Source organism: Mytilus galloprovincialis, chromosome 5, assembly GCF_965363235.1.
Source record: "Mytilus galloprovincialis chromosome 5, xbMytGall1.hap1.1, whole genome shotgun sequence".
Lineage (NCBI taxonomy): Eukaryota > Metazoa > Mollusca > Bivalvia > Mytilida > Mytilidae > Mytilus > Mytilus galloprovincialis.
Genome location: NC_134842.1, coordinates 41,313,213 through 41,377,164, shown reverse-complemented (window position 1 = coordinate 41,377,164; position 63,952 = coordinate 41,313,213). Strand labels below are relative to the sequence as shown.

The 63,952-nt window shown below is 33.3% G+C and overlaps 2 protein-coding genes across 2 annotated transcripts in view; both read left to right on the top strand.

Moving 5' to 3' along the window:
* Nucleotides 1-3,513: 3,513 nt before the first annotated feature.
* On the top strand, nucleotides 3,514-20,814 carry LOC143074037 (matrilin-1-like). The gene is made up of 3 exons (XM_076249590.1): nucleotides 3,514-3,553; nucleotides 7,511-8,098; nucleotides 20,250-20,814. The coding sequence occupies exons 1-3, from the start codon at nucleotides 3,514-3,516 to the stop codon at nucleotides 20,369-20,371; spliced, it is 750 nt and encodes a 249-aa protein (XP_076105705.1). The 3' UTR covers nucleotides 20,372-20,814.
* A 35,441-nt stretch (nucleotides 20,815-56,255) lies between these two features.
* Nucleotides 56,256-63,952, top strand: part of LOC143075825 (uncharacterized) — a 12,969-nt gene continuing 5,272 nt past the window's right edge. Inside the window, exons 1-7 of the mRNA XM_076251404.1 lie at nucleotides 56,256-56,394; nucleotides 57,714-57,796; nucleotides 59,751-59,887; nucleotides 60,550-60,625; nucleotides 61,449-61,585; nucleotides 62,128-62,370; nucleotides 62,763-63,251. Coding sequence (XP_076107519.1) covers nucleotides 56,287-56,394; nucleotides 57,714-57,796; nucleotides 59,751-59,887; nucleotides 60,550-60,625; nucleotides 61,449-61,585; nucleotides 62,128-62,370; nucleotides 62,763-63,251 — 1,273 coding nt within the window. The 5' untranslated portion in view covers nucleotides 56,256-56,286. The remainder of the gene's footprint in view (nucleotides 56,395-57,713; nucleotides 57,797-59,750; nucleotides 59,888-60,549; nucleotides 60,626-61,448; nucleotides 61,586-62,127; nucleotides 62,371-62,762; nucleotides 63,252-63,952) is intronic.

Below are 63,952 nucleotides of genomic sequence, written 5' to 3'. Positions count from 1 at the left end.
ACCTAATAAAACTCTAATATATTCTAGTCGGGCATCACTATAAAAGAAGTCCTAGAGAGAAAGCATAGGCCGAACCTATCCTCGAGATAGATTAAATGAAAAGTTAGGTTGCTGTCTAGTTTATATAAAGTTTCGGTTAAGGTCGCATATAGAGTACCCTAGTTTCGTTTCAATATCAAAGCAAATAAGTTCAAAGGGCGTAACTCCTTAAAACAATTGAATCGTTATTTTCAGTCGATATTAACATCTACATAGTATGTCCTTTTTATCTAAAAAGGTTTCATGGAATTCTCTTGTGTAGTTTGAGAGGAGTTGCGATGACAGGAAACAGGACTGACGGACTGACGGACTGACAGACGGTCGGACGGACAGACAGATGGACGGGTCAAAAACATTATACCCTTCGCAATTTTGTTGCGTGGGGTATAATTATGACTATTGAACAGCGGAATACTGCTGCTGCCTTTATTAAATTGGCAGCAACTATTACATGTATTATTGAAAGAAGAATTATCTGCGATTTTGTTGTCTGTTCCAAAAGATTCGAAGAAAACTCGGTTTTTACCATTTAAAGGAACCATACGTAAAATTCACATTTCCTGTCGATATGCACATCTACATAGTATGTCCTTATTATCTACAAAATTTCATGAAATTCTGTTGTGTGATTTCAGAGGAATTGCGATGACAAACTGTTGCAGTAGTATATTGAAGAAAATAGGTTCAAAGGTTCGTTACTCCTAGAAAAAAATGAATCGTAATTTCCTTTCGATATGCACATGTACATAGCATTTCTTAACTATCTAAAAGGATTTCATGAAATTCTGCTGAGTGGTTTCAGAGGAGTTGCGATGACAAACAGTTGCAGTAGAATATCAAAGCAAATAAGTTCAAAGGGGCGTTACTCCTAGAAAAAAATTGAATCGTTGTTTTCTGTCGATATGCACATCTGCATAGTATGTCCTTTTTATCTAAAAAGGTTTCATGAAATTCTGTTGTTTGGTTTGAGAGGAGTTGCGATGACAAGAAACAATACTGACGGACTGACGGACGGACAGACGGACGGACAAACACAGACAGACGGACGGGTCCAAAACATTATACCCTCTGCATCTTCGTTACGTGGGGTATAATTATGACTATTGAACAGTGGTATACTACTGCTGTCTTTGTTAAATTGGCAGCAACTATTATTGAATGAAGAATGATCTGCGATTTTGTTGTCTGTTCCAAAAGATTCTAAGAAAAATCGGTTTTTACCATTAAAAGGAACCATATGTAAAATTCATAGTATGAGATACATATGTACATTGGTATTTTACGAAATAATATGAGAATTGGCATACAAATATTTTTTTTTTTTCACTCAAACCTTTCATTTGCTACTAATAAGATTTTCTATTATTAAAATACAGTATTCTATGATTTGCTGTTGAAGAATGTTCGCTCCTCTGTTTCAAAATAACAAGGTTTTTAAAAGACTATTATAAGTTGATAGAATATAAACAAAGAACTAAACAAGAGGCTCTCAAGAGCCTGAATCGCTCACCTTAATTTTTTTGGTTAAATCTCTCATCAATGATTATTTTGGCTTTTCAATTTATTTAAATGTTCTTTGAATCGTCCTATTTTCTTCAAAAGCAAAAAAAAAATCATTTTCTCCTATGTTAAATTTTAGCCATAGGAGCTATGTTTCTGACATACAAGGAAATGAAATATAAAATTTATACTAGATACTCTGAAACTCATTTAGCCTAAGTTTGGCTGAAATTGATACAGCAGTTTCAAAGGAGAAGATTTTTTAAAGTAAGTCAACATGATGAACAAATTGTGAAAAAAGTCTTTAAAGGACAATAACTCCTTAAGGGGTCAATTGACAATTTTGGTCAAATTGACTTATTTGTAGATCTTACTTTGCTTAACATTTTTGCTATTAACAGTTTATCTGTATCTATAATAATATTCAAGATAATAACCAAAAACTGCCAAATTTCTTTAAAATCATCAATTCAGGGGCATTATACCTGAAAAACCAGTTACCCAATTCGGCTGAAAATTTCAGGACAGGTAGACCTTGACCTAATAAATACTTTAACTTCTTGTCTTATTTGCTCTAAATGGTGGAGTTTTTGAGATATAAGCCAAAAACTGCATTTTACCCTGTGTTCTATTTTTAGCCATGACGGCCATGTTTTAAGCACAAACTTTATTTTATACACCCTACTGATCATTCAGTTGAAGTTTGGTTGAATTTGGTTTAGTAGTTTTAGAGGAGAAGAGTTTTTAAAGTTAGCAAATATGATGAATAAATTGTGAAAAATTGTCATTAAAGGACAATAACCCCTTAAGGGGTTAATTGACAATTTTGGTCATATTAACTTATTTGTAGATCTTACTTTGCTGATCATTTTTGCTGTTTACAGTTTATCTGTATCTATAATAATATTCAAGATAATGACCAAAAACTGCAAAATTTCCTTAAAATTACCAATTAAGTGGCAGCAACCCAACAATGGTTTGTTTGATTCATCTGAAAATTTCAGGGCTGATAGATCTTGACCTAATGAACATTTTTACCCCATGTCAGATTTGCTCTAAATGCTTTCGTTTTTGAGATATAAGCCAAAAAATGCATTTGACCCCTATGTTCTATTTTAAGTAACGGCGGCCATGTTTTTTGACGGATCAAAAATCAAAGCACACACTTTGTGCAGGATAATCTAAGGAACAATCATGCTAAGTTTCATCCAAATCCATTCAGTAGTTTCAGAGGAGAAGAGTTTTTAAAGTTAGCAAATGTGATGAACAAATTGTGAAAAATTGTCATTAAAGGACAATAACCCCTTAAGGGGTCAATTGACAATTTTGGTCATATTAACTTATTTGTAGATCTTACTTTGCTGATCATTTTTGCTGTTTACAGTTTATCTTTATCTATAATAATATTCAAGATAATGACCAAAAACTGCAAAATTTACTTAAAATTACCAATTAAGTGGCAGCAACCCAACAATGGTTTGTTTGATTCATCTGAAAATTTTTAGGGCTGATAGATCTTGACCTAATGAACATTTTTGACGGATCAAAAATCGAAGCACACACTTTGTGCAGGATAATCTAAGGAACAATCATGCTAAGTTTCATTTAAATCCATTCAGTAGTTTCAGAGGAGAAGATGTTTGAAAAATTGTTAACGACGACAGACGACGACGACGACGGACGCCAAGTGATGAGAAAAGCTCACATGGCCTTTTAGGCCAGGTGAGCTAAAAAGCAGAAAAAAATGAAGGGTTCGTGTACTAGTTTTCGAGATATAAGCCATTGAAAATTCGGCGGGAAATAAATCTTACTAGATTTTTCATACAGTTAAGATTGGCTCCTTTTTTCTTTTAACAAAGATGAAAAAATGGCTTTTTAAACTATATGTGATGAAATTATGTAAAGAAAAGTAGTGGTCAATGGGCAAAATGTCTAAATGGCAATATATGGATAAAACTAGAGGATGTAGAAAATATGGCAACAATTCAAAAACAAGAGGAGCAAACATCATTAAGTTAGAATGAGGACGGTCAATCCGAAATACGAATAAACATATATAAGAGGTACATTGTGTAAATTTAAGGTGCTGCTTATCAATTTGATTATCAATCAAAATTAGTTTTTTTGGCTAAGCCTAATGAGCTTTCTTTTTTTTTATCAGGAACGCTCATATATAGAAGTTAAAATATCGGACGCATATTTATAGCAATTAACTTTTTTTAATTTCTCATTTATCTGTTTTGTTCTGTAGTTTGCATTCTGTTTTTGTTAGATACTTAGTCGAAAGTCAAGGATGACAAGATGGAGTTAGAAGGCATGATTGTGTTCAAGCTAGTAAGAATTTTTTTAATAAGAGATATGTTTGTGTATTGTGATGCTATTCACTTTCTTATTATCTTCTTTAATTAATGTCGTTAATTTTTCTAGAGTAAAATTTTTGGAACTGATTTTTACAATGGGTTCCTTTATGCCACTTTTTGTTATTCCATTAGTATTCATATTTTATCTTAATTAAGTATGCTAACCAAACCAGCAATCCAGCAGTTTTTTTGTCTTACTGATATAACTTTTAGCTGTGCAAACCAACCATAAGCTTGAACAAATATTATTACATTATTATAAACTTTTTAGCATCATTATCTTTATTAATTTTTCGGTCTTTTACAAGAGCAATTATGTGATTATATCTTTGTTATGTGCATTTTCTACCAACATAATGGATCAATTGATTTTTTTGTCACTAAATATCAAAATTTTGTACTGGTTTTATGTTAATGCGAGGCAATCTTTTTTTTTTGTTAGTGGTAAAAGATATGATATGACACGAAAGAGGTTTTAATGTGTAGAAGAAACCTTTCTAAGAATTTTATTACGTATGGAAGTTCGTTGGTTTGTTCTACTTTCTTTTGTAAGTACATGTATATACCTTTACAATTCCCTGGTCAAAGTGATTTTTTTAGTAATAAATTTGTTTTAATAAAGAAATAGCTAAATTGGTTTTGAGGGATAAATTAGAAACAAAAGTGAAACAGATTCAAGAAGCTGTTTTACTTCCCTGTGAACTTTGTTTTTATTTATTATTACTTAGTTCATGTTTACTTCCTTTTCTGTTCCATATACTTAAATGCCCGTTACATAATTTTTTCTTTATTTTTGTGTAGAGTATACTTTATGTTTTAAAACTATTTCATTAACAGACACTGTTTGAGTTTTTTTTTTTTTTTCCTTCTTAATCATGGAAGATAACTGATACTGTCAGTGAATGTGAATCAGAAGTCTAAAAATGCTCTTTTTTATTGACACGTTTACAAAAAAACGTTTGAAAATGATGAACACAAACATACATGTGTTCAAGTAATTGTTTTGCTTAACCTTGATCTACTTTCTTAATACAAACAAACTCTGAAACAGCGGTGAAATTGCTTTGCTAAAAAAGTCAACGTAGGGAAACATGAAACGACGTTACCACTGGTTCGGAAATTTTAATAGACCGTTCCCTTTCTTTTTTGCATTATGCCACTGTGTTAAAATGACTATATTAGTAAAGATACAAAATCTTTATAATTATTTCGTCTGTTGAATAAAACAGGGGTATTGGTCTTTTCTCTTTTACCACACTGATATGAGGCAGGTATTTCATGTGAAGAAGGACGAAACCAGTGATATTTCCATGATCATGTTTAAGAATAGACATGTTTTTGGAATATCATATGCTTATCTATGTGGCAAAACTTGTTGAAATCATTGTTTGATAATTTCTTTTCGGTTTCGTTCTTGACTATGTACTGCAGCTATTTTTATTTGAGTGCCATTGATGGGTTTTATTTGCACGACATACGCGTGCATGAATTGGTAAATATATACATTTTTTTAATTGATTCATCTACTATAATGAGGACGAGTTATATACCCATGTCATTATATATCAGATCTATACTAAGACATATAAAACAAGAAGTTCAGCTAATGTATATTTTTGTTCACTTTATTTTGTTTTGTTTCTGTCTGATGCACGGTCCCGTGGTGTGGTAATTAGCGCATCGGACTACAAACACAAAGGTTCCTGGTTCGATCCCTGTTCTGGCAAGACAATTGTTCGGCTCTCCCTTGACACCATTTGCGAGTATGGTCTTGAGAAATGATGATAGTCCATCGGAAGGGGACGATAAATGGCTGACCCGTGTTAAGAGAGAGCAATATCTGTTGCAAGTAAAAGACACTCTTGTAGATTTCAAAAAAGAGCAGGCTAATGCCGCTACAAGGCAGCACTAGCACCCAAAAAGTGGAAAGGAATTAATATAAGTTGTAATAACTATACATAGATATGTTTAAACTAAACTAAACGGTCATATATATTTTTTTCATTTCAATTACATCTACCTTTAAATGTGCATCTAGTGCAACAAGATCGGTACCGTGATTTTTTTTTCAAACACAAATACGAACTAACTAATTTATGCGTTATTTTAGGTGGCATTTTAATACAGTTTGATCTCATTGTCTTTTAGGTCTTCCTTGTTAGCGGTGAGTACAAACTTACAGTCATTGTTACATTATTTTTTTCTAATTATTAGCCGATTTCCAATCTTTTTATTGTCAGCATGAATTCAGTTCTACGGTAATAAAGTTTACTTGTTGTCATTTGGACAGTCGACCATAACTGATAACATTAAATTAAACCCATAAAAATAAATGTATTTGTTCGCAGAGCAACGAAAAAAAAATATAAAGTTTGTCTACATTTTGCCAAACAAAACAAAAAGATAATAATAACCAACCACTGTATTTTCGGCAGCTAACTGTCGACACCTGACGTTTTACGTGTTTTAAAATTGAAAATTTAATGTCTAGAATAGAGAATTTATAGCAACATTTGATATAATTGTAGAATCCGTTGTTTATTTATAGTTTTGCTATCGCTGCAATTCTGATTTGTTAAATTATGTTAACATCTTAGAGAAACTTAGAGGAAACATCAGAATTCATTTATTGTCAGCTGTTATTGAAAAAGTCAGATGAATTAGGTACTTGCAACACATTTAGAAATGACTAGATAAGTTGTCTTTACTAATAGTGTATGTCATCAGCTTGATGGATAACCTTATGTTATATATGACCGTTAAACCTATTGATTTTGTCTGCTACTCTAACTTTATTTTTCGCATTATTGCTATCTTTTGCTTTCAACCCGATCAATAGCCAGTGCTTCTGTATCATCATAATTCAAATGAAAAGTTTTCTCCGTAAATTAAAATATTACTTCATACATTTGGTGCATCGGGTGTGAATTTCTGGATTTACCTTCACCCAGAACGCTCATGATTAAAACGTTAAAAGCCATATATGTATGAATATTCTAATACTAGGAAGCCAAATTTGACTCAAAAGTATTACTTAGATACCAAAATCTACCTAACGCTGATTTTAATTTAGAGAGTATGTTTATCATTGCGTAACTATTAGTTCATAAGTTAAGAAGGTTTTGACTGTTCTCTTAATATCTTTGTATTTCATATATATACATTGTGGCACTCCAAACTTTTGGTCATGTATCTGATAAAGTTTGTTGAACAACACGTATTACTCGTACCTAAATCATATCACATGTATATGAACGATGTTTATGTTTATATCTGTTTAATCTTTATTCTTGTCATGTTTTTTTAATTCTTAGTTTCAAATGTAGTGGCAATGGGCAGGTACATATGACCATCAGTGTGTAAGACTAAGTTTCACCATCGATCTTGCATTTGGGATTGACTTCCAAAAACAAAAACAATTTATAAATAACTTTTACGAGTGGTGGATTTTTTCGCTACAATTAAAACCTATTGGTGGCATTGGGCTGTTTTTCTATTCTTTGTTCGGGTTGTTGTGTCTTGACACATTTCCCGTTTAACATTCCCAATTTTATTCGTGATTTTATTGAATGAAATTTATGTTTATATCTGTATCACTTTTAATTCATCAGGAAAGTACAGACCAGTGTGTAAGACAAAGATCGATCTTGCTTTTGTTATTGACTCCTCCGCAAGTATACGGAAGAGCGACTTCCGAAAACAAATAAAATTTGTAAATGACTTCGTCGACTTCCTTGATGTTGGTTCAGGCGCGACACGTGTTGCTGCGGTATCTTTCAGTAATGATAAGTTCCCCCATTTTGGATTCAATGATTACACAACCAAGAAAGATGTGCTTTCTGCTATAAATTATATTCAGCATTCTAGGGGTCCCGCTACCAGGACATATCTTGCTTTAAAATACACGCATGAACACATTTTCGCTCCTGATAATGGAGAAAGGTCTGATGTGATAGATGTTGTTATTGTCCTGACAGATGGACATAGCCAGAGAAGAATACATACCCAAAGCGAAGCAGCGTTGATCAAAGACAGAGGAGCTTTCATATTTGCCATTGGGGTTGGAAGATATATCAGTGTCGACGAGCTAAATGAAATATCCAGCGATCCAGATCAAAAGTTTACCATCCTAGTGTCAAGTTTCTCACAGTTAAATTCAGATGAAGTTAAGGAAATGCTATTAAAACGTGCATGTTTCGGTAAGTAAAGAAAACAAATCGATAAGAAAGACTTTTTTCATTTAAGTTTGAATTATTATAACTAAAAATTGTTAGTACATCCTGTTGTTGTGCGAATATATATTTTACAATATATGAAAAGAATATTTAATAATTATAGTGCCTATCAATATATTGTGAGGTAGACGAAATTGATAAAAACGATCGTATCAAATTTTGATGTCCAAAAGTAGGCAGATCGGATACATTTTGACTTTATCATGTTTATTTACTGACGGCTTTTGTTTTAGATTAATTGTAACTGTAACAGCATGATAGATTTTTAAAAATGTGATTTTTTGTTGTTAAGATAAACAATAACTTAAGTTTATCTATACATACTACAATTTGCTAACATCTGTAATAAAAAAAATCGTTATTATCGATAAGTGTCATACCAAAAACTGACTTACGTGTCCCCGTCTTTCCTCCAACAATACGGTAAGGTCCACGTTTAATGGTCGCACATATTCCTTAAATTTTGAACTGATATAAATTGACAAACTAACAGTATATGTTTACTCACATGAAACAAAACGGGATGTGATATATAGCACGTAGAGGAATATTGACACTATTATCTAAAAAGGGCGACAGATACCAGAGGGACATTCAAACTCATAGATAAACAAAACAAACTGACAACACCATGGCCAAAAAAGAAAAGACAAACAATAGTACACAAAACACAACATAGAACATATAGACTAAGCAACACGAACCTCACCAAAACACACCCAAGAACACCTTTATCGTTTTAAAAGACCCCATAAATTCAAAAGTATCATTTTGTAACACCATAAGATATTTAACAGTTCAACTTTAATAGTAAATAAGCAGCCTGTTGAATCTGATTCACAGTTTGTACGATCACGGAAAATAATTAAATTAAATTGGATTAAAAAAAACAGACAGTCTATCCTTTGGTCTTAATAATAATATCATGGGAATTGTCAATACATTAAGAACCGATTCTGTTCACATTTGGATATAGTTTTCTAAAACTGATTATAAAAACCGTTGTCATGGACGTAGAATAAATCGCAACAAAAGGGAATTTCGTATCAACAATACAAATATTTCGGACCTAATTTTTATTTCAAACCCCACGACACATTTTATCTGTTAACAAGCTCTGTTCTTCACCTGTTAATAAATTACATCAAATTTAAAAATTGCAGATATGAAATCTTTCAAATTATAATGGCATATTGTTATTCTAAAATTGAGAATGGAAATGAGGAATGTGTCAAAGAGACAACAACCCGACCAAATAAAAAACAACAGCAGAGGGTCACCAACAGGTCTTCAATGCAGCGAGAAACTCCCGCACCCGGAGGCGTCCCTCAGCTGGCCCCTAAACAAATATATACTAGTCCAGTGATAATGAACGCCATACTAATTTCCAAATTGTACACAAGAAACTAAAATTAAAATAATACAAGACTAACAAAGGCCAGAGGCTCCTGACTTGGGACAGGCGCAAACATGCGGCGGGGTTAAACATGTTTGTGAGATCTCAACCCTCCCCCTATACCTCTAACCAATGTAGTAAAGTAAACGCATAACAATACGCACATTAAAATTCAGCTCAAGAGAAATCCGAGTCTGATGTCAGAAGATGCAACCAAAGAAAATAAACAAAATGACAATAATACATAAATAACAACAGACTACTAGCAGTTAACTGACATGCCAGCTCCAGACTTCAATTAAACTGACTGAAAGATTATGATTTCATCATATGAACATCAGGCACAATCCTTCCCGTTAGGGGTTTAGTATCATACCATCATAACATATATGAGAAGAACATAACCCGTGTCATGCCAACAACTGTTTTTAAAAAATAATGTGTTTAGTTCCGATGCAAAGACCTTATCAGTGACTCAATATTAACGCCAAAATATGCAATCTTTAATGACTTGACAACAGTATCGTAATTATATCCCTTCTTAATAAGTCTATTTAAAGGTTTTGTAAGTTTCTGAGGTGAATACTGACACCTTTGTGCTTTATAAAGAATATTACCATAAAAAATTGGATGTGAAATACCTGAACGTATTAGAAGTCTGCATGTTGAGCTATATTTACGAATGATGTCTTTATACCGATGATAAAATTTAGTAAATGTTTTGACTAGTTTGTGATATCGAAAACCCTGGTGTAATAATTTTTCAGTAATACATAAATTTCTCTCGTTAAAATTTAAAACATTGTTACATACACGAGCGAATCGTACAAGTTGAGATATATAAACACCGTAAGATGGTGACAAGGGAACGTCACCATCTAAAAACGGATAATTAACGATAGGAAATGAAAAATCATCCCTTTTATCATAAATTTTAGTATTCAGCTTTCCATTAGTGATATAGATATCAAGATCGAGAAAAGGGCAGTGGTCATTGTTAGTATTAGCTTTATTTAAAGTAAGTTCAACGGGATAAATTTCATTAATATACATACTGAAGTCGTCATTATTGAGAGCCAAAATATCATCCAAATATCTAAAAGTATTATTAAATTTGTTTATCAGATGTTTTTTCGATGGGTCTTTGCTTATTTTTGTCATAAATTGTAACTCATAACAATACAAAAACAGGTCCGCAATAAGTGGTGCACAGTTAGTCCCCATTGGAATTCCGATAATCTGACGATATACGGATTCCCCAAAGCGAACAAAAATGTTAACTAGTAAAAATTCAAGGGCATATATAGTATCAAAGCATGTCCAATTAACATAGTTTTTTGTTTATTGCTACTAAAAAATGACCTAAAAGAGTTTGAACATATATATTCACATTCTGATTTTTTTAAAGTCCATTTAATTAGGTGTGTGATTTTTTTCTTAATGAGAATGTGAGGCAATGTGGTATACAGGGTAGAAAAAATCAAAACTTTGAACAGATTCAAAATCACCAATATAAGCATGCAATTTATCAAGTACTTCCAACGAGTTCTTGACACTCCAAAAGTAATTTATTCCACTATTTTCGAAGGCCTTATTTGAACAATTTATTATCAGGTTTTTAATTGTACCAAGTGTGCTGGTAAGAAGAATAGACAATTTAGTAGTTGAACAATGGCTTGAAGACGAAATAAATCTATATTTGTAAGGGGTTTTGTGTAGCTTCGGAAGCCAATACATAGTTGGGACTTTCATTGTATTTGGCTCTGCTTGTAAAGCGGTGGCTAAAAGTTTATGTTTGTTACAGATTTCGTTTTCTGAAAATGGAGTCAGTTGGAATGTTGGTGAATTGGTGATTTCCTTTTTCAGAACCTCAATGTCAAATTTACGTCAAACAATAATAATATTATTAGCAGCTTTATCTGCCGGGACAAAAACAAATTTCTTGGCTAGTTCTTTTAGTTTATGTTTGATACGAGAAATAGGTTTATTGTGGTTATTGCTTATAGTAAAATGTTCTTTAAAATGTTGAATACGTATATCAACTATCTTCATTACTGAATTAAAAAAAGAGTCCAAAGATTTTTTGTCAGCTTTTTCCCGTTTTATCCATTTCATACAGTAAGTATGGAGTGAGTCGTGGATGATATTACGACACTCATTCCAATTAATAAATCACGGGGGACGATAGTTAGGTCCTTTACTGAGGAATGATTTTAGCTCTCGGTCTTGGACGATGTTAAGATCTCCTGTTATAAACTGGGAAATGGGTCCATAAATATATTCGGAATTACTGCAATTACATGAAGTAGGTGTATTTTCACTGATATTAACATCTTTACACAATTGACTATAATTAAACACAAATTTCCGGGTAGATTTCTTGTAAATATAACAAATAAGAGGTAGCTCAGTATTGTCAAAATATCCAGGAATTTGTTCTTTAACAGAATGGTCGTTAAATATACCGGCAATATTTACAAAATCAAAGCCTTTATTGACATACTTAATTTTAATAAAATGTTTTTTATGATCTTCAGGGCGATCAATTTTGGGAAATAATTTAGAATAACAATATGCCATAATTTATTTGAAAAATTTCATACTTAGGACTGCTATATGAAATTGTGTTGCAATCCTCCAAAATTTTATTGAACTTATTAACCGGTAACGAACACAGTTTTGTTAACAGATAATGTCTGCCGTTGTTTTTTGAAATAGAAATTAGGTCCGAAATATTGGTATGATTGGCCCGAAATTTTCTTTGATTGCGATTTGTTCTACGACTGTGCGAACGTTTTTTACGAACAGTTTTAGAAACTATATCCAAAATGTTAACGGAATTGGTTCTAGATATATTACCAATTCCCATGATATTATCATTTAGACCGAGAGGGTAAACTGTCTGTAATTTTTGAATCCAATTTAATTCAATTATTTTCCGTGACCGTACAAACTTTGAATGCGATTCACCAGGCTGCTTATTTACTATTTCTAAAGGTTGAACTGCTAAATATTTAAAAGGATGGTTGTGCTTCTTAAGGTGCTGGTAAATGATACTTTTGAATTTATTGGGTCTTTTAAAACGATACAGATGCTCTTGAGTGCGTTTAGATAAATATCGTCCAGTTTCTCCTACGTACTGAATACCACACCCCGGTTTGTTTCATGTGAGTAAATAAATAATACTGTTTGTTTTTCAAGTTATATCAGTTTCAAAATTTAAAGAAAATGTGCGACCATTAAACGTGGACCTTACTTTTTGGACCTTTTGGATTTGGCTATACTTTTTGGACCTTTTGGATTATAGCTCTTCATCTTTTATATAAGCTTTGGATTTCAAATATTTTGGCCACGAGCATCACTGAAGAGACATGTATTGTCGAAATGCGCATCTGGTGCAAGAAAATTGATACCGTTAATTTTATTACCGTATTGTTGGTTGAAAGACGGGGACATGTAAGTCATTTTTTGGCATGACACTTATCGATAGAAGGGTAACCACGATTTTTATTGTTAAAAATGTTAGCGATAGTAGTATTTTTAGATAACCGATTTTGAAGATTGAGACGTGTGGATACCCTTTGAACAAGTTTAGTATTTAGTAATTTTCCATTTCTAAGCTACATAATTGTTTTGTTAGTGAATTATATAATAAAGGAGCAAAGATTGGCGTCCAGAATATGAACCAACATACAATAATTGAAGTTATATAAAATGGATAAATTTGTTCGGCTAAAAATGTCAAACGCTATCAGTATTAAAAAGTAGAATGGGGCTGAATATTGAAATACTACTTTTTGATAAATATTCCTAAAGTAATGCATTAGAGCAGTTCTCGCTCGGACACACACTCCATAATCTAGTATATTATAAGAGCATAAACCTGAAGCACGGGGAGGCACTCTACTGCCTCCACACGGCACTAAAGACAAACTCTGTAAAAAATAAAATTGAGAATGGAAATGGGGAATGTGTCAAAGAGACAACAACCCGACCAAATAAAAAACAACAGCAGAGGGTCACCAACAGGTCTTCAATGCAGCGAGAAACTCCCGCACCCGGAGGCGTCCCTCAGCTGGCCCCTAAACAAATATACTAGTCCAGTGATAATGAACGCCATACTAATTTCCAAATTGTACACAAGAAACTAAAATTAAAATAATACAAGACTAACAAAGACCAGAGGCTCCTGACTTGGGACAGGCGCAAAAATGCGGCGGGGTTAAACATGTTTGTGAGATCTCAACCCTCCCCCTATACCTCTAACCAATGTAGTAAAGTAAACGCATAACAATATGCACATTAAAATTCAGCTCAAGAGAAATCCGAGTCTGATGTCAGAAGATGCAACCAAAGAAAATAAACAAAATGACAATAATACATAAATAACAACAGACTACTAGCAGTTAACTGACATGCCAGCTCCAGACTTCAATTAAACTGACTGAAAGATTATGATTTCTTCATATGAACATCAGACACAATCCTTCCCGTTATGGGTTTTCGTATCATACCATCATAACATATATGAGAAGAACATAACCCGTGTCATGCCAACAACTGTTTTTAAAAAATAATGTGCTTAGTTCCGATGCAAAGACCATATCAGTGACTCAATATTAACGCCAAAATATGCAATCTTTAATGACTTGACAACAGTATCGTAATTATATCCCTTCTTAATAAGTCTATTTAAAGGTTTTGTAAGTTTCTGAGGTGAATACTGACACCTTTGTGCTTTATAAAGAATATTACCATAAAAAATTGGATGTGAAATACCTGAACGTATTAGAAGTCTGCATGTTGAGCTATATTTACGAATGATGTCTTTATACCGATGATAAAATTTAGTAAATGTTTTGACTAGTTTGTGATATCGAAAACCCTGGTGTAATAATTTTTCAATAATACATAAATTTATCTCGTTAAAATCTAAAACATTGTTACATACACGAGCGAATCGTACAAGTTGAGATATATAAACACCGTAAGATGGTGACAAGGGAACGTCACCATCTAAAAACGGATAATTAACGATAGGAAATGAAAAATCATCCCTTTTATCATAAATTTTAGTATTCAGCTTTCCATTAGTGATATAGATATCAAGATCGAGAAAAGGGCAGTGGTCATTGTTAAAAAATACTGGTATTAGAAAATTATGCATTCTGTGAAGTCGGTCTAAAACAAAAATTTTAAAATGCTTCTTTTTTTATTCTCTCTGGTCCTTTTGATTATATAAGAAATCGCCTTTTTAAAGGAATCTATTTTATTTAGTATTAGCTTTATTTAAAGTAAGTTCAACAGGATAAATTTCATTAATATACATACTGAAGTCGTCATTATTGAGAGCCAAAATATCATCCAAATATCTAAAAGTATTATTAAATTTGTTTATCAGATGTTGTTTCGATGGGTCTTTGCTTATTTTTGTCATAAATTGTAACGCATAACAATACAAAAACAGGTCCGCAATAAGTGGTGCACAGTTAGTCCCCATTGGAATTCCGATAATCTGACGATATACGGAATCCCCAAAGCGAACAAAAATGTTATCTAGTAAAAATTCAAGGGCATACATAGTATCAAAGCATGTCCAATTAACATAGTTTTTTTGTTTATTGCTACTAAAAAATGACCTAAAAGAGTTTGAACATATATATTCACATTCTGATTTTTGAATGCCCATTTAATTAGGTGTGTGAATTTTTTCTTAATGAGAATGTGAGGCAATGTGGTATACAGGGTAGAAAATCAAAACTTTGAACAGATTCAAAATCACCAATATAAGCATGCAATTTATCAAGTACTTGACACTCCAAAAGTAATGTATTCCACTATTTTCGAAGGCCTTATTTGAACAATTTATTATCAGGTTTTTAATTGTACCAAGTGTGCTGGTAAGAAGAATAGACAATTTAGTAGTTGAACAATGGCTTGAAGACGAAATAAATCTATATTTGTAAGGGGTTTTGTGTAGCTTCGGAAGCCAATACATAGTTGGGACTTTCATTGTATTTGGCTCTGCTTGTAAAGCGGTGGCTAAAAGTTTATGTTTGTTACAGATTTCGTTTTCTGAAAATGGAGTCAGTTGGAATGTTGGTGAATTGGTGATTTCCTTTTTCAGAACCACTGTTTCCCAAAATTGATCGTCCTACAGATCACAAAAAAACGTTTTATTAAAATCAGATATATCAATAAAGGTTTTGATTTTATAAATATTGCCGGTATTTTAGATAAATATTTCGTCAAAGAACAAATTGCTGGCTTTTTTATTCATACTGAACCCCATCTTATTTGTTATGTTTACAAAAAATATTTCCGGAAATATGTGTTTATATAGGTGTCATACCACCAATTAAAAGTCCCTATCTGTTCAACCAAATTTTACAATTTTCACAGCTTTCTAAATATTTTACCTTAAGTTTAACTTCATAGAAACTAGGTATATCCTGAATTGTACATGTGTCACCTTTCTGCATGCCAATTTTCATTATACATTCAAAATCATATAAGAAGGAAGAGAACTCACGAAAGGAGGTACCACTAAAAATAACCCCTGGTTTTCTGGAAATCTTAAATTAGTATACCATGGAGATCATTAATCCTCAATTTTAAATCTAAACTCCTAGACAGGTAAAATTTGGTTCAAAATGGTCTTAATATATTTCTCTTTCAACAAAAGTTTCATTTCTGCCAATTTGTTGGTTAGTTTAAGTAAACAGTGACATCAAATGCACTATTTTTTGTCCAAGTAGGCCTACTTTCACATACGTTCTAAATTTCAGGGAGTAATTGGTGGTATGACACCTAAAGAGACAAAAAAGTTGATTAGAAATCTTTTATTTTGCTTTATTCTTAATCCTTAGTCAATTTGTAGTTAAAAACAGCCTATCTGAGCATTATGCGACTTATATTAAAAATTTCACAGCTCAATTTAAACTGACTGTAATGTATGACTTTGATAGAAAATACTTGAAAATTTTATTTTGGGCTACAGGAACATAAACTTTCAATATCAAGATCATTGTTTGCTGATTTTTTCTTGTTTGTTCTACTTCTTTAAAGACTGTCAACAATTTTTGCAATGAATTTAGTAAAAAATCCAAGGTATTGAAGTATCAAGGAATATTGACCCCTTCCCCCCTTTTTTTCATCTGGTGTCAGTAAAGTACTACAAATTGATCAAAAGTGCAGTCATGGTCATTTAACTGTGTTCATTTACATCAGTTAATAAAATTTAAGATATAAAATTTCATTTGGAATAATAAATGGTACTTTTGTGAGTTTCTGCAGTGCTTACATTAGGCTATGCTATCTGCCAAGTACATAGTATGACGCAATGATATAAGGGGTAAAAATCAAATAATTTCATTAAATCTGTATGACAAAATTTGTTTGGGGGTAGTAAACAACCTATGTTTCAATGTTTAACACCACAGAATAACTTTCTGTGCATTTATAACATTATTTAGGACATTTTTTATATAAAAGCATATTGTCAGGATGGGAAAAGCTAAAAATAGCACAAACTCAAGTTTTAGGCTCTAAATTTGCAATATGTGACATTTTGCCCCCAAAAAGATTGAAATGTGGCTACTATTATCTCAAATGATGAGTTAAGACAAAAAAAAAAAATTGTTTTCTGATTTTGATGTTTCACCGCATTTTGCTTAAAGGTGTCATACCACCAATTAAAAGTCCCTATCTGTTCAACCAAATTTTACAATTTTCACAGCTTTCTAAATATTTTACCTTAAGTTTAACTTCATAGAAACTAGGTATATCCTGAATTGTACATGTGTCACCTTTCTGCATGCCAATTTTCATTATACATTCAAAATCATATAAGAAGGAAGAGAACTCCCGAAAGGAGGTACCACTAAAAATAACCCCTGGTTTTCTGGAAATCTTAAATTAGTATACCATGGAGATCATTAATCCTCAATTTTAAATCCAAACTCCTAGACAGGTAAAATTTGGTTCAAAATGGTCTTAATATATTTCTCTTTCAACAAAAGTTTCATTTCTGCCAATTTGTTGGTTAGTTTAAGTAAACAGTGACATCAAATGCACTATTTTTTGTCCAAGTAGGCCTACTTTCACATACGTTCTAAATTTCAGGGAGTAATTGGTGGTATGACACCTATATAGCGAAGTGTGTAAAGATGTAAATATCAGTGACAATTCACCTACTTCATGTAATTACAGTAATTCCGAATACATTTATGGCCCCAGTTCCCATGTTAAAACAAGAGATCTTAACATCGTTCGTGACTGATAGTTGAAATGATTCTTCAACAAAGGACCTAAATATCGTCACCTGTCAATTATTGATTAGAATGAGTGTCGTAACATCATCCACGACTCACTCCGTACCTACAGCTCGGAATGGATAAAACGAGAAAAAGCTAACAAGAAATCATTAGATTCTTTTTTTAATCCAGGAATGAACATAGTTGAAATAAGTATAGAACATGTTAAAGAACATTTTACTCCTTACAGCAACCATAATAACCCTATGTCTCGTATCAAACATAAGCTAAAAGAATTGGCCAAGGAATTTTTATTTGACCCTGTCTGTTTTTGATAAGGCTGCTTATAGTATCAGTAGTGTTTGTCGTAAATTGTATGTTGAGAAATGCACGAATTCACCAACATTCCATCTGACTTCATTTTCATAAAATGACATCTGTAACAAACATAAATTAAGAGCTTTTTCTTAACAGCAGAACCATATAGAATGAACGTTCCAACCATGAACAGGTTACCAAAGCTGCACAAAACACCTTACAAATATAGATGTATTTCGGTTTCAAGTCATTGTTCCACTACTAAACTGTCTATTCTACAAACTAGTACACTTTATACAATAAAAAACGGGTGATAAATTGTTCAAATTAGGCCTTTGAAAATAGTGGAACTAATTTCTTTTGGAGTGTCAAAAATTTGTTGGAAGTACTTGATGAATTACTGCTTATATGGATGATTTCGAATGTGTTTTTTCTACCCTATATACAACATTGCATAATAATCTCATTAGGAAACAAATCAAACACCTAATTAAAAGGTCATTTAAAAAGTCAGAATGCGAATATATATGTTTAAACTCTTTTACGTCATTTTAAATAACAACAAACGAAAGAGCTATGTCAATTGGACCTGCTTTGATAGTAGAAATACCCTTGATTATTTAGTAGGTAACATTTTTGTTTGCAATGGAGATTACGTATATCGTAAAGTTATCGGACTTCCAATGGGGACCAACTGTGCACCACTTATTGCGGACTTATTTCTATATTGTTATGAGTTACAATTTATGACTTAAATCAACAAAGACACATCGAAACAACATCCGATACAAACATTTAATAACACTTTTAGATATTTGGATGATATATTGGATCTCAATCATGACGACTTCAGTGAGTACATTAAAGAGATTTATCCGGCTGAACTGACTTTGAATAAAGCTAATACTAACAATGAACACTGTCCTTTCCTGGGTCTTGATAATTATATAACTTTAACGGGAAGCATAATACCAAAATATATGATAAAAGAGATAATTTTTCATTTCCTATTTCTAACTTTCCATTTGTAAATGATGATGTTCCCTTGTAACCATCATATTGTGTTTATTTATCTCAATTTGTTTGATTCGTTCGTGTATGTAAACACATTTATTATAAAACCAGTTGTGGCATGATAAGGGTTATGTTCTTCTCATTTATTTAATAATGGTATGATACTAAACCCTAACGGGAAGGATTGTGCTTGATTTTCATATGATGAAGACATAATCAGTTTAATTGAGATCTGGAGCTGGCATGTCCGTAACTACTAGTAGTTCTTTGTTAATTTATGTTTCATTGTCATTTTGCATGGTTTCTGTTGTTACCTATTGTGACATCGGACTCTTTTTTAAACTTAGTTTTACTGGGCGTATTGCTGCGTGTTTTTTTTCTACATTGGCTAGAGGTATAGGGGGAGGGTTTGAGATCTCATTAAACATTTTAATCCCGTCGCATTTTGTCACCTGTCCCAAGTCAGGAGCCTCTGGCTTTTGTTAGTCTTGTATGATTTTTAATTTTAGTTCATTTATATGTTTTCGAGTTTAGAATGACGTCCATTGTCCCTGAACTAGTACACAATTTTGTTTAGGGGCCAGCTGGAACCCGTCTCGGGGTGCGGGATTTTCTCACTGAGTTGAAGACCCATTAGTGGCCTTTGGCTGTTTTCTGCTCTTTAGTCGGGTTGTTGTCTCTTTGACACAATCCCCATTTCCATTCTCAACTTTATTATTAAATGGAATAAAACGTATGAATTGTAAACTGTCTTTAATAATTTTGATTGAAAGGGTGCTTAAGCACGTGGCATTTAGATGAAAATGTATAGAAGACTGATGGTGGTTAGTAAAATATCATTATTTCCTATGCAATTATGTATATAACTATTTTGTTCATGTTTACAAATAACATTCATTTTCAGTATTAATGAATGATTTATTACGTAGACTGATTATTCTTCAAAATAAAAGAGCAACAACCGATTTGGTAAGACTAGAAATAGGATGCTAACAACTTTTACTGTATAATACATTAATGTGAAATACTTAATGTTACTGTTCAATATAATGAATTGGGATGAACACGTGATATTTTCAACAACTGTAAATGATAAGTTTGTTTGGCTTATAATTTTTTTTTCGTATTTCAGAGACAATGGAATGTCAGACTGGATCAAAATGTCCGCCCGGAAATGGAGCACAAAACGTATACATTTTGGTTTTGACATTTAGCCGTACAATTATCATCAGTTCCGTGTTATTTTATTTCTGAAAAAAACTGCCTGTCAGTGAATGCTTTGCTCTGAAACAGATTAGTACAAATGCATATTACATTTCATGTTTGATGCATAAAAAAGACCACTTCTTTAATGTCTTGTATTTGTTTAACTAACAAAAATAAAACTACTAAATGAAATTGAAAATGTCAATATTAATGTTCAAGGGCATAAAGGCGATAACAGAGTGTGACACTGAATCATAATATATCTCTATAGGTTACTTACTTTAAGATATCTTTTTTTTTAAAATAAGGTTTCTATATATACTCAAATAACTTTTAAATACGTCCTGTATTATCTAGGGGTAGAACTTTGTATGCATATTAGTATATAATACTTAGTAACACGTGTTGTTTATGAAGTTTAAAAAATCTTCATCTATGGTGTAAAATTTATTTCTTTATTGTACATGTTATAAAAATAAATAGTGGCAGAATATAAAGCATTATACTTTTAATAGTTTAAAGTGGTTTGTTTTTGTTGACATTTTACTATAATTGATTTTTATGAAATGAAGTTGTATGTCAATATGCCATTATCCATATGCTTATTGGAGGAAATTGAAAATTGTGGCAATTAATGTATCTTCAGTGATGATGAAGGCCAAGCTATATCATGGTCCATTACCTCATACAAACGTATACGAGCTTATATGATAAAAAAGGAACAAAATTTTTGCAAAACCCGAACAAGGCATGAGATGTAATGTTTTTTTTAATCCCAATTTTTTTTATATAATTTTCCAACAGCAAATTTCCATGGTACAATATTCCTTTTTTCTTGCTAGTGCAGAAGTATTGGCTACTAAGCTGGTTATATCCTTATTTCACCAGCAGCGGTACCGACCCTAGTGTTAGTAATACCATAATTTATACCAATCTCTGTGCCGTTCCAGGCTACGCCACACTACACTCAATATCAACCGCAAAAACTTCCTTAATGTTTTTTTTATCTCTAACGTATAGATTGGTTTTATTTCGATTCCAATTTAAAATTAAAATCATGAAATCAAAACCAAAAAACCAACATATGTTTTTATAAATTATGATAATATTCATGAACGCAATCGCCGTTTTTCTGTTCAAGATAAACGTTTATCAAACACGTAAACATTACAGGTAGCAACTACTTTGTGCCGTTGTGGTCTTTTTCTGTACACATTGACAATTTAATGCTACAATCCCCTTCCCTTTCATGAATATGACCTACCGAATTAGACTATTTACCGGATTTGTAATCACTTAAGCAACACGACGGGTGCCACATGTGGAGCAGGATCTGCTTACCCTTCCGGAGCACCTGAGATCACCCCTAGTTTTTGGTGGGGTTCGTGTTGTTTTTTCTTTAGTTTTCTATGTTGTGTCGTGTGTACTATTGTTTTTCTGTTTGTCTTTTTTATTTTTAGCCATGGCGTTGTCAGTTTGTTTTAGATTTATGAGTTTGACTGTCCCTTTGGTATCTTTCGTCCCTCTTTTATATCATTTGCAACCAATATTCATGCTAAATAAGTGGTTGCAAATTTACCTCTTCCTGAAGGAAGTATAATCTAAAAAGTCAATACGTATACTCGGTCACATATAACATGTATACGTGAAGTATTGCAAAGAACTATGTGTCGAAAATTAACATATTGTGTATAGTGTTACGTAGTATAGAACGGAACGGATATAAAATGTGGTCCGGAGATTGCCAAATTTACTGTACCAGATGTGCATTCCGCACTATGAATTTGAACATAAATACATGTCATGATGAAGATTTTGAAAATGTACTTGTGTTATAAAAGGGAGGCGGAAGATGCAAAGAGGCCGTTTATGGAACACAAGTTGATGGAAGCTGACAACATCATAGCAAACAACGAAAACAAAATTTCTCAAATGCTACATAAGCAACATGAAACCCACCAAATGGTGGAGACAATCTAAGGTGCTCCGAAAGGGTAAACAGTTCCTGCCAAACTAGTGTTATCTTCAGAAGTACAACTGTGGTGAAGAATCTTATTCGGTTAGGTCACAATCAAACAAAAAATGACGGGACTGTGGTTATGACAATTGAAACATATCCTTAGTAACCTTTGACACTGATATTTATAGCCGTCAACCAGCTAATGTCGAGATGATTTCAACATTACCATCATCTTAATCATTTAGGACTGAGTTGCACAAAACCTTAAATCCGATTATCCCCTGAATCAATATAACCGACCAAAATCAACCAAATTACATTTAATCCATTTGATAAATACACCTATTGCTGCAAGATTGATCTCTAATGTTGACTGACGACACGACACGACAAGCAAAGAGTCTATCGCCAAGTATGATGACATGGGATTTAGAGATAGATTTAGATTTACAAAAGAAAAAGTGGAATGTATAACTGATATTATTGAGCTAGACTTGTGCGACCAACGCTAAGACTGTATGCTATACCTGCAGAAACAAAGTTCAATTGGCCATGGTTTGTTTTGCAACTGGTAGCTCGTTGGTGATACAATGGGTTTTCATATATTCTGTGTATCTAGAGCAACCAGAAATGCCTTCAGTTCTCTTTGCAAAATTGTTTTCCATTCCATCCAGAGCTTTCCACTGGTTTAAAACACGGAGCCTTGGATCCCACCGTACAGCAAGCTATCAGGGGGCCCCACAACATTACTAGTGTAAAACCATTCAATCGGGAAACCAACGGTCTAATCTATATTAAAAAAAATGAGAAACGAGAAACACTTATAAACCAAATCAACAAACAACAACTACTGAACATCAGATTCCTGACTTAGGACAGGTGCAAACAATTGCAGCGGGATTAAACGTTTTAATGGTACCAAACCTTCTCCCTTATCTGAAGCAATAGTGTAACATAACAACATAGAAAGACACACTATAAAATATCAATTGCTATGACTCAACTCAATAAAAAAAAACGTAGTAACACAAATGAACACACACTGAACGATTACATGTGATCTATGATACAATATAAATACTAAGTTAAATAAAAAAAGGGATGAATAATTAAAATAAAAGTATTATACCGCTGTGAAATGCTAAACAATTTCAAAATAACATCAACATAGAAAAATATTTACGTCATATTATACACATGTAAATAAAAATAATGTTGTTGTTAAATATACATTCTTCTTCTGTCTATAAACTTGCGTTTAGCAATTCCAAGAAATTTCTTGTATGTCAATAAAACTATTCTAAAACTTGGTACATGTGGGGTGAATATAAACAATAAAACTATAAAATTGGTGCTCGATAAAACTTCGTGTTCTTCATGTACAGGTGCCGGAAGTGTGATGTATATACACAGTATAAAAGGAGAAAGGAAATAATTTTAATGTTCATAGAACGAAGAAGTGAACATTTATAGTAATTCCAAACAATCAAACCTGGTATATAAACCAGATACAAGTTAACCTTTAATAACAAAAAAGCATTACAATTAGTATCTACAGGTCAAATAACCAAGAAAGTACGATTTGAGAGTACTCGCAATTGCTGACAGCTAGTTAAAACCCAAAACAATAAATAATAAAAAAAAATCATGCATCAGAGACTAAAATCAACTAAAACACATCCCAGGGATTTAGTATTTCAACGTCATGGACAGTCAAAGAAAACATGACTTGTGCAATGCCAAAAATAAATGTATCGACAGGCAGTAGAATAGTTAGAAGTTTACCTCTTTATAGATAAAAATGAACGTGTGTGTGTCTTTATACATCCCGTTTGAAAAGAAAACAAGTTTAGTTATGTTTTAATTTGCTGATGACAAAATCGATATTAGTGCCAATGTAAACTATATTCAAAGATTTAATTACAACATTGGTAAGATAACCTTTACTAATAAGTTTGTTTAAAGGTTAGATGAGTTTTTACGGAAAATATGTTTACCGTGCCAGGAAATTTAGAAACGATCCTGGTAAACTTATCGATCCTTTAAATAACTTATTTTAAAAGATTACCAATTCAACACTGTAATTATATCATTGAATTATGATTTTATTGGTATTAATTTAGATTTTGTTATCAGTAAATTAAAAGTAAACTAAATATTATTGTTATATACATATAAACACTCATGGATCTACATTCTGTCGACACCTGTATCTTTGCATCGCACAAGGTCGTGTTTTTTTTTTCTGACTGTTTATGATGTCTTTACACTAAATCCATTGGATGGTGGATTTGTACTGATTGATAATTTAGTCTTAGATGGATGATTTTTTTTTATAAGTTGTTAGTGGCTTTGAACTAGCTGTCAGTAACTGCGAGTACTCTCAGATCAGTACTTAGTTTCTTTTTGTTGTTGGGATATACAAGTACCCGGCCACGGTACTATGTGTTCTTATAAGTTATATATTTCTATTTGTGTCCATCTGATGAGTTTAGCCTTTTTCAACTGATTTGTATAGTTCGTTCTTATATTATACTGTTACACCACTCTCCCGCTAACATGTTTAACCCCGCCACATTCTGTATGTTTGTACCTATCGCATGTCAGGAGCCTGTAATTCAGTGATTGTCGTTTGTTGATGTGTTATATATTTGTTTTTCTTTCATTTTTTTTTTGTACGTAAATTAGTTCGTTGGTTTTCTCGTTTGAATGGTTTTACATTTGTCATTTTCGGGGGATTTTATAGCTGACTATGCGGTATGGGATTTGCTCATTGTTGAAAGCCGTACTGTTACCTATAGTTGTTGATTTCTGTGTCATTTGGTCTCTTGTGGAGAGTTTTTTCATTGGCAATCATACCACATCTTCTTTTTTATATTGTCTTATAAGTAAGACAAGTAATTGAGACTTAAACACTGTTAAAGAAGGTGTGGTTCACATTCCAATGAGATAGCAACCAAGCGATGAACATGCACAGCATAACAATTAGCAGTCGACATCTGTAGATATGGATGTGTTTGCAATTTATCAAGATGTACATTTCCCAAATAATTCACTAAATGAATCGTCTAGGGTTTACATTGTATGACACCGAAAGGGATCAAACATGTTATAAAAGACATAACTTAACAATGATATTAATTATTGATTCTAAATATTATAAAAAGCTTTCATTTAATTATTCATTTTATCTTTTAGAAAATAACACTACCATTATAGCAGTAGCTTCATCAGTAAATGTGTTAGGTGTGGTTGTGTGTGTGTTAGCTTTACTATTTTACTTAAAGCACAAACACATCGAAGACAAGTAAGTCTGTTCTTATATTTATATATTCATCTGACATACAATTTGGCCTATGTACTGACAATTCGTAATACTAGATTACCATACCCCTTTTAACAGTGATCAAACCCACAATGTATAGTCTGTTATAACTCTCCATCAATCGTCATCATTAATAAATGTGAGACAAAAACAATACAACTTAGTCATAATGTCAAAATATTAAACGACAAACAGATGTAACAGGCAGCAATCAAAGACAAAAACCATATAAGAGCTATAATAAAAAAAAAATATTATAAAGTCTGCAAATAAAACAAAAACGTTTATAGTATTGTGAAGCTCATTGTTTTTTTTTTTTTTGTTTTTTTAATTAATAGTTCTGTTAAAATGTTAAAAAGCAAATACTGTAGCTTTATACCTTGATATTGACATAACCGTTTGAATTAATTATTTGTACAGGTCAAAAGTTGGTGTATACTCCGGCTGTCAACATGAAAGTGGTAAACATGTGGACAACGGTATGTTGTCCAATAGGGCCAAACCATTTAGAGAAAATACAATAAGCGATCTTGATGTTTACTTGAAAACGGAAGAGAAGCATCAATTAGCAGATTCGAGAATCAGCTACCACCAGAAAACCATTTCCAGAACAATTGATGATTTTGCCATAAAAAAAAAACAAAAAAAACTACAATTATCTTAATGTCAACGACATGCTGATTTCTTTATCTTTTGAAATGTTATATCTCGAATCATTTTTTAACAGGAAATTTCTATAAATATAATCATGGTTTAGTCGATTTCTTTTCACATTTCGTTTATTCGCGTGGTCATGGATGTTAAATCTACATCTAAATCTTCAATGCGAGATAACGTTGTTTTAAACTTTTAATAAACAAATCGGTATTTTTTTCAGTATATAACAAGTTACAATGTACCATATACATGTAATATACTATGATTTAACTATTGTTTTTCTTCAGTTTTCCACTGTAAACCTGTAAACCTTATCGCTTAAGAATGCCCTTGATATTCCGTAATTGCAAACAGTTATGCGGAGCTTAATAAATTCTTCCGAGCCTGCCCATCCGAATTTAAAGTATTTCTTTACTAATTATTTTTGTATAAATAAGACACAAATCTGGTATAGGTTTAGTTGCTCGCCATAACTTTTGTTCTCTCTTTCAAACTACAACATGATAATTTGATAACAATTTCGCATTTCCTTACAACAAAATCGTTCAACACTCATTATACGCAATGAACTTAAACTCTATAATCCGTAATCATAGATATGACAATTAAAGATAAACTATACCTTGAACTTACTGTGAGCACATATGATGAACTGACAGCTCAACAATTGATGTATATAATATAACGGAACCCTTCCCTTAAGACCAATTACCATTTTCACGTGTATATATCACCCAAAATAACCATATCGCATTTTACAGTTTCTCCAACCAGTTTTTAATATATCTAACTATTTTTTACGCAGCGGAAATTACTGAAGTCAAACAAAAAGAATTAAATTATATTATTTCTGTTGATTTTGTTGTTTCTGTTGTTTCTTGTGTTTAATTAATATTTTTCACTCTTATATTCGAATGTACATATATCTGACGTTTACTTATACCCACCGTATCAAGGCTATGTAAATTATCCTCAGTCCTGTTCATTACACGCGAATAATTACCTTGACCGCTGATCTCACTGGTGTTAAACTGATCATCGTAACTGCAGTTACGGTCATCCCAACATGACAGAGCCCAAAACAGGTAAAATCGTCTTTTTGTCATTTCTCCTTGTACACACATTGTTTTAAAGAATAACTCAGCCGCTAGGTTGATATGTATGGTAGTGTTGCATGTGTGTGTTCTTAATATCATATGTGACCTTGTTACCAAAATAATAGCCATTGAAAATTTACGGAAGATCATCGTAACTCCAAGTATTTTGTTTGTTATGATAGTGGTAACTTGATTATTAGATAGTCGTTACTTGTACATGATCATAGTAACTTGTCAGTGATGATCCTAACTTTCTCTATATGCTGATGGGCGACAATATATCAATCGTGTTTGAATGTTTGATAACTAGTGAATGATTTACTAATTTACTTTTTGCTTTGTCACGTAGATATAGTCTTTATATTTTACAAGTCAAAATTTAACGGTAAATGTTCATCATGAACAAGGAGAGACAAACATGTTTACACACGATAAAAAGAATTTCACCAGTACAATGTAGAAAATACGTGTAGCTTTAAATGCTGAATTAACATTACGGACTATACTAAATAAAATACACATATAATTAAAAAAGGATATTTGAAACATAGAAAATATACTAAGGTCGAACCGTTTACTGTTACAATATATTTAAAGGACCGGTTTTGGCCTCAAATTTCAGATTCATCTAACGAAAGTTTTTGGATACTTTTTAAACACTTAAGTGTCTATTTCAATTGATTCAATTAGTTTATGTGAAAGATTTTAACTGTTTTAGTCATTAAAAACGGTCTGATTCAAGCTTACATATGACAAATTCATCAAATATGCCAAAAAACGTCACTTTTCATATGTTTTTTGTCAAAAATGAAAGTGGCCGCATCCGTGTTCATCCTCAACCTTTATATATGTTTTTCATTATCATCAAATACAACTTACATTTCAATATAATGAATAAACACGAATGCGGCCACTTTCATTTTAGACGGAAACCGTCTAAAAATTAACCAAAATGCTTACATTTTGAAGATTTCAGTAATTTAGCATGACTTAATGATGCTAGTAAGCGAGATGTGTGCATTGATTGTCAAAAACAGCTCATATTTATGTAGCAGAAGCATTTTACCTTCCAAAATACAGCTTAAATATTACATTTTCACAATTTTGTAAAACTGCTATATGTTGTGGCCAAAAAGGGGTCTTACTGAATCTACTCCTTTCAAACTATAATTTAGTATAGTTTTAACATTAGGATGCATTATATTCTTAATATCCTTGACAGGTGGTTGTCCCGAATAGTATACCAATATTTGTATAAATGATCATGAAAAATTGCAAACTTACCTTATGTTGAAAAAATATTTCGATGACGTTTGTTGTTATCTTTATATCGTATACACAAAAGAAAGATTAATCGTTATCCAATAAGCAAACAACAGGATACTAGACAAACACAATCATCATTCATACACGACACATTTGCACGATAAATTGTGTATTCTGTTAAAAATATAAATGACCGAAAGAAGTTTAAATGTGCAAAATTGTCAGTACTAGTACTCTCAGATCTGTAGTTAGTGTCTGTTTGTTATTAAAGATGAAGGATGGATACATATCCTTCCATGTCTACTCTGTGTTTTGTTTGCGGTTTTACTCTGTATCGATCTGATGAGTTCAGCCTTTTTCATCTGTTTTTATAGTTTGTTCTTATGAGCAAACATAACATAGTGTGAGCTTTATAAGACCTCGACTTGGACAAATAGGAAACAATTGAACACAGGAGCCCAATTGATTTATACTAGAAATCATTAACAACGAACAACTAGGTGCATACCAACCAGAGACAGCAACTCCATTATAGAAATTGTCACATTTTGATATTTGTGGATATGAGAGTAAAACTATAACGACAACAGTTGAAAAATCTGCATATGTCGTTATTCTATAATGTTTTGGTGATACTGATAGGTGATTAGAACTCAGTATTTATTATAACGACAATCATCCTTATCACACACATCTTCAAATAGACTGTCCTTGTGCAAATTGAAATGTAATCTCCGCCGATCAGTTGAAACACACATTGGTAATAATAAAGGTTCAAGTGTAAAACCCTTGTGGAACTCTAAAGTTACAGATATATAACCAGATTCAATGGTTCTTATAACATTTGTGCAAACGAGATAGGTTGAACCATTTTATGGAATACAAGTAAAATAACAGTAAATTTCCATGGTCCAGTACCTTGTATGCATTCATCATTTGAAAAAAAAGGTTTGAGTGGAAAGTAAACATCATTGTTCTTTTTAGATTTTACGTAGTTCTGGAATTTCTCAGATTAAACTTGTGTGTGAGGATTCTGGTTTAGCTGCTTTAAGCACTTTTCTATATCATATTCGTTTGTAAGGACTACATACAGCATCGCATTTTACATTTTTTTTTTAATATCATATTCATAAAATAGTTTACTTTTGATGAACAAATTATTTGTTCCTATGATACGTTTAACCATCGTAAAAGGATTCATACATCGTTAGTGATTATTCAAATATGAGTGTCATTGACTAAGGATTAAGAACAGAGTTTGTATGCATAACATTGTTTTAAATAAATAACCGGTCACAACCTAAATAATGATTAATTTATCTGCCTAATATTTATAATAAAATAATTCAGCACATGTTTAAATTTTGCTTTTCGTGTTGTAACTATTGCAATGAATTGATTGCGTTTTGGTCAGTTTGCAAGATTCACTACAGGCTGATCAACACAGGATTGAAAATCTACTGCCGGGCTGATATAGATTTTCAATAGGACATATAAACGTGTTATTAATAGGAGACAACATAAATGAACAATAAGCATGTGGCTGCAACATTTAACTACGAAGATGGCATACATCATATAGTCATATAGATTGTTTTTGTTTACTATAATTCATATTTACGGATGAGTTGTTTGTGATTATTAATTATTATTAAATCTTACATTCATTTGGTAATTTGTATAGGAAATTTGGGATACGTTTATTTTTAACGTATACTATCAATGCCATGGCAAAAACTATCTTGATGGAAGTTTCAAGAAATGGATCACTTTTCATTCTGAACACAACTGATGGATCACAGACAATTCTTGATCAAATTACAAGCAAATTATGTGTAAACAACTGTAGTAATAACGGCATCTGTATTTCAGATATATTAGAAAAAACAATTCGTTATTTAAGGGAGTCTAAATTTTGAAGTATAATATCAGAATGTATAGAACAAGTAAAAATTTCTTTTTAATTTTGGAAATCACAATTCAAAAGTTTTGTCATCATGTCATTCATTTTGGGTCTTTAATTCAAGAAGTATGAGGCACAATGTAAAAAAAAAACGGTATGAAACGTGTACCATGAACATCTGAATGACGCTTTTAGAATAAATATTTTGGTTTTGTTTGTGACTTAAAAAAAATGATTATATTATCCTACTTAAATTTGTTGTTGAACTTGCTTCATATTGTATTAATTGTAGGGGGTTGCGAATGTTCAAATGGATACATTGGAGATGATTGTTCTACAGATGCTTCAACACCACCTATTAACATAAGTCTGCCGGCTGAAGGTTTATGTACCACCACCACTCGCGCATCCAGGAAAACTAACATCTATGGAGATTTTCTTTCAACCGAAATATGGTACAAGATTAGATATTTCAAGGTACTAACTAAGTAAAAACTGATTATCCTAAACAAATCTTCCGGTCGGGAAAAGTATGAATCGTCTAGGAATAAGAAAAAGGATTTTATATAACAAAAAAAGATGTGGTATGATTTTCAATGAGACAGCTCTCAACAAAAATCTAAATGACACAGACATTAACAACTATTGGTAACCGTAAGGCCTTCAAAAAAGAGCATAGCCCATACCGCATAGTCAGCTATAAAAGGCCCCAAAATGACAAATGTAAAACAATTCAAACGAGAAAACTATGAACAAAATAATGAACGAAAAACAAATACGTAACACAGCAACAAACGACAACCACTGAATTATAGGATTCTGACTTGGGACTGGTACATACAGAATGTAGCGGAGTTAAACATGTACGCGGGCGCTAATGTTATGTATATATTATGATTTATAGTTTTTCCGACCGGAAAATTTGTTTGTGATTATTAGTTTCTACTTTTAAGTAGATTTCAATACTTCATTAAAGGAAATTCGATTAAACATTTTTTTTTAAATGTCTAATACTTTTCGTACATGTATATACTATGCAGTTATAGAATAATTCAAAGGTACAATGGAAAGAAAGTAAAATGTGCTATAGTGGAGAGGCGAATGTTGAAAAAGACGCTTAAATACCTCATGGAATATAACTCTTTTAAAATGTCCATCAATTCTTTAACTTCCAATAAATATTGGTCGTTAATATCAAATGCCGTGCCAATGATGTAAAAACGACCTTAACTCACGTTACATACCTGTCATCAAAGACCCCACTTCCGGTTTGATAAACTAATCTCAATATTAACCCTTTTCTAAACAAGATTTGAGAAATAAATCGGTTAATATGGTTACTCTTAAACATGTTTGTTAAACTTCATACATTATAAAATACTATTTATCATCTAGCATTATAACATGTAGCTCGTGCAATAAATGTGTATTGTAAAGTTACAACCGAAAAGCCTTCGTATAATACTTTAAACGGCCTGATTTACTTTTTAAAGAATATTATTATAAGCAATATAATTGGTAAAACATCTGCATTTAATCAAAATTTCAATTTCGGATATTTGTCACACATAAACCGACACTGTTCTAGTTTCTATTTATAAGCCCATATTTGTGTTCGCTATGTTGAATATTCAAGTAAACAGACAATTAAACTAGGGGTAGTGCTGTAACGTGTAACCAGGCGTTTATATCTTAAACGAACGTTCCAGTAAATACTTGGATCCAAGTTGTCCACAAACAATACGTCAATACCAAAAACTATAACTATCTATATTATTCACAATGAACCAAAATATATACAGTAGCTCCTTGCCGATACAAAGTAACAATGAACAATAAAATCAATTATATATACACAAATATAATTACTAGTATAACACAGCCTGTTCTAATAGAACAATCTGTTCTATACGACAGTGCGGCGGGTACAGTACGTTACTACCAGACAGTGCGGACTGGAACAACTTGTCCTCCTAGTAGGACAGTCGGTAACTAACAGACAGTGTGGGCTGGAACAACTTGTCTTCCTAGTAGGACAGTCTGTAACTAACATACAGTGTGGGCTGGAACAACTTGACCTCCGGTGGGACAGTGTGTCACTAACAACTAATGTGGACTATTGCAGTCTGTTCTCCGAGTGAGACAGTCTGCTCTACCAACTTTCAATGTTAGACCAACTTGTACCCAGTACAAGTTGTTCCCAGTACAAGTTGTCCTCCTATCAATCTTACAGCTATGTAGCGTACTCACTATTGTAAGCCAGTCTTCTTCTGTAAGAACATCGACAGAACCCGAATTGTATTCCTCACCCACTTATATACTCTAGGGCGAATTCACTATTTAATGAATAGGGGTGTTCTCTAAATGTTCCCGATACCGAACACAAGAATACCTCTCAAACACCCCCATACAAATGGACCCAACCATTGACTCTCCCGCCAAACATCTAAATCTACACAACGCTTCCTTCTACATGAAATATGCATATATAAAACAAGATTCTTCTTGTTTGTTACCTTAACAACCAATAAACATTACATAACCCACGCCTCAATCTACATGCGTCCCGCATGATTAAATAAGACTAAAATACAATAAATAATACTTTATTTAACCAATATCTTTGGTTTGAAATGGATGTCCATTAAATGTCTGAAAAGCTTTAGTAGGCTTCTTTAACTTCCACTATACGGATCTTCTTTGGACCATCCCGATAAGTTGTTTCAGTTGTTACAGTTTTGGTATACAACATCGAGTCTGTTTGAACACCACACGAAACTAAACTAGCTTTCCTTTTCTTACATGTTGCACAGAGGACAATACTTTCCTTATCATCAACTTTACTTCCCCCTTTGTCAGTTTGTTTTCTAGGCTGTCAACTAGTGATCCTTTTGTGTCAGTATTCTTACTGCCAACTGCAATAATCTCTGGTCCCAGCCTTTCTGTAAAAGTATTTCTCACCCCTGGAAGTCGGGCGTAGTCTTTTGTCTTATTATCCGTCCTAATTCGTTGTTGCAAACAACAGTACGTTTAACTAGTTTACTTGTCATCATGTTGTCATCTTTCTTATTTTCAGGCGCTTTTAACCCTGTATCCTTCTTTTCTTCTTGTTCACTGCATTCATTTTTATCACTGTCTTGTCCAAGTATGTCACCTGGATCTTGACTTTTCCAATCATCCTCTGACTCGGACTCTGATGAATCACTGAGCAGTTCTTTACTCTTGCTAGTACTTTCTTCTTTAGCACTCTCACTATCATCGTCTTTCTGATGCTTGCATTTCATATGTCTTAGCAAGTTCTTCGACTTGTCTGTATGATAAAAACAACCACTTTCAGTACAAAACAATCTTTCATTTGCACAGGAAGTCAGATGTTTATCCCTTTCTTCTTTACACTCAAATGACGTTGGACAAAATCCACATTTCCACTGTTCTTTTTTTCTAATAGTAATTTTTGTTTTTGCCATCTTGATTCTGCAAATATAAAACAATAAACTAAACCTTAATCAAGTATATAATCAGCCATCCAGACTGGTCTTTTCCTTTCACGGCGGCCACTTTCTTCTTCTATACCTATTCTGTCATCCTGATCTATGACATCATCAAATATATCAGCTTCACGTGGTTCTGTTACTTGGGGATTATCAATGTCTTCAGGCATTTCCCCTCTCAACACTTGCTTGTGCTTGAGTTTTATCCTATCCACATGAATGATCTGTGGGGTCCCTCTGATACCACAGTCAACTTTATAGGTAAGGTCACCACTTTTCTCTAAAATTGTGAAAGGCCCTCTCCAAAAACAAGTCAGTTTTGGGGATTTTCCCGTTTTCCTTACAGGGAAGTAGACATATACTTGATCTCCTGACCTAAAACTTTCATATGATAATTTGAGATCATGATACCTCTTTTGTCTCCTCATTTCTCCTGGCATTCTTTGCCTAACAAAAGAATGGGCATCCTCTAACCTTTCTTTTAGTTCCCAAGCCCATTTATGTTGTGGTATACCTTTAATTGATGGCGGCATTTCATACAAGATATCTAACGGGGTTGTACTTTCCCTACCAAACATAAGACGGTTTGGAGTCTGTCCAGTTGTGTCATGTTCAGAAGCCCTATATGCTATCATAACAAAGGGGATATACTTATCCCAATCCCTTTGATGTTCTTGGACATATGCACTAAGCATTGTCGCTAATGTCTTGTTGAATCTTTCTACCATACCATCCGATTGAGGATGATATGGTATAGTCCTGGTTTTTTTTATATCAAGAACTTTACAGACCTCTTGAAACAACCTACTTTCATATTGTCGTCCCTGGTCAGAGTGAATCCATGACGGGACACCGAATCGAGCTATTACCTCCTCTACAATAATTTTGACAACAGTACTTGCTTCCATATTGGGCATAGGGAATGATTCTGTCCATTTAGTATAGTAGTCCGAAACAACTAAGATATACCGATTGCCATTTTCGGTTTCCGGAAGTTCCCCAAGAATATCAGTAGCTAACCTTTCCATAGGACTACTTGTCTCTACTATGGCCATTGGAGCACGTTTCTTTTTCGTTGGGGTTTTCCTCATAGCACACTTGTCGCAACCAGCGACATATGCTCTAACGTCAGCTTGCAAACCTGGCCAATAGTAAGACTGACGTATTTTCTCAAAAGTCTTACGCATACCTAAGTGACCTGCATACTTTGCATCATGACAGAAGTGTAAAACTTGTTTTCGTTCAGACAGTGGAATTACAGCTTGCAATTTCACAACTTTCCGTTCATTGTCATAAAAATGTCTGAATACCAAATCATCTTGAAGTTCTAAACTATTAAACTGACTCCATAATGACCTTATAAAGAAACCTTTACCAGAAACCTCATTGTATTGTGGCCTTTGACCATCTGCCAGCCACTGCTTAACTAACTTAAGGTGTGGGTCGTTTGATTGTTTATCTGTCAACGTCCAATCTGTATCATGGTCAGGCATCTGACTAGTTACTATTTTAACCTGACTTTCTTCAGTCTTGTGACAATCACTGCTCGTTTTTGACTGCCAGTCTAACGTATACCCACATTGTTTACAGGGAATACGACTCAGTGCGTCAGCATTTCTGTGTTGGGTACCTGGTCGGTGTTGAATGTGCATATCATAATCACTCAATGTCTCAATCCATCTAGCTACTTGGCCTTCGGGATTTTTGAAATTCAACAACCACCAAAGTGAGCTATGATCCGTTCTGATCGTAAATTTCCTCCCATATAAATATGGTTTAAAATACTTCACAAAGTATACCACAGCTAGCAACTCTTTGCGAGTCACGCAATATCTACGCTCGGATTTAGACATTGAGCGACTGGCATATGCTATAACCTTTTCCGTACCGTCTTCATGACGTTGTGATAAGACACCCCCTAATGCTACATTACTAGCATCTGTATCTAAGATGAACTCTTTATTAAAATCAGGATGTGTTAATATTGGGGCGTTTGTCAACTTTATTTTAAGTAGATCAAATGCATGCTGACAATCAGATATCTATTCAAACCTTTTGCCTTTTTTCAGTCAAAACATGCAGACATTTAGCCATTGAGGCAAAGTTTTTGATGAACTTTCTATAATAGCTGCACAGACCTAAAAATGAACGAACTTCAGTAGGGTTTGTTGGGACAGGCCAATTTTGTACAACTTTTATTTTCTCAGGATCAGTGGCTATCCCCTCTTCTGAAATTATATGCCCTAAATAACGAACCATGGTAACACACAAGTTACACTTTTTAGCCTTTAGCTTTAAGCCTGCTGATTTTAATCTGTCAAAAACTGTCCTTAAATTAACCAACATATCGTCTAATGTCTTGCCAAAAACAATAATGTCATCTAGATATACTAGACATACTGCCCATTGGAGCCCTGCCAGAACAGTTTCCATTAAACGCTCAAACGTTTGTGCAGCACAGCACAACCCAAACGGCATTACCTTGAACTGAAACAACCCTTTTCTAGTCGCAAATGCCGTCTTATGTTTATCTTTCTCAGCCAGTTCAACTTGCCAATATCCAGAACAACAGTCAAGAGTACTAAACCAGCTGTTGCCTGCAAGATGGTCAAGTGATTCATCTATTCTAGGCAGTGGATATGCGTCTTTATTGATAGTCACGCTTTTAGTTTCCTGTAATCCACACAAAAACGGTACGTGTCATCCTTTTTCTTAACCAAAACTATACCTGCAGCCCATGGGCTGTGTGAAGGCTCAATAACCTTATTTTCTAACATTTTATCTATATTGTCATTAACAACTTTTGATAAATGAAAAGGTGTGCGGCGAGGAGGTTCTTTGAAAGGCCTAGCATTACCAGTTTCTATTTCATGTTTAACTAAATTAGTTTTACCTAGGTCTGAATCTGTTTCAGCAAACAGACTTTCATATTCTTGCACTAAACTTTTTACCTTCTGTTTTTCTGACCTTGATAATTTGTCAGATGTTCTGTTCAGAAGATCATGCAAATCTGACCTCAACCCCTTTTTATTTTGTCCATCATTCTGAGAGGGCAAAGATTTTGATACGTGGCTGATTTCACACATCTGTGCAATAGTGGTACCCGGAAATATAGTCTTAGCCTCGTTTTCTACGTTCATGGGTCTGACTGGTATACTGTCATTTGATTTGACTAAGGAACGTGCCGTCAAAATGTAATCTTTCCCTTTATTTTCACTAGCTTCTACTAAAACATCATTATTTGGCAATGTCTGACCTTCCGACAAGCAAACTTTCCCAGAAACTACTATCTCTGATCGAGCTGGTATTGTAACAGATTCTGTAGAAACCACCCTGAAACATCCTAATGTACCTTGAAAAATTAAGGGAACACTAAGGTTATCGATGTGAAACATGTTTTCAGACACATCAACCAGACACTTGTTTTTCTTCATAAAGTCTAAACCCAGAATGCCATCAACTTGTAGCTCAGTTACTACGGCCTCTGAAGTAAACCTTTTTGTACCAAAATCTAGTTTAAAATTGCCCTTACCTCTAAGGTTTAAATAGTTTCCACATGCGGACTTAATTTGTGACTTAGTAGCATTCAGATGTGGCCTATACAAATCAGGAATAAGATCGTACACTTTGTTAGAAACAAGAGTTAACGTAGTTCCAGTATCCACTACAAACTTGACAAATATATCTTGAATAGGTAACTCGACATACATTCCTGCATCCTCTGATGCTGAAATGACAGCGCCTTTATCTTTATTTGTCACCTTTTCTCCCGACTTCAGTGTCCTGACCGAACCGTCCGTATCAAGTCCTTTAGTATTTTGTTTCATAACCTTATTGGGACAATTTCTTGCAAAGTGTCCTATTTCACCACAACTAAAACAAGGACCACCTCTTTTTCTGTTGCTTTGAGTATTATAGGTCTCCCCACGTGGCTGGAACTTCTTTTGATAATTTAAATCCTTAAGCGTCATCATGTCTTTCGTTAAAGATTGTAAATTATTCTCCATTGTCTGCATCCATGTCGCCATATTCTCCATTGATACAACAGTATCCGGACTCTTAGATGCTTCTGTCCGTTCGTCACTCGTAGTCTGTCGTAATTGACTCATGCTTTTCATTGTTCTACTCTCAGCTTTGTTGTAAGCCTCAAGCTCAACTGCCAGCCGTATAGTATCATTGAGACTTTTAGGACGAGACTGTTTAATTCTAAGTCTCATTTCAGAGTCTACTAATGCGTCCAAAAATTGTTCTTTGGCAAGTGTGTCTCTTAGTTCTAATGGGGCAGTAGGGTATGCCAGATTAGACAGTCGTCTAACTGACTGACCTAACTCCGGTAGAGTTTCACTTGCTTTTTGGCGTCGTTCTTTGAATTGAACGCGATAAAGTTCTGTTTGACTGGATGGAGCAAAGCGTTCCTCCAGTGCAAATACTAGGTCTGTAAATACTTGCCTCTTTTCCTTTGGTAAATCACCAAGAACTGCTTGGGCCTGTCCAATCAGCGACACGGCCAAGTACAAACCTTTTTGATGTTCAGACCACATATTAACAAGGGCACACATCTCAAAGTGTGATAAATAATCCATCCAAGGTGTAAGGCCATCATATTTTGAAGGTTTGATTTTAACATCATTTGATCCAGAGCTTACAGTATGAGCAGTGCTTTGATTTTTTATTGATTCCTGCTTAGGACTAACATTTTGAATTTTGTCTTGCCCTATGTATTTTCTATTAATTACCTGAGGATTTGTTATGATATCCCTATCTGGCAAAGGTAGTGTATCACCCACGGCTAATTCTACAGGTGTTGATAGAGACGGCCCTGTCGTCACTACGCCTGAATCAAGTTCTTTGCTTTCAACAACTTTTGGACGTACACCCTGACCTCTAGGTGTAGAAGATATAAAACCTTGTCCATGTTGTATTGTGCTTTCGCTAAGAGACTGTATTTGTCTACTAAGTTCAGCAATCTGATTGTCAATATTTGACATATTTATTACAGTACAGTGTAATCAAAATGAATCAATTTTTATTAAATAATACACTCGTGTTACAACTCAGCCGTGACTTACAACTATGTCTCACGGTTGATTCACTTTAATCTTTAAAGTAAACATTGATGTGAACTGACAATAAATTAAATGACGATCAATCAATCAAATAATATTTGATAGACAACTTGAATCCCAACCGCTAGCCACCAAATATGTAACGTGTAACCAGGCGTTTATATCTTAAACGAACGTTCCAGTAAATACTTGGATCCAAGTTGTCCACAAACAATACGTCAATACCAAAAACTATAACTATCTATATTATTCACAATGAACCAAAATATATACAGTAGCTCCTTGCCGATACAAAGTAACAATGAACAATAAAATCAATTATATATACACAAATATAATTACTAGTATAACACAGCCTGTTCTAATAGAACAACCTGTCCTATACGACAGTGCGGCGGGTACAGTACGTTACTACCAGACAGTGCGGACTGGAACAACTTGTCCTCCTAGTAGGACAGTCGGTAACTAACAGACAGTGTGGGCTGGAACAACTTGTCTTCCTAGTAGGACAGTCTGTAACTAACATACAGTGTGGGCTGGAACAACTTGACCTCCGGTGGGACAGTGTGTCACTAACAACTAATGTGGACTATTGCAGTCTGTTCTCCGAGTGAGACAGTCTGCTCTACCAACTTTCAATGTTAGACCAACTTGTACCCAGTACAAGTTGTTCCCAGTACAAGTTGTCCTCCTATCAATCTTACAGCTATGTAGCGTACTCACTATTGTAAGCCAGTCTTCTTCTGTAAGAACATCGACAGAACCCGAATTGTATTCCTCACCCATTTATATACTCTAGGGCGAATTCACTATTTAATGAATAGGGGTGTTCTCTAAATGTTTCCGATACCGAACACAAGAGTACCTCTCAAACACCCCCATACAAATGGACCCAACCATTGACTCTCACGCCAAACATCTAAATCTACACACCGCTTCCTTCTACATGAAATATGCATATATAAAACAAGATTCTTCTTGTTTGTTACCTTAACAACCAATAAACATTACAGTGCGTTTAAACTGGCTCTGTCTGGTGCCTAGAAAAGGTGTTCAGAAGTTCGAGTCGAGAAATACATGAAATACATTACCTACAATCTGTATTTGCTCAAATTTAAGAATAGCAGCAGAATCTAGAAGAAAAGTCTGATAAAAGTTGCAGCAGTGAGACGTGATGAAGTATTGATTTATTTCAATGAACTATGCGTAAAATTGTTCAACCGAAATTAGGTATCACAGGTCTTGTTTTAAATGCTACACAAATAAACAACTTTCAAATCAGTAGCGCGGCAGAGAAGGAACCACCAAATTAGAAGCACGTTTATCCAATTTGTTGTTTGAAAGTAATGTTGACCCGGCCTCTTGAAACATTTAAGTGTATAATTTGCAAGAAAATGTCTCATAGAAAGTGAAAATTTTGCATGCGTTACTGGACGATTAACAGGCAACGCTGATATTATATACTGAATAAAGCATGATAATTTGCATAACACGCAGTTTATTAATCTGAATGTTTGAACATATACTTGGCGTAAAGACCACATTGTACAAAGAGTAGTTCAAATCATAAACAAGGACCTTATTCGTGACAAAAAGACTCTAGTTATTTTATCAATGTTGATAGTGTACCAGTATTTCTTACCAAATAGCATAAGTAAGAACTACTGCAATGACTCTACATTCAAGGATAAACTAAAGAAGCACTTCATGGATGCCATGGTATTTAAAAAAAAAAAACATTGTTAATCGAACATTTAATTTGCAAACCTCAATTATATTGGCTCGCCTTTAAAGCCGCAAATAACATCACAACAAAATCGAAAAATTGAAAAACAGTAATGTTATCAGCTGTCCAACTTCACATTGTAACCATGAAGAAATCGGATGCCACAATATTTGTTCATGTTTTTTTATTATAATGCTATGTTTGTTCGAGGATAGAACTTTCATCAAATCAGATGATACTTGTGTTCTTGTTCTGGCTGTCCATTTCTACCTGATGCTTAAAATTATAAAATTACGACGTATGTGTTAACAATCTCGTCTGGTTCAAATGAGAGCTTGAAGGATAACAGAGGATTTATCATAGATCAGGTGACTGGTTCGTTTTTTAACTCAGTTGTCTGCAGAATTATGCCGATCATTCATGCCTTGAGTAGGTTTTTTTTTCCGCTTCAAGTTTTTGTAGAATCGTTAAAAAGTCGGTATGCAACCTTCTTTAAACGAAAGCAAGCAACTTCAGTCATCTTGTAATATTAGCAAAAGAAAGATGTTGATAATGCTATAAATTATGCTAGGGTGGTTTTTTTTTTACTGCATTATACAATTTAGAACATTTAGAATGCAAGTTAAATAAATCGCACAACAATTTAAGTTTGCTATATATAAAGATGAAAGTATAATAAAACTTCCGCCATGTGAGTTCGTGTTTAAGCAAAACATAGTTACATGTGTACGTGCACTATATATTTGCAAAAGCAAAGTTTTGGTGTAGGCAAATGTTGCCAGCCCAAATAATGGCACGACATGGGATGTTGTTTGGAAATTTGACAAAATGACAAGTAAGAGCCAGTTTTCCTTGAAGGACAAAAACGTCAGATTCTCTACAAGACCTTGTTTGTTCGTATAAAGGTGAGAAACACGTAAAGGGAGCATGCCTAATCAAGTAGCAGCGACTCACATTTGTTAACTAATATTACGAGAAAAAATACTCGTAACTGATGAACATTTCAGTATAACTTACGATTAATTTTAGTCGTAAGATCTCTTGGTAAAAGAGTCGTTAGTGGCCTATTGCAAGGCACTTTTTTGTTCCTATAGAATAAATCCTCATATTCTAGTTGCAGTCCAAATTTCCCCGACCTTCATCCCGGACGTCCTCTGTTACATGACCTAATGTATTTATTTCCAAAGTTTTCTTCGTCCTGAACTTGCATGAACTATTTACCACTGGACGTTCTCGCCTCAAAAGATAATGAAATTTAGTTATGTTTTAATTTGCTAATGACAATATCAATATTAGTGCCAATGTGAACTATATTCAGAGATCTTATTACAATATTGGTACGATAACCCTTACTTATAAGTTTGTTTGTCTGTATATCTGTCTAGAAATGCTATTTATCGAGTTCAAGGATCAAGATCATTTTAAAATAGTTATGTATTATGCTCGGAAATTTCCATCAAACGTGCTACCTTCGAAAAATTTAAGTACTACGTTGTTCTTACGTCATGCTTAAATATAAAAAATATCTTAGTTGAAACTTACGCATTGGTAAATAATTATTCTTGTATAAATTTTGGAATAGATAATTGATTTTGAAAAAATCTGCAGTTTGTTTCTCTAGAAGAAAATAGTATTTTTTTAGTGATGACTTTTGACCATGATGGCACCAGTTTTCATATTTACGACACATCTATAATACTAAAATTACGAGGTCCAATTTGTCAGCCGTCATCACGTAAAAACGACGAATCACAGAATTCAACTTTATATATAACTAATATAGTACAAAGGTGTAGATTAAAAATTACACCACTCCAGGCCCTTTTGTTTTCCACGTAATTAATATTGCCAATAATTAAGAAGTTCCGTGTCGAGTCCGCTACCGATACCAATAGTCTATTCACCTGTTACCTATTACCTTATCTGTACGTTCCGCATCTGACAGGCGCACCACCACACGTTGTATTCAGGATTAATATGCTATATACACGGGTCATAACCACAGGGTTGACAATACTAAATTGTCAAATTGTTACCTATTGTAGTATTTTAATCAGTAAGACTTTCTAAGATAACAATACGAATACTAAAAATCTAGACTAAAATTAAGGCGGTACAGTTTTCAATTTGTTAGTGAGCATGACGTAAACTGACAGCGAAGCAAAGAATTCAACTTTATTTATAACTTATATAGGACAATGCTGTTGATTAAAAAATACTCCATTCCAGGACCTTTTGTTTTCCAAATAATTAATATTATTGTTTCAGTTCGACGGGTTAAAACAGAAAGACTTGAAAGCAGAGAAAAACTGTTTATCTTATAATCGGCATGACTTTATCAGATGACAATACTAATACTAAAATAAGGCTTGCGCATAGTATATACTTTAATTCAGTCAAGAAAGACTTGAAAGCAGAGAAAAACTGTTTATCTTATAATCGGCATGACTTTATCAGATGACAATACTAATACTAAAATAAGGCTTGCGCATAGTATATACTTTAATTCAGTCACGGACCCGTGATATCACGGGTGTGTTCTAGTATATTTAAAAAGTACACGATGCTAGCTTTCCAATGAACTATTATAATGCAGTGAGGTTTGTAGGTAATTCAAATTTCTAAAGTTGTCCTCTCCGCTGCTTCACTACTAATAAAATTGATTAAAGTGATAACAATTTCACAAAATAGAATATGAAACGAGTAAATGTTCTGTAAATTTGTCATAATTTCAGTTTCTTGTATGTTACGAATTTTTATTCCGGGTAGTTTCACGCTAGTTCATTCTCTTCCTTTTCAATCGTATGCTCTTTGTTAGAGGAAAACATGTTTTGTTTTAAGTGACTGTATTGATAATGTTTTTGTTAATAACACATGGTTCATATTAAAGACAATCTGCATACTGCATTTTAAGCTAAGATAAGAATGAATTATTCAACCGTCTTCTGTAATACATTATAGATCATTCTAGAGGGCTAGTCAATTTTAAGCAAAAAAGACGATTAAGTTTGCTTTTAACCTCGCATCTGATACCTTTTCAATACCTGTCAAGATGACGGACTGTAATTAAAGCGCTGTTGTTCCTTTCCTTTTTGACAATTAACTAGTATGTAATGGCACGTTATTCCTTATCATTCACTCGTCAATATTTCTTCGTTTTTCGTTTGTTTTACAATATTCATTTCGTGAATTGAAGACTATGCAGTATAAATTTTACTCATTGTTGAAGCCCGTACAGGACATATTGTTAATTTATGTCTCATTTGGATGGTTGCCTCATTTGCAATCATATCACATCTTCTTTTTTTTTTATGGAATACTTTTGAAGTTTGTGGTACGTTGCAAGGATAAAAAGGGGGGATATAGGTACAAAAGTTATAATGTAATAGATATTAACCAGAGTAAAATACGCAACAACAGATAATACTATATATGGAAGCAGTAATAATTGTGAAAAAAACCAAAAGCAACAAATAGTCTATAATAAAACGTAAAGTATCCGCAATTCAATTTGAGGTCATATTTGACTGTAGGGTTCTATTGCTTTGATTTGATACCTCACCCAATATGATAGTTTAAAAAATAATTTTAAAGTATTGTCCTGCATGACACTTGATTTTTACCTGAAATTAAATTTTTTCAAAAGGTTAAGGTGCTCTAAACATTTTATAGGTTGAAAACTTAATTTTTGAGGTTTTGTATATAAAACGTCGTTTTAGGATTTTTTTGATAAAATAAATCTTAATGATTAAGGTTTATGTATAATAACAAACATTAATAAAGCCAAAACAGTATCGTTTGTATTTATGTAGAGTTTAGAAATAGAAAAAAATGTCAAAATTGAAACCCTCCCAAATTTTCACAGATTTTCACGTATGACCTTTGACCTCAATTTAAAAAAATTGTGACCATACCAAATCCTGACGACGTAAATGTTCTGTAAATTTGTCATAATTTCAGTTTCTTGTATGTTACGAATTTTTATTCCGGGTAGTTTCACGCTAGTTCATTCTCTTCCTTTTCAATCGTATGCTCTTTGTTAGAGGAAAACATGTTTTGTTTTAAGTGACTGTATTGATAATGTTTTTGTTAATAACACATGGTTCATATTAAAGACAATCTGCATACTGCATTTTAAGCTAAGATAAGAATGAATTATTCAACCGTCTTCTGTAATACATTATAGATCATTCTAGAGGGCTAGTCAATTTTAAGCAAAAAAGACGATTAAGTTTGCTTTTAACCTCGCATCTGATACCTTTTCAATACCTGTCAAGATGACGGACTGTAATTAAAGCGCTGTTGTTCCTTTCCTTTTTGACAATTAACTAGTATGTAATGGCACGTTATTCCTTATCATTCACTCGTCAATATTTCTTTTTTATTCATATCGTACGTAGCTATTTTTTAATTGATTTTACCGTTCAATTGTTTTATTTCGAGCAACACTGATGAGCTGTATGTAGACGACATGCGCGTGTTTTATACTAAATTATAAGCATGGTATCGTTAAAGAGTTTCATTTAAGGATGTGGTTGTAATAAATTCATATTCTTAATTTAAGGTAGCTGATAATTCTCAATCGTATTCATCGAATTGGGAAGTTAACAAGGCTGAGTACAGGAATATGTTTATGGTTACCGTAGAACTCAGTGTTGCAAGAAAAACTCGTGCAGCCTCTGGACTTCATATGGCAGAAGGTTATGATATCACACTTTCCAACGACGGAGTCAATTTTGGGGATGAAGTGACCATCCTTATTTATGACGACGGATGTTTTTCATGCAATATATCTATGACTTGTGTTTCATTGGTAACTATTTATTAATAATTCTTCTTCTAAGACAAATGTCGCATATTAAACGAAAAATGTATAGATGTTTTATTCAAAAGTAAAATAACAAAAATATCGATCTCCAAGGAAAGTTCTAATCGAAATGTCAAAACCAAAGCTCAAATACATCAAACGTATGGAAAACAACTATCTTATTCCTGACTTGGTATTTCTTAAGATATAAATGGTGGATTAAACCTGGTTTTATAACTGGCTAAACCTCTCACTTGTATGACAGTTGAATTAAATTCTATTATACGGACAACAATGTGTGAACAAAACAAACAGACAGACATAATAGGTTTAAAATGGGGGTACAACAGTCAACAATGTGTTTTAATCTTATAATAATCCCTATAAAAACAAACAAATATGTCACTAAAGAAAATGGAATATAGCCAAAGTACATAAGCAAACATGGAAAACAAAGAATACAAAAATTGAATATAGTACAAAAACATATTAGCGGGATGCATAAGTACAGAGCTACGTCAAACGACAGACATAAATAACATTTAATATACATTGTAACAGTCAACATATAAATTCAATATATAAAGTTCTGTAAGCAATATGTAAAGCTGTTTATTTCCCAAAATAATGCTTTCAATAAATTTTCCAAGGTTTATGAAAAACTGCCATAAAGACCGAAAAGGACAAACACATTTTATAAAAGATATATCTAAATAACAACATATATACTGATTATTGATTCTAAATATATACCAATAACTTTTATCTATACATGTTGTCCTTTAAGATAGTAACACGACCATCATAGCACTAGCGTCATCTGTTGGTGTGATTGGTGTGGTTGGTGTGGTTGTATGTGTGTTAGCTTTACTATTCTACTTAAAGCACAAAAACAGTGATGGAAAGTAAGTAGGTTTTTAGATATTTTCTAACTAAGAATTTGACCTTTGTACTGACTGTTCGTATGCTGTTTATGGTAGTTGTTATTACGCTGTACTGAAATAATAAGTAAGGAGATGACCTATGCTTGCTAATGAGACCAAATAACGGGTATATAGGAAATTTTTGTCACCCGACCTCTCTCAACAGTGAGAAAAAAAATCGTATAGTCGGGTATTTTGGCTCCTCGCCAAAACCAAATCATTAATAAACATAAATCCTTTTAAAAAAGCGGATCATGATTTATGTCAACATATTAAACGACAAACAGATGTAACAGATAGCAACCAAGACAACCACTGTGTAACAGGCTTCTGACTTGGGACAAGCAAATTAAGAATGTGGTGAGGTTTAATATGAGTGCGTACATAAGGGGCGAAAGATACCAGAGAGACAGTCACACTCCTAGATCGAAAGCAAACTGACAACGCCATGGCCAACAAAGAAAACGACACAGACAAACAATTATAGTACACAAGACACAACATACTAGAAAACAAAAGACTAAGCAACACGAATTCAACCAAAAACTTGGGGTGATCTCAGGTGATGTGGAAGGGTAAGCAGGTCCTACCCCCCGTGTGGCACCCGTCTTGTGATAACGTAACTGTCACGGATATCCCAGGGCACTGGTTCAACATCAGAAAAAAATTATAAAATCTACGTTAAAATGGCTTACAAATGCACAACTGAAAACGGTCAGAAGCACCAAAACACAACTTACTAAAATACAAAATATACAAAGTACCGATATAAGAGTACATTGAAAGCGGGACAAAGCCTCTTTCATTCCCTTCTGCTTATTATATTATTATTGTTGATGTCGTAAAAAAAAAGAAATTGTCGTACTTTTTTATGAATACTTCATTATTTCCCCTCTTAATCATCACTATTTGGCATATGCTCTCTTTAACTAAAACGAATAGTTTGCCATTTGGTTTAAAGATTAAATATCTTATGACCTGCAAATTAAATCTAACATGTTTATAGTATTACGAAGCAATCATTTTATTTTTGAAATTTATAAATTATGTTATAGTGTTGAATAGCAAATAATGAAAATTGTTTCTTGATAGTTACATAACATTTTTTTGATCTTTTGTTTTCATCTTTTTTACAGGACAAAAGTTGGTATTTACTCTGGCTGTCAACATGAAAGTGGCAAATATGTGGACAATGATATGTTGTCAGATCGGACCAAAACATTTAGAGAATATTCAATTAGCGTTCTTGACCTTCACATTGAAGACGGCGGAGACGCATCAGTTGGCAATTTAGAAAAACAACATCCTCCACAAACCCATTTCAAGAACAATTTATAATTTTGCAGAAAACAAAATCAGATGTCCTAATGTAACCGACATCTTGATTTTCGTATGCTTTATTTTTCTTTTCTTTTGTGAATTTGACACCAGGAACTTAGTAGTCTATATCTTTGACAAAAAAAAAATCTTTTAACATAAACACGTGTAAACCAAGAACTTTTCATACTTCGTTTATTCGTATGGGTTTGTATGCTACGTCCGCATCCTAGTAACCAATGCAAGATAACTCGTGTTCTTTCGAAATTTATGAACAAACTTGTATGTACTTTCCGTACGTAACGATTTATCAAACAAAATAATACACGTATTACTTAATATATTTGTTTTCTCAATTCAAAATGTTATCGCTAAATAGGATGCATGCCCTCGATTGTAAACTCGTAATTTTGTAATTTAAAAGAAATGTAAAGAGCTTAATACTTTTCATTACTATTAATGCACATCCGGTGCAATTTATAATTTTAAAGTGACATAAATAGCATCATATACGTTTGATGTATATCTGAACACCAAGTTTTCCTTTTCACTTGAAAAACTTGAAATATGTCAGTTGCGTATGCAAATGTATCAATTCGTTGTTGTTGTTTTTTGTTTGTGTATTTCTTGTGGAATTAAGTTAACTATAATTACTGAACTATAATGCAAAGGTTCTTTAACCTTTTTAGATTTACTATTGTTTTTCTTCATGTAACACTTCCGAACTACAACATGGTGTTTTCATTCTTGTGAACAGACAGCAGTGGCGGATCCAGCCATTTTAAAAAAGGGGCGGTCCCAACCCAGAGTAAAGGGGGGGGTGTTCCAACTATATGCTCCCATTCAAATGCATTGATCGTCCTAAAAAAAGGGGGTTTCAACCCCCGGAACCCCCCTCCCTGGATCCAATGGACAGTAAAGTTGCGTCTGTGATGCTATACACCAACGAGACATCAACGCAACAACCAAGCAAACAACATACTGATGAACGAGAATCAACATGCGATGAAAAGACTAATGACGAGGTTCCTGATTTGGGACATGAGCATGTAGCATGTTTGACTTAATTCTTAATCGAATTAAGCTGTTTAGTATCAATACATTATATAACCTGAAATAAAATGTTAATACAAGACAAGCATTTTAACGAGTAAGATATTAGGATGATCAGGGTCATTTATGTCAGACCCCAAAATTGTACATCCCAGAGCGTGTCTCACCTGCACCTTTTTGTGTTTGACAACCAATGGCCTGGCTGTCATCTGTATGCACCACGTACAGATATGAGATTTGAAGTAGACATTTGTTTAAAGAATTAGATTTAGGTCTTTAGAAGGAGGTCCCTTATGTAAAACCCCGGTTTTTAATTAACACTGTAAATAACCATGATTGTAAATATTTGACGTTTGATATTTATTATATAATATCGGTTTAAGGTAGAATGTTATTATGATTAAGTTTTATACCGCTCATTTATGTATTCGTGTATTCTTTTCTAAGTTTCCATTTCATAGTATCATCAGTACTGTTAGTGCCGACATCGACATTGCGGGGGACCTACATTGTATGTTTTCACATTTTTCGTCCCTATATATATATGTCTGTGTGTTCGTCAATGGTTTTTGCAAACGAAGAAACTAACATAAAATTGCATTTCCCGGAATATTTGGACAATGTCTTTTACAACGTTAACAAGAAAACGCTTTTAAAACAAATAAAAAAGTGCTGCCATTAAATAAACTTTTAGGCTTTTCATTTTTACTCAGTCTGTTACACCACTGTTATACGTTGGGGATGGATAGTGACTTTAATCAGTGTTAACCCTGCATCGTTATGTATGTGACTGTCAAATCTTAAGTCAGAAGCCTGTAATTCAGTGGTTGTCGTTTGTAGCTGTATATGATATTTGTTTTTATTCATTCTATTTTAACATTAATCAGGCCATTTGTTTTCTTGTTATCTTGTTTTCAATTTTTCATTTCGTGGACTTTACTAACTGACTATGCGGTAAGGGTTTTACTCGTGTGTTGATCTATTGTTACGTACATGGGGGATATATACTTGCCTCCCCATGCCGTTAAAGTTATATTTGCTTAAGAGCAACAAAAACACATGTTTTTCCATAGCACGTTTATTTCAAAGAGACAGATAACATCAAATGACAAATATGCATCATCATCATACAAAGACCCACAACTCTCGTGACTTAACTACAAAACACATACGACAATACAATACATAATTATATACATGTTTATAACACTATATAGTTGTTAATGTCTGCTTCATGTGGTCTCTATTTGATCTAGTTGTGTCATATTGTGTCTAATTGGCCGTTTCAGAATCTAAAGGACTATGGGTAATTTCATTGTTCGTACCCCAAAATGAAAATAACGTAACGTCATTGGTTAAATTTTCATTGTTTATGACATTTTTAACCAATCAAGACGTTTTGGGGTACACTTTTGAAAATATTACCCATGATGCATTAGATTCTGAAACGGCGAATTGAGAGTTGTTTTATTGGCAATCATACCACATCTACTTATTTTGTTTTTATATTTACACCACAAAAATCGAACAGCCTTCAACGATGATCAAAACACATATCGAATAGATAGCAATGAAAGGCCCCAACATGACAAAATATATAACCCATTCATATGAGAAAATCAAAGACAAAGCAACACACGAAACAAAATGTGATATACAAAAATCAAAAAACATCTTGAAAGACAAACGATGAATTACAGAGATCTAGATGAATGTTTTGTCTGATATGTATGTGGTGGTGGTCCCTGCGATATGTTTATCTCGTAAATCTTTTATTCGTACCATTTGTTTGAAACGTACTGGTAAGGATTGACCACGTGTAAAAACATTACTTTGTTCAGAACTTATGACACAGAACTGGTACACAGAATTGGTTTTTATGATTTATTGCATATTGAATTTTATAGTAAATCGCCTGGTTGTCAGGTCCGTCTGTGAACCGAAAGAATATATAAAACAAGATATTATAAAATAGCAAAATTTCATACTAGATCATACTTAAGTCTAGTATTTGGTCAGTATGAGAGTTCATTCACTTTTTTTTTTGTTCTCGATTAACATACTACTTAAATGTATTTGTATGTCCTGTTTTGACAACTTATATCTTCTTAGTTCAAATCCTGTTAGAAAATAGTATGTGTATATGTATATAATTATAATATGATTTTGTTAAATCGAATAATAGTAATTTATAGATCAGTTTATATTATTTGTCTTATCTTTTAAAACAAGTGTGGACACAGATGAGTGTGGATAGTATGTTTGGATGTTTAAAAGTGTTTTATATGACAAAAGGAGCTCTATGTTTTTCCTATATGGTATTAACTGTGTTGCACGATGACAACAAACAAATGACACACAAGGAGTGTTGTTTATCTAATATTTAGTTTGTATGTTCAAGACGGGCATGGAAGAGTCACTAATTGCATTAATTTGCAAATGATTATGATAGAATATGTTCCACATCTTTGATGTTGGATACATTTTGTTGCTAGGAGAGCAACACATAATAGGTTCATTTTTTCATGTGATTTTTTTTAAATGGGAAATGTATCTGAGAACATGACATAAGGAGCCTGTAATTCAGTAGTTGTCGTTTATTTATGTGACTGTTACATATTATTTGTTTTTCGTTTATTTTTTGTACACAAATAAGGCCTTTTGTTTTCTTGCTTGAATTGTTTTACTTTGTCATTTTGGAGCCTTTTATAGCTGACTTTGCGGTATGGGCTTTGTTTAAAGCCGTATGGTGACCTGTAGTTGTTATTTTCTGTGTTGATCTCCTGGGGAGAATTGTCCCATTGGCAATCATACCACATCGTTTTTATATGTATTTGCTTTCTATTTCTATGGTTCTATTTAGATTACTTTGTGGTGGATCGTCAGTATCATTATTTAGTAAAACAAATTATTTCTCAGATTAGAAGACATTTATTGGTTTTTAGTAATGACAATGGCTGACATGCTTTGGGCTAGATGAGATAGACAGTAAACTTCTGTGTTGGTTTTTTTTTTATCAATTCTTTGATAATATCTCCTCCAAAGCTGGTCAAAGCAAAAACAAGTTTTGACCAATATCAAAATAATATCACCAAAAGAACCTTTGTGAGCATGCTTCAAAGACTCATAACTACTCCGAAAGTAATCTGATAAAATTTCAAGCATGTCAAGTGGTTATTATGAACTTCCACTTATTGGAGTTGACTTAAGTGACATTTCAAGTTTTACATCCAAAAATTTCTTCATAAAGTTTATCTGATCAGACTTTAATACCAGGGGCGGATCCAGGATTTTGTAAAGGGGGGGCGAAGATTATAAATGTCGCCGAGCGAAGCGAGGTGAAAAATTTTTGGGACCTTTTTTCGGCTAAAAACATAAAATAAGTGTAATATGCACAATTTAAACGGTTCCTGGCTTGGGGCATGTATATTTTATAGTTGCTGTATTAAAAGTGTAAGGGTTGGACATTTTTTTATGGACATGGACATTCGATGAAATTTACAATACGACCAACACGAGTTAAAAAAGACAAACAAGCAGTTTTTATCAAAATCTTTGATTGATATATGTTTCACCCAACATAACTTAGAGAACGGAAGTGAGGGGTTCCAAATCCCCAAAAGATTACGAAAGTGTCTGAAATGACAACGAATTTAGACTGATGGTCGACAAATGGAGACATAAAGGTCACACCCAGTAGGCAGGTTACAAAGTATTCAATATATATAAGTCCGGCGAAACAGACATTCAAGTCAGACACGCAAACCCCGGCCCCAAAAAAACTACGCCCGTTTTTTTCATCATGTTCATTTCATGCTAAATAATTTTGTTGGAAATTTTCGTTTTTAATAGCAAAAAACTGGACAAGACTATTGTTTTTAATCCAGATACGGTTCAGAATTTTTGTTTAAGGCAAGAATCAGAGTCAATTTTTCTCTCTCAAATATCTAAGACTGTCTCCTCAAATCAAATGGTTCGTACCTGAGACTTGAAATTCTTATAGAGCTTATACTAAAATTGAGAATGGAAATGGGGAATGTGTCAAAGAGACAACAACCCGACCACAAAAAAACAACAGCAGAAGGTCACGAACAGGTGTTCAATGTAGCGAGAAATTTCCGCACCTGGAGGCGTCCTTCAGCTGGTCCCTTAGGGAGCTACCATTTGATTTTTATGGGGGGCTAGGATGAAATTTGAAAAAAATAGGCAGGACAGGAGTTTTGAGTAAAAAAAAAAGGCAGGATGAGACACTTTGCAAAAAAAAAAGGCAGGATGACAATTTAGGTAAAAAAAGTCAGGATAAACTAATAAAAAAAAAGGCAGGACCGAATATAGTGAAAAATAAAAAGGCAGGACAGAGATTACAACTAAAAAAAAATGCAGGACAAAATTTTTCATCCTAGCCCCCCCATAAAAATTAAATGGTAGCTCCCTTAACAAATATAGTTCAGTGATAATGAACGCCATACTAATTTCCAAATTGTACACAAGAAACTAAAAATAAAATAATACAAGACTTACATTTGTACAAAGTCTAGAGGCTCCTGGCTTGGAACAAGCGCAAAAATGAGGCGGGGTGACAGGGGTTCTTTATTCAATTTGTTATTTATAAAATAAGCTGGTGCATTTGGGGTTAAACATGTTTTCGTAGGTAAATAATATTGTGGAATTTCTTTTTCTTGAGGGTGCAATAGTCTATAGAGTATTTACTATTACTTTCTGTTTGGTGGAATAGTGAAATAGAAGTCAATACGTTCTTGCTCAATCCTGTGTTGCTTTGAAGGTTTCCTGATTGTCATGACATCCTCAGCCTAAGCAATGTTTATTACTGTAATTTTAATTTCAAAATGACCGTCGTGTGCCGTTTTTTCAACGCACTGGTCAACTCCACCATAGCAAATCACATGACTTTGACAATCAGTAAATACCACCGAAAAATATCTTTATATTAAGTAAAGAATTGTCGTATAAAAATTAAATACTCGGGAAATGGCAAAGTTCACGAAGTCTAGTCTGATAAAATAATTTTACAAAAAAAAAAAAAAAAAAAAGTCCGAGCAAAGGGGGGGGGGGGGGGGGGGGGCGTACGCCCTCTACGCCCCCCCCTGAATCCGCCACTGAATACTTTTATAGGTTTCAACTATTTTCCTGCCTTATGGATTTGTCAATGTTTACATGACTTTTGTGCATCTTTATTTATTTACCAAATTGTTATTGTTTTATAACGAAAATTTCGTTTACAGAAATAGAAACGATCAATTTTAATAAGTTTGAGAGATACCATAAGGATATGCAAACTTATAAAAAAAAGACATAAAGTAATACAACAGTACACAATTTAACACAATATAGGAAACTAAAAACTTCAGGAACATGAATCGCACCATAAGGGGATGATTTTAGGTCCTCCTGTAGGGTAAGCAGATCTCGTTCCTTATGTGTCATTAGTCATGTAACTGATAACAGTACAATCAGGTGATAAGTCTAATTATAGTTTCTATCCAGTTTATGCATTTGTAAGCTGGTTAGATTCAAATACGTACCACACAGTATTGTTACATTGTTGAACTTACATTTAAACAAATAAAACGATGTGGAGTGTTATGTTCAGGTAATAATTTTATAGAAGTATAAGCAGTGGAATGAAAAGTGTATTTCCCTTTGCTTCGGGATATTATTAGTTACATAGTGTGCTAGTGACCTAATACGGTATATATTGGGTCAGTAAATTCCATATGGGGTAAGAGCGAAGCTCGAATCCCCATTTGGAATTTACTGACCCCATATATACCGTATTACGTCACTAGCACACTATGTAACGAATTTATCTTACCGACTATCTTAACGTGTGAAATTAAGACTAGTGATTCTCAAAACGAGCAATACTGTTAGCGCTAAGAAAATACTTCCATTGATCCTACAAAAACAGATGCCAACAATAACGACTTGTAAGGTTTAAATGTGTTTTATAAATTTGTTTCAATCTTAATCATCAATTTCGTCGTCTGTTGGAACTTTTAAGATTTTTTCTCAGTACCGTTTTGTTTTTTACAAAGGGACATAACACCATTACTAACCGTGTATGAAATAAGCCCCGCCCCCTTCTTACCTAATAAGGAATATAAAGGGACGTAACTCCACTACTAACCGTGTATGAGATAAGCCCCGCCTCCCTACTAACCTAATATCAAATATACACGGTTTGCACGCGGACGCTTTTAACCAATCATATTCCTGGAAATGTATAGGAGGTAAGATGAATGAAGATATGTTCCCCATCGTAACAGTCAACTTTCTCTCAGTCAAAGCCTTCGCTGAACATTTTTTTAGGGGGGAGAGACTGCTGAACATTTTTTTTAGTGGGGGAGAGACTAGTGGGGGAGAGACTAGGAAATAAAGGTATAACATTTACCGTTGAATAAAATAATCAGACAATTAAGAATCAGAATGTTATCGAGCGGAGATTTAAGAATGTCCACAAACAAAATTAGACGCAGTGAATTTTGAAGACGATTAAAAAAAATGTGGCCTTGATAAACAAGTATACCACATCTTCTGTGTTATATGTAATTTGTATTCCAGGGGAAATGGCCATATATATCTGTACCTTTTTTATTGAATCAAGTAAAGTGTTAGAAAGGACTCTGGTAACAGAATTAAAATTTTAAACCAATAACTTTCCCAATCGTCTTTTGATTATGTTGAACCATATTTGAAGTACATACCACTGAACGCTAAGCAACCTTCAATCACTCAAGTGTTGGTATACGTAAAATTGTATAAGTGTCTGGTCATGTATATTTTTTCTTATGTTTTTCATACAAGTGAGATGTTTACTTAGCTATTTAACCAGGTTCAATCCACCATTTTTTATACTTCAGAAAATGCTTGTACCAAGTCAGGAATATAACAGTTGTTATCTTTTCGGTCGTTGTGTTTAAGCTTTGGCTTTTGCCATTTGATAGACGACTTTCCGTTTTGAGTTTTCCTTGGTATTTCTGCTATTTTACAATTTACATGGATATTTTTGAAAAAAAGTTTGCCCGTTGGAGTTACCTAATATGTTCAATTATAAATCTACACCAGTATAAAGTAGTATATCTAATAAGTTAATCTAACATAAATCCTGACAATTTTTTATCACTATTTAATCCCTTATTGTGCGATACTTTTAACTCTGTACGTAAATACATTCGCACAATGATGGTCAAAATTACCATAACAGGATATTTATTTATGATTTAGCCTCTGAATCTTCGTAAAATGATAATCTGATGACCAAAGACGGATCTTAATTAATCCGTTTTTGTTAATATAAAATGATACACATCAATAATGTGTCATTAATGAAAATAATTATAAACAAAAAAACATGAAATTGATAATTTTTATTGGACTTGTTGTGTCCTGTACATGTCATGGAATATACAAACACAGACAAGTTCGTGCCGTAATAAATGGCGACAATAGTGTTGTGGATGTAAGTATAATATCTCTTCTTCCAAAAACGGGTGAGGGGTCGAATAAGGATTTTTTTATAATAGTAATAATAACTTAATGTAATTATTTAGCATTTGATAATTGTAAAAAGCAACGATAAATAACAGCCTCAGGTCCATTGAATTCCATTTAGAGGCCATGCTATAGATAAATTGCGACCGAGTGGAGACGAGTAAAAAGTCACACTATCTAACTATTGTATCTTTCTAATTTATAGGAAGGATCAAGAATAATCGAACTAACTATCTCAATAATCCACAATCGCAGCAACACGGAAACAGTTTGTGGATAAAAAAAAATTAATTTAAAAGTTTATGATTTTTTTAAAGGTTGTCAACGAGTTGATCGTACGAACATTTTAAATCTAAAGCGATTGCGCTCTTTATATAAAATGTAATTCGGTCAACGCCGTTACACCCAATAAATTGTAAAGCAATAAATCAGAAAGATAATCTCAATTTCATTGCTTCAACAAGAATGTTTTTCTTGCATTTAGAACATGCACATCTTTCATACAGGCTGATATTGATTTATTGTTGGTTTTTTTTTTTTTTTTTTTTTTTCGTCCAGTGGCAAACATGTCATACACAAGCAGCTCGAAATGACATAGGAAACGCATAAATGTGTGGACTTACATGCAAGAAAAATGAATCTATAATTGGTTACATTAGTTTGAAATATATATTCGTTAACATTTATGTATTATAGGTTTCCTGGATGTATTTATTTGTTTAATTACACATTTTTTTTTTTTTTTTTTTTTTATTTAGAAATATTGAATTTAAAACGATATATTTTATAAAAGCAATTTATAAATGTGAGCGGTTTTTTGAGATATTGCTGTAAAAATCATATTCTAAGTTTTTTTGAAAATATATAAACTTCTGATATTGATATTGATTTCAAATAATTGTTCTCACTTTTTTTTATTCGTTTTGTTATTTTTATCATAAGAATCTTTACTGGTTTAAAGGTTAAAAAGAAAAATAGTAGAGTATACGGACATTGGGTACTAAATGGGAAAATCGTCAACTAATACATCTGTACAATTTAATGTACTAGTGGCGAATCCATGGGGTAGGTTGGAGGTCAGGGGTTGGAACCCACTTTTTTGACGATCATTTAAATGGGGGCATATATTTGGAACTCCTTTTATCTGAATTAGGAACACCCCTCCCCTCTTTTTATAAATAGCTGGATCCGCCGCTGTGTACTCAAAAATGTTAGTTTCTACTTAATTGTCAGTAAGTCTTAAAAAGTTATTTTACCACTGAAACTTATCGTTCTATTCTTTTTCAGAGTTACTTGGAAAAATTTGGTTACATGGCACCTGCTAAATCATTAAAACTACATTCTACCACCGAGAGGACAGAATCTCTAAAGTAAGTTATTGGAGATATATATTATGTATGTGTGTGTGTTTTTTTTTCTTATTTTATTTTATTGTTATTTCTGTCAGGCTGACATGTCAAACTGTTATTATACATTGTATGATACTTTTGTCAAAATTGTATTACACAAAATGTTATATTTTATATTGAAGACCAAAATTATTTCAATACTTGATATTTATATAAGAGAAAACGAACAAATGGACTAACAACTGTTTTAAAATATCTGTCCAAATTCTCCAGATTTTTTACAATGACTACCGTTCGAAACGATAGAAACATTCATGATGTACCTCCTTCTGCAAACAGCATGTATTTCCACTGTGAAGAGCTATACTGACTTTGTTAAGAGCATTCCTTAAAAACGAAGAGCATTCTTGTTGGATGGGAAGGGGTATATTTAAGAAAAAAATCCTTCATGTCATGCTCTATAACAATTTTTACATGGGTAGGCATTAAACTTGTCGATATTTTACACAAAGTGCAATTTATATTGTAAAAACAAACACTTTCATATATTTTCGGAAAGTTAAATAAGTCAGAACGGAAACGCAAACTTTTTGCACAATTCTACAATATTCAGGGAACGAAATCGGATTATATATATCTTCCTGTTATTACGAATTTAAAGTTACAAATACATATATTACTTATCACATATCCGTTTAAACAAATAAATAACTTAAATTCCCAGTTGCCCTACTTTTATGTTACAAAATAGACTAATAAGTTTGTTGTTAAGTTATTTTAATACGTCTAGTTCAACTAAATATATATTTATGTGCTTTGTAATTTACATTTTTTTTTACCTGATGAGAATTCGATTCCGGTGTCCTCGCTTTGCTCACAAAGATCAGACAACTCTAGAGAATCTCGAAAAGTCTTTTGAACAGAAAATATAATGGACAGTTGTCGGTCATAGCAGTTTCACAATTAAATTGCAAATTCATTGTAATGAACTAAACTGAATTGTTTTTCATGGTAATGAACTTAATTGTTTTTCATGATCTATTGATATTTTATTTTTTTCTACGATTCACATTTATATCTGTTTACTAATTTATTAAATCTTTGATTAAAAATGAATCCCTTTTTACCTCCTATATTATAATTGTAATATAGAACGTGAAACAGATGAAAAGAAACATTGATATAACCATTTCATCTTTTACTTTGATAGCAATAATGGGCATAGTATCACTGTTAAACATGGTACCATGTTGTGTCTTACGTGTTGGCATGGCATGTGGTACAAAATGTACCTTGGCATACATTTTTTTAAGATATTCCCGATTATCAAGTTATAAGAGTAAACAATAAACTGGTCCACCATCCTATCTAAAAAAATTCTATCTAAATATCCGCACCGAGTGAAGCGATAACTGAACACACCGAGAGTCCAGTATAAGTAAATAATCAAGGGGTGTTTACTGCTATACAAATTAATTACTATTATACTTCATATTTTATGGAACATTACATAGAGTAGTAACTATTATAAGTTATATGGTTCGCTACTGACCCCATACGGATCAATAGAGGGTTAGTAAAATCCATAGGGGGTGAGGCCGGAGGCCGAGTCCCCTATGCATTTTATTCACCCTCTATGGATCCGTAGGGGGTCAGTTGTTAACCGTATAACGAATTTATCGGACGCTAGACTTTTTCTGCGGCGTTTTGTTGAAAAATAAACAATGAAACACAACAACATTAATAGATGACGTCGCCATTAACGCGTCATGAACCCCATATGAAACTTACTAACCCCATACGGTCTCATAGAGGGTCACCACGTGACGGCGTTTAACCAATCACAACGTGATAATTCATCTGTGGTCCGATAAGTTCTCTTAACATACATTTTCGATTCAAAATACATATTCAAAAATATTGACAAACACAATCAAAGATACTAATAATTTTAACTAATATATATACATTGTAGAGCCTTCCAGACGTTTAACAAACTCCCAGTTACAGGACAGTTAGACGAAGCTACTATAGAAAAAATGAACCAACCGAGATGTGGTCTTCCAGATATGAAGGTCGGGACAGACGGTCTACCCAAACCATTTGTAACTGGTAATTATATACCTTTAACAGGTTATTTTCTCGTGGTGTAACATTTCGGTTATTTTCGCGGATAGAACTAAATCGCAAAAAAAAATAAATCCGCCAATTTAAAAGTGCACATGCAAAGGTATTGATAAAAGTTTTGAATCCGCCAAATAATAACCGCCAAAATATTTCGTATACGTATATTTCAATGAAAATAAACCGCTATACGGTATACAAGATTTATATAGTTAATATAATTAAGGGATTCTAGGTGCTGGGTTTTACATAGGGTAATTTCAGGCTCAAAACATCATTATAGGAAAATGTGTTAGGATTATTAATAAGACAACTATCCTTCAGATACGAAATGGACTTGATGTCACCTTACGGCCTTCAACAATATCCGAACCCCATACCTTAAAATAAGCTACACGAGTAGCTTGCTGTATGATGTGAGGCAATTCTCCGTGTTGAAGGCCGTACTTTGTCCTAATATAATGGTTAACTTTTAAAAAACTGTGACTTGGTTGGAGAGTTGTCTCACTGGCACTAATACCACATCTGCTTACATCTATATATTATTACACAAATAAAATTAACTACAAAACAATAAAAGAAAAACAAATATGACCTTTTAAAAAAATGTTTAAATACGACTGCCGTATCTATATTATTCGTATTACCAGGTCCAAAATGGAGAAAAAAAGGGTTATCATGGAGAATTACTAAGTACACCAGCGATTTGACAAATTCAGTAGCAAGGTAAATATCGAGTGTATTTGCAAATTTTTAAGTACAAATAAAAATTTATTTACAAATGTGTATGTATAAATTTATTCATAATTTATGAATATAAACTTATTTACAAACTTATAAATATGAATTTATTTATTTACAAATTTATAAACATAAATTGTATAATTAAAAATATCTCAACCAAACAAAAATAAACAGAAAATAACAGTTATGACTTACAGTGCATGAACGAACACACTTCCCGTATAATTTATACTTAGATGGTGGTGTGAATCCTGCTCCTCTAAAAATACACTTTAGTATTTAAAAATTTTATAGGATGGCCTTTGGCTGTTGTCTGCTCTTTCGTCGGGTTGTACTCTTCGACATATTTCCCATTTCTATTCTCAATTTATTTGAAATATATAGACGTTGTTCTTTTTGGTGTAACCTGTTCCTCTGATTTTTTAGTCAAGTACCACTTTAAGCAGTTTCCAAGAAAGATATCTACTGTCAAGTACAAAGTCATGACAGTGATGGAGCCAGGAGTGAGGGTTCCGTGTGTTAGAACCCTCTGGGTTTTTTTTACGATCAGTACATTCGAAAGGGACATATGGTTTGACACCCCTTTTTATCCTGGGTTAAGAACCCTCTTTATGAAAATGTCTGGATCAGCCCCTGTATGATGCCTATTCACATCCTCTCATCATATCCCCGATTATAACATTGATTAACGAACAGTCCTGTATACAAGACATAATGATGCCTAGTACATGTAAAAGTGTTATTCATATAGAATATTACATAATAACAAATATAATTCGTAGAGTATTTTATTTCTATTTGATAGGTCTGAAATAGAGAGATCGATGCTAGCTTGGTCTGATGTGGCAGATTTAACCTTCACAGAGGTCACATCTGGACAGGATCTTAATATTAGATTTGAAACCGGACGTCACGGTGATGGGGGCGCTTTTGACGGTAGAGGTGAGAGGAGTATTTGATTATGTGATTACTTGGTCATTTTTTGTATAGTGTTTATTTGATTACCGGACAAACTATTTCAAGATTAATTGATTATTAAATTTTAATAAAATAACTAACGATAATTTGATGATATTGGCAAAACAATTATGATAATGTGATTGGGTGTCCAAGTATTCACTGTGAATACGTGGACACCCCCATGGGGGCCTCAGAGGTATTTGTAACTTACATTTACTGAACTTAGCTTTTTTGCTGTTCAGGATGATTTTTTTATTAAAAATATATTCTGATCTCCAATTTGATGAGAAAAAAAAATATTCTTTTCAGGCAGTTGACAAAGACAAAATATTCTGAATCCCAATTTTTCCCCATACCCTATAGTGTCAAAATTAAAAAAAATAATTTGATTGATAGCGTTGAAAAACTAAACAAAATCCTTCGCGGTTTCTGCCTAAGACAACAAAAAACATAATCCTCCTCCTTTAAGTTAAATGGTTGCTATCTTATTATTAATATTTATAAACTGATTTATATTTTTATAGGTGGAGTTCTTGCTCATGCATTTTTCCCTCAGGACGGCAGAGTCCATTTTGACGATGGTGAAACATGGGTTGTAAACAGAACCGGTATTGACCTATTTATCGTTAGTGCGCATGAACTCGGACATGCTCTTGGACTTGATCATTCTGAAAATAATGATGCTTTAATGGCACCATTTTACACCGGATATATAGCAGACTACAAACTCCGGCCTGATGATATAGCTGGAATTAGATCTTTATATGGTATGAGTTTATTTTAGATGTAACGCGTCGTCCGATTGGCTGACAGTGTTTTGACGGTGGTGAAAAATGGATTGTAAACATGTCACGTGACCTTCAGCGGTTTTTAAATATTTACTCTGGCTTAAATTGGGATTGATGTGGAAAATGGTTAAAGAAAAAAATACTAGAAACAATAGTTCCTTTGAAAGCAATCGTGATAATCTTAAATAACCGTTGTTGTGATACGACTTATTCTTTTGATACATTTAAGGCTGATTTTAATCTGTCTTTCTCTATTTTGGATGTTTTCTGTCTCCTTGATGTTAAACTCGTATTCTTTTTTATTGTAGTTTCATTGTCTCGCCATATAACTAAGAAAAGAACCTTGAAATACTAATTTACTTATATTACAGGTGCACAACAGACGCCTGCAACAACTAAAGCACCAACTCAACCACCAACTCAGCCACCAACACAGCCACCAACTCAACCACCTACTCAACCACCAACTCAGCCACCAACTCAGCCACCAACTCAGCCATCAACTCAACCACCAACTCAACCACCAACTCAGCCACCAACTCAACCACCAACTCAACCACCAACTCAGCCACCAACTCAGCCTTCAACACAGCCACCAACTCAACCACCAACTCAACCACCAACTCAACCACCCACTCAACCACCCACGCAGCCACCAACACAGCCACCAACTCAACCACCCACTCAACCACCAACTCAACCACCCACTCAGTCACCAACTCAACCACCAACTCAACCACCAACTCAGCCACCTACTCAACCTCCAACCCAGCAACCAAGCCAACCAACACCTGCACCAACACCAGCAGTAGATAATAGACCTAGACTTTGTAAACTTCGATATGATTCCACAGTCAGAGGTATGTTTATTTCGATATGGCTATATAATAAAAAATAAGATATGGTATGATTGCCAATGAGACAACTGTTCACAAGAGACCAAAATGACACAGACATAACAACTATAGGTCACCGTACGGCCTTCAATAATGAGCAAAGGCCAAAACCGCATAGGCAGCTATACATGGCCCCGATATGACAATGTAAAACAATTTAAACGGGAAATAACCTGTATAAATCTTTTATTTGGGACATGATAAAAATGTAAAAATAGAGGACTCTTCTTTATTGCCTAAATGTAATTAAATCATTATGTAGCGGACATACGAAAAGTTGATTAGCAGCATCGTTACCAAAAGGATAATATCTAACTTAGGTTAAATTAACTATGATAGTTATGACAAAGAATAACTAAACTAATTGGTCATCAACCCCCAACCCAACCACCGACTCAATCTCCAATCCTACCACCAACTCTACCAGTATCTCAACCTCAAAACCAGCAACCAAGAAAACAAACATCTGCACCGACACAAGCAGTGGATAATACAGCCCGTAACAGAGAAGTGATCGAATTGATGTTTCTTTACCGTCAAAATTAGCTACGTTATCGACAAACTTAATTGAGTAGTGACCGAACTATTGGTACTTTAACGTTAAAAAGATTGACAATGCTGACAAACTTTCATGTATCGATAATCAAGTTTAATACCGATAATAT

What these genes read in the sequence shown, in the direction of transcription:
- LOC143074037 (XM_076249590.1), top strand. Translation starts at nt 3,514, where the DNA reads ATGGCAACAATTCAAAAACAAGAGGAGCAAACATCATTAA. An exon ending in AGAGGAGCAAACATCATTAA is followed by an intron (nt 3,554 to 7,510) that starts GTTAGAATGAGG and finishes TTAATTCATCAG; the next exon opens with GAAAGTACAGACCAGTGTGT. An exon ending in ATTAAAACGTGCATGTTTCG is followed by an intron (nt 8,099 to 20,249) that starts GTAAGTAAAGAA and finishes TTCGTATTTCAG; the next exon opens with AGACAATGGAATGTCAGACT.